The sequence below is a fragment of the Phasianus colchicus genome, chromosome 2 (genome assembly GCF_987193195.1).
Source record: "Phasianus colchicus chromosome 2, bPhaCol1.hap1.1, whole genome shotgun sequence".
NCBI classification, from domain to species: Eukaryota; Metazoa; Chordata; class Aves; order Galliformes; family Phasianidae; genus Phasianus; species Phasianus colchicus.
In genome coordinates this window covers 25,615,385-25,687,473 of record NC_143437.1, presented here as the reverse complement: position 1 = coordinate 25,687,473, position 72,089 = coordinate 25,615,385, and the positions used below count along the sequence as shown (strand labels likewise).

The following is a 72,089-nucleotide window of genomic DNA, read 5'->3' as shown; positions in this document are numbered from 1 at the left end:
GGTTGTAAACTCGAAAAGCTGCCGCTTCCCCACCTCAGCCGTCAACAAGCATTGCACGCATAGACACCCACCGCAACGCACACGGCCGCCTCTCCCTCCCTCGCATCGCCCGAGGGCATCCCGGGGATGGGGATCCCTGCCCGACTCGGGTCGCTCGATACCGGGCCCGAGCCGGGCAGGGATCCCCACCCCCGACCCCGGGAGGGCAGAAGCGTGGGCCCGGTCCCTGCGTGTGGCCCTCGGCCCGCAGCAGCCCCTTCCCCCGGGCGCAGCTCTGAGAGCTGCAAAGCTGAAGTTTGGCGAGGCGGGACGCTCTGCGGACGGTAAGTTTGATATTTGGATTAAGATCACTTCCTCGCCTCCTCTTTGTGTGTGTGTGCGTGTGTGTGTGCGAGGGCTGCTGCGAGTGACCGCAGCAGAGGGAGAAGCACTGAGCAAAGATTTGGGGGAAAGGGCCCTGATTGGGGTGAGGGTGTGTACGTCTGTCTGTCCGCTTGCAGCCTTCACCCTGCTCTGAGCAGGAAAGTGCCCATAGCGTTCAAGAAGCAGAAATTTGGGGGAGCGTGTGTTTGGGCGAGGGGGAGGCCAAGTGGGACTGCCGTTATACGGATCCCGAGTGATTCCCTCCGATATGTTGAGGACATCATCCGGGACAGCGTCTGAAATGGTCACATCTCCCTCCTCCCCGCGCTGACTTTAATGGAGAGTGTTCATTTGTTTCGAGGCAGTGCGCCGCACTGATAAGTCCTCCCCAGCCGATATGCTGAAGTTTAAATACCAGCAGGTGCAAATGTGCTCTACTTAAGGCTCTGCTCTACAAATAATGCCGAAATTCGAGAGCACGAGAAGTTGGCCTTTGTATTGGGATTTATAAAAGGGAAATGGCATTGTGCATAGCCAACTGTTTACCAAAAAAAAAAAAAAAAAAAAAGAAAAAGAACCACAAAACCAACAAATCCCAAGCCCTGAAAGAAGTACTAAATTCTTCTTAATGATGCCGAAGGTGAAGTTGTTTCATATTGGACAAAATGGGCATTATTCTTTGTCATGTAAATTCCCGTTCACTTGACCTCAGGTTAAGGGATAATGGTCATTCGGAGCTCACACTAAAACTTATTTAAATCAGAGCTGAAGAATCATTTCGCGAAATCCGCGTAATGAAGTGAAGAGGACTTAGACAGCCTCAAGCAGAAAGCACGAGGTAGGAACATGGACTTTAAAAAATGGTATTTTCTGTAAAACTCCAAGATTGGAACTTTTAAAAAATATATTATTTAAAAAAGAAAAGTTACTCTCGCTGGATTTCATGAGATACGTGTACATAATTTCGCATAACAAGATTAAAAGAAAGGAAAAGATAGGAGCCGAAGGTGCTATGGAGACACGAAAGACCTCCAAGTAACATTTACTGCCATACATAATTAAAATGCGAAAAGAAATGAAAAGGTATTTAACGACTGTGTAAAACAGAGACGGAGATTTGCTGGAGAAGGCGCAACTGCAGCGCAGTTTCGTTCGATAAACGTGCTTGTGGCGTGGAGCGCCGGGACGCGTTGTTTTGATCCAGGGTGAGAGCGTTAGCGCAGATCCGGGGAGACTGGAGCAGACGAATACATCTGTAGGCGCCCATTTATAAATCGGAGGGTGCACGTGGGGGGAGATCGGAGCGTCCGCGCTTTCCAAAGCGAAGCTGAAAAATATCCCATAGGTGAGGCGCTGGGTTGAGGGAGGTTTAATATTTAAGCGGGAGAGATTATTGGAAATCAAATAAAAATTCGAGGCGCACTGACCCATTAGGGGATTTAGCGCTGAGGAGGGAGAGATTTTCCAGGGCTTTTGTCGCTAATGTTTCAGTGCTGGGCGCTAACTTTAAGAAAAGTGTCAGTAGAATAACAAATTGAGGGCATGAAAGGCCACGGAGAGAAAGCAGGCAAGGATGCTCTTGACTTCTTAGCAGTTGCTTAGAAAGGATCTCGAGCTTAATATGGGGACTCAATCAGCGCAGAGCACAAAGCTGGGGAGAGGGGGAGAGGAAAGTTGGGCTCAGCACGTGCACTCCGCTCAAGTCGCTTGAGTGAGCACTGAAGGAGGAACCGCGCGGCGCGGAGCCCCCGCGGGCTGCGCCCTCCGCCCGCCGCCCGCCGCCCCCGGCACGGGGCCGAGGCCGGCTCCGCGCAGCCCCCCCCGCCCGCAGCGCAGAGCAGCGCAGCGCCCCGCCGCCCGCTCCCCGCAGGGGGGGGCAATGCGATGCAATGCATTGCGCCGAGGTACGGCCGGGGACGGCCGCGGGGCTCGGGGCTGAGCGGCGGCGGTGCCGCGTGTGCCTCCTGCGCTCCGCTCCGGAGATGCGCGGCCGTCGAGACGGACCCGCAGATTGCGCGTAATGTACCCCCCTCGGCAGAGCGCAGCGGTTTTGTTAAAGGACCCCGTTATCAAACTCGGTCCTTCCGTAAGAAACGGGCGGTTTTAAAGCCCGGTTGTAAAGATTTTTAACAGCTTAGCGAATCTGGCAGATAAGGGAAATGTGGGAGATGCCGCCAGGACGTCAGCCCTTAATGGGCTCCTTCAGCGGCGGAGGGAGCTCCATTCTGTTCCCCGCTCGCATTATGCTGCCGACAGAATCCGATATATACTCTATTTAATCTCGCTCCGTGACAGAGCTGTTTAAGTGTATACCATGCCTACATGCTTTGTATCGAGACCAAAAGGATGCATTGTTGAAAGAAAACTATTCAAAATCTTTCATCTGATAGAAACGATCCAGCAACTGTGAGGCAGCTCCAGCACAATGCTTCTGTCTACATAATAGGTATCTCATAAAAATACGGCGTGTCACCGCAACAGAAAAGTTAAAAGTCTTAAATGTATCCATCTTATATATTGCGGGAAGTCAATAATATTCTAACCTCGCCTGCACCCCGCCATTAAATGGTACGCGGCACTTTAAAACCGAGGGCATTGTGCTTGAAATCCCAGCCCCTGGCAGGGAAAGAGGGGAGCAAGGTGAGCTGAGCGGGGACCATTACGGATGTAATGACCTCGGGGTAAATATTCATTAGGAAGAGGAGATTCCTCTCCTAATGCCCACTCTATTTTCTCAGGAATGCAATATCGCTGAGCCTGATGCAGTACCAAGCCCCAAGGTTTAGAAGGAGACCGTTTCCGAGTGCGCTGCCTTTAGTTTGGGGGCATTTTTTTCCCCCCAGATACTTTCCCCAAGCGGGACGAAAACGTCAAGGACGAGTTTTAAAAAGAAATAAATCATTGTCCTCATTTTACTGGGGCTTCCGAATCTCACGGGTCACGGGCGAGATTGGAGCCATTTCATTTCTACCTACGAGGCACGGCACTCTCGGCCTGGTATTTCTTTTCCCCTACTAAAACAAAAAGGGAAGCTAGGTGTGTTTCCCTCCTACGGGGGGGGGGGAGGGAGGGGGGGTTGAAGCTGCAAGCCGAGGTCGTGCGGGGCGCTTCTGGCTCCGGGAGAGCCGCCTCCCCTCTGTCCCCGCTGCGGGCGCTGCCGTCGGCGCGGCCCCGCCGTGTGCGGCTGCCAAGGGGCGCGGCGCCCGCCGTGACCTTCAGGGAGCGCATCTCCGCCGTCGAATGGCGAGAGAAGCGCTCCCCGCGCTCGCAGGCGCCATGTTCGAGCCGGGAGCGGCCGGGTTGGGCGGGGGAAGGGCGGCCTGGCAGTTGGACACGGCTGTGAGCTCCGGCTGGACGTGTTCCGACGGCCCTCCAAAGGCAGAAGTGCGGTGGGATTTGGGATCGCTCCCTCTGGGGGATGCGCTTTGTAATATCGATGCCTGATCCCACGGGACCTCACGAAGCATTCCCTCCCGACCCGGAGGAGAACAGGGTGCGTGGGGGGCTGCCACGGGGGCTTTTAAAATTATTTATTTGTTTATTTATTTATTTGGGAAACATGAAAAAAATCCCCAAACTTTAGCAGATGGGCATAAGCGGCCAAAGCCACGGTGCGCTCCCAGAGGGGACACGAAGTCAGCCAGAGCCGCTCCTCCCAGGACCCGCAGGGCCGGTGCTGTCCCGAAGGTCCCCACTCCCCCGAGGACTGGGGAACAAAGAAGACAGGCCGGTCCAGCTCCACTCCGCACATCTCTGCAGCATTGGGCTTTTCCTCCTTTTTCCCTCTCTTTGCCCCATTTTCCAGCCTGCAGTTACTGAAGGTCAGATGGAGAGGTCATGGCTCTGCATCCCCTATAAATAGATTTTGATATTTAGACAGCTATTGCTACTCAATATTAACTTACAGGATAATGGCGAGAGATACCGTATGCACTGAACCTGTTATTCACGAGTGAGCAGCATCTGTCGAATACAATTCTCGTCTTTTCACCCTGTTTGGCCATAGTGCAATCAATAAAGTGAAGGACGTCTTGGGGCTGGGGTGGGGACAGCAAGTGGGGTGCCGGCAGCAAATGCAGCACTGACACCACAAAAAGGCTTGGGAGGGCTGAGGTCAAGAGCCAGGTGGACACGGAACGGCACCGAGGGGGGAAAGGAACCGAGGCGAGAGAGTCTGGCAGGGAGCTGCCAGCTCTGCCTTTATTCTGGAACTGGAAAATACGATCAGTGGTGCTGGGCTGGAGGGGTCTCCCTTTCGCACATCCACAGCCCCATTTTCTTGGTTCTGGCTTTAAGAATGGTGGCTTCCACGTAGATTCGAAACAGACAATCAGAGCTCACCTCTCATCCTCCCGTTGTTCAAGGGAAGGTGAGGCACTCAGCGCTGCGGAGCGAGAAGTAGGAATTTTATTTCCATTTCCCAGAGCATCCTTACTGACCCGAGATCCTCTCTGTCTTCTGCCACCTGCAAGCACTTTTTTTTTTTTTTTTTTTTTTGTGCAATTAAAATGAAATTCACGCCCGGGACTCCCGTTGAGGCTTTAAGGCAAACACAGCCGCACGCCGAAACGCGCTGAGCGGAGCCCCCCCCCGCAGCCGCGACCGCCGGTACAACCCCGAGTGTCACCGCCGGGGCAATGACTGCGACCGGGGGGAGCAACGGGGCAGCCCGAAAGCTGCGCTCCGAGCCTACGGGTGGAAAAAACCCTCGTCAGCGGCGAGAGCTCAGCTTTGGGAATGAGTTTACAGCAGAATCTACTGTGTCAGGACGGGAAAGGAGTTCGTCCTCCTACTCGCATCCCGTTATCTGGGCACGGGGAGGGGGGGTCGTGAAGGAGGGAGATTTTTGCTCTCGTGTAAAGCCGGTGGTTAAAAACGGCAGCGTGAGGAAAGGGAAAGGGGAGAGGGGCTGTGGTTTCACTGAGTCCACAGAGCTCTGAAACGAAGTTGGTGAAGTTGGGAGTGATTCTCCCCCTTCGCCCGTTCGTGGGGTAGCATCTAGTGTTCGTGAGCGTGTGCCTCTGTTTGCTGGGGATGTCCTTCCAGAAAAGGGATTATTACAAAGAAAGAGGCACCAAAGAGGCAGCTTTCAGACGCCTCGACAATCTAAACCCTGTGATTTAAAAACCATCCCGAGCAGCAAAGAAACAAACTTTGCGTCCAACTTCCCCGACGTTTTCCTAAGCGAGAGCCCGGCCGGGCAGCCGCGGGATTTGTGTCCCCGGGGAGCTGAGCGGCCGCCGGCACGGGGGACAGCGGGAGGCAGCAGGCACTGCCTTGTCCCGGAGCCGCAGGAGTGCCCTCCGAGGAGCGAGAGCGCAGGTGCCGAGAGCCCGACCGGAGGGGCAAACGCGACTATTTCGGGTGGTTTCTTGGCCGGCCGCTGGCAGGGTGTAACGGCTTCCTCCGGCGCTTCTCCCCTGCCTGCGAGGTCTGTGCGCTGGGCTCGGCATAAGACCCTCACACCGGCCCGAGAGCTGCAGGGTGAGGATGTTCCTTTTCCATCCCCGTCTCAGGGCTTTTGTTGCCCTGATGTAGTTCGTCCTGCTTAGGGTGAGCCGTTACGGAAGTTTCCCCGTAAGTGAAATCAGAGTTTTAGTGAGGTGCAGTGCCCATATATTTTTAGCCACGGTGATTACTAAATTAATAGCAGGCCCTAAGACAGATGTCAAAACGTCTTGAAAATGTTTATCTGTGAATAATTGAGAAGGTGGTAAGACGCATTATCTGATTGTATAATGAAATATGTATGAGGAACAGCTGTTTGCAATAGTCATCTCCCGTTGTTTCATTAGCCTAGAGCCTCCTCTTTAAAGAGGCGCTTCCCTGAAGCTGGCCATTCAGCGTCGGCCACCTCCACGAGCGGCTGCGGCCGGGCTGTGCCCGCTGAAACCGCAGCGGCGATGGGGAGTCCGGAGCTGCCCCTACCCCTTCCCCGGGGCCGCCTCTTGTTTTCTCGCTCCGAGGGCGGGAGGGAGTACGAGTGGGGCCCGAAGATTTCTTGCCGTGTAACCTCAAGCTGAAGAGGGTGTCCCGGGAGGAAGGCTGCGAGCCGCTCACCTCTGAAGAGCAGCAAACAGCTATTTATGAAGATTTCATACCGAGCAGCGACAGCCTTCTTGGCTGCTTAGTGTTGACATAAACTTCCAGACGTCGAGCATATGCTGTTGCCCAGCATTGTTTATGTGTGCTACCAGATGTTGCTTTGCATCCTATTGTCTGGAGACAATGTTTAGTTCAGGTTAAAATATCTTTACTTAAACTGCTCAGTTGGCCATTGTGTGAGCATTAGTGAAGTGTCATGGAGAGGTAATGGGAAGTCCGGGGAGGTTAGCGCTCCGAGCGTGCCCGGGAGGTCCCTGGTTCATGCTGGGGTTACAGCCACCACTGTCATCTTTTGTTTTCCCTCCTCAGAGAACCCTTGTCCTTCCTCTAAAAGGATGTGCCCTGTTCTCTTTCCCTTCGGAGCTTTCTCCGCCGGTTTCACGAAGGGGCCCGATGTTTGTTTTTCTATTCCCCTAAATCGCCCGAAAGAGGAAAGGAAAAAATCTTTCTGCGTCACCGCCACCCCGGGCCGGGCGGAGCTGGGCGGCCCCGCGCCTTTGCTCTGGGGCTGCTGGCGCCGGGGGGAAATCGGCTGCGGCCGCGGAGTTCACAGCTCCAAGCTGGTCAGCGACTGCCGCCCCGCAAAACGCCCAGCGCGCCCGCCGGCGGCGCGCCCGAGACTTTTAGGCCGGGCTGGCGGAAGGGACGGCGGCCACAGTCCGGTGGGTCGAACCGTTCGCCGGCAGTCTCCCCTCCCCCCCCCCCCGCCCCCCCCCCCGTCCGGGGAAAAGCGGGGCCGTGGCGTGCTTTTTCTTCCCTTTAACCCTGCAGCCTGGGCTGGCCGTGGCAGCTGACCTGTGGCCGGACTTTTGCTCTAGGAGAGAGAGGGAAAAAAAATGCTATAGACTTTAATCGGATTTCTTCCCAAACACTTCTGGTATGTTGTTGTTACACATCTATATGGAGATCATTATTTATAAATGAGCGAGTACGATCAGTCCCAAAGACTTTAAGAGCTCGGATTTGTGTCATTAAGTTGAGGGCAGGGTAGAGGGACTTAGTGGGCAGGCGGAGGTGCTGGCTAGTACTGGCCAGTGGAAGGTCACTTGCCACTTCTCTTTCCCTTTTTGCCCCCCTATAACTCCAAGAACAACCGCTCTCTCTACCTCTGGGGTCAGGCAAAGGCCTCGGCAGCAGCCACCATACCCAGGGCTCCGCAGTGGGGCAAGGCCAGTGTCCACTGACCCACTGGTCACACAGCCACCGGCTGTTTTCTTGTATCGCAACCCCGCCTCACACAATGGAGGCATATTTTCCCATAAACTGGGTGCTCTGCTAAGAGCAAGACTATGTGAGAACATTTCCAGAGGTTTTATAGGTCGAGATAAACCCTACCCCCTCTGTTCTGACATTGGTAAAGGCACTTCAGGATACGGTTAACATCTCTCTAAATGCCCGAATTAAACAAAAAGCCACATTGTGTATTTTCAGCATGGAGAACAGAGGTTTTGCAAAGCGATGCGCTGTATAATGTAGATGCATTTGTGTTATTTCTAGCATTTTTTTGCTTGTGCATAATCCCTTATGCCTTTTATTATAATCCTACACATTACAGTTAATCTGTAATGATACTGCTTCAGTGGGACCTGTTGCACACAGTGATGGTAATTTGTAACCTTGGTAACAGTTTTAAATAAAGATTATAACAATGATGTCAACTGTTTTATTCACCATACCGTAAATGTGGTCTCAATGTTATTACGCCTGTCGAGGACAGAGTTTAAGAAACAGTTATGAGGTTCCACTTATAACGTGAGCTATCACTTCTTAGCTTGTCCTTAGTAAACACGATCGTGATTCTAAATAGTAGAAAGATTTTCAAACTGCTGAGGACTCTGTAAACTTTAATTTTCTGAATGAGGGGGATATTATTATGAATTAGGGTTATCAGGATCCAAGTACCCTTACCAAGAACATTTTTATCTTCCAGAGAAATATCTCAGAATAAGTACTACTTAGACACCCTAATGAATAATGCTAACACCGACTCTACCATTAGCCTTCTGCACAAGCTCTCACCTCTATTAAAGCTTACAGAAAATGCTCACGGGCTGAAAGCAAAATTAAATGTAATTGCTTTTATTTACCTATTGCTTTTATATAATTAAAATATTTTAAGTTACATTTATTAAATAGCATCCACTTCTATTATTACCTGCGATATATATGAATCCATTTTTGCTTATTAACGACACCAGGATTAGCTATTAAAATATGTATGTATGCATATATGTATCACGTATATTGTATTTGCCAAGATATGTTTCACTTCTCATTAACAAATATATTCCTGTGGAAGATCTTCTGAAGCGTGTTTTTCATGCACACTTATTAGTAATCACAGTTGTCAAAAATTAGATATGCACAGATTGCAAATGGAAAGGAAATATTAGATGCCAAATGAAATATACAGGAAAATTGAAGCATAACTGGTTTTCCTCCTTAAAATAAAAAAATGTACAGAGTGGAAAACTGAGCTATTAAGCTTACTTAAAAGATGGCTTTGTTGGTTTAATTATACTGTAGTTATTTTATAAATATGTTTCAAAGGAAGCTTGCCATATTGAATGTCAATGAAGCCTGTAAAGAAAGGACTCACAAAAGCTAATGCATACCAAATACCAAATTTTAGTAATTAGCTTTCCTATTTATTACAAACTAAAGGAACCTATTAACAGACAAGAATTTCTATTTAGCTAACATTACAGTGTTTAGCCATTAAAATAAAAAAGGACAAAAAATGATCTCCCCCCCCACCCCAGAACTTTATGTTCTTTCTATTTAGAAAGATGAACGTATTAAAAAAACTCCTTATAACAGAAACTATGATTCTTCATTGTTACCATCTGCACAAATCCAAATCGTGCACTGCTTTATTTAGGCAAAATCTCCATTCTTTCCAAAGGAAAGACCTGTCTGATTAAGAGCTTCAGATATGTTGTACATACTTCAACAGCTGCATTTCAGGGACTTGTGGGCACAGTACAGTGTGGGTTGGCTTTGGGTTGATCCAGGCCTACAGGATCAAACCCAGAGGCCAGAGGGCCTGATCCAAAGCCATCGGGTGCTTTCCTAACACATTCAGTATCTTACACCAAGTTTGGGGTGTGGATAGCAGCTTTCGTGCCTAGGACCAAGGAAGGAAGGACTAAAGGTCTAAACCATTCATTAGATTAAGAAGGCTTCAAACCAGTAGTTTCATTTTGGTATTTGTTAGTAGATCAGCATATTTACTGCCTATTTATTCAAGAATTAAATGTGTAGAATTTACCCTTTTCAAATACCCTGTTAGAAAGTGTATTTTTTGTCTCTTTTGAAGATAACTGTGTACATATGTAATACATCTCAGAATTTCTTAAAAGCATTAATTGTACTATTGCATAACATGGATTAAACATCACATATTGAAAGTAAATAAGCTTTTCTGTGTTTCTGATTGAACTACACACTTTTGTGTGAAAGGAGAAACTTTTGGGGGCTCTCATATTTATGATGATGTAACAAACTGATGTATCTTTTCCCTTTTGTTGCACCTTGTCTCCTCAGCGTATCACTACTTGAGACGCCGTTGTGTCTATTCAAATTGACAGAGAAATTCAAAACAAGACCAGAGAAGCCACACAGCTGCTACAGAGCTTCTGTATGATGGATGCTGTCAAACGCCTGTTCTGCTTCAAAGATTATTTCAGTTTTCAAAGAATCAGGGGGAGAGGGGTGGGAAGCAGTTTGGGAAAGTTCACGCAGAGCTGAGTACAACTCATCGGTTTAATGTTTGTTTTCTGATCTCATTGTTCATCTATAAAACAGGTTTTACATTTAATTTAATAAAGGGTTCAGACTGACTACAAAGGGTCACATTTGATCTTGAGTTTACACGAATAGAGTGAAGACTCTTATAAAGAATTTTGCTGTTTAAACACCCTGCCCAAGAAAGGAAAGTTCGCCCTTACTCCATCTATGTGTTCTGTAAGTAGAAGAAATTTGTTCTGTTCAAAGATTTAAACTCCTGGGTTTTAGGATGTCATTGTAGGATTGGTCCTCTATAGCTTCTATGGGAACATATGGTAAGAAATTTAACAGAAATTTACCGTTCTACAAGCGGTATATCTTAATACATAGGAAATATTTTGAATAAAGGAATCCCTGTATGACCCCGTTTATGTTACTGCTTTTCACTAATGAAAACAAAATTGATCTGAAATTTGCATGAGTTTGGCGTCTGGGGATAATAACAGTCTCATGAAATCAAAATGATGCAGTCTGTTTTTGATTTTACTAAGATAAAATAGAATTTGGGAGGAAGAATCTCATGGAAAATTAAACACAAAAGTCTGAGTTTCTGAAATTTTAAGAACTCTCACTTTTCCTCGGAGATATTTTCTGAGTCAGAGACCTTCACTTTAGTTTACTATCAATGAAGAGCAGGGATTCAAGAGGCGGAAGACAGACAGATTGAAAAGAAGCCTGAAGGAGTCTTCACGTTGTCTCTCAAATATCGTAACATTCACAATGAGAGCTTTTTCCATGTCAACATGTCAAAAATCACAATGAAGCCAATCCATAGATGTACCGATCAGATGCTCCTGAACAGACCAGAGAAATCCTGAAGGTCTTTCACTTACACATAGCTAGTATGCTAGATAGCTACCATTAAAAGTTTTCACAGCATAGGCTTTCATTTGGAAAAACATTTCTGCCTACCAGCCCCAAACTGATTGAAGAAAAAGTCCTGTTGGACTTTTGCTCCAACAGGCAAATAGATTTAAAGGAGAAAGGCAAACAGATTTAAAGGAGTAATGATAATAATGCAATAGACTGAATGTTACATGAAACTCAGATGTGAAAAAAGAGCAAGCCTATGGGAGAAAAAGTGATGTGATGAATCATTCCTTTGTTCAAACTGTCCCTTCAATACAAAGCAGAATATGAGTGTTTGAACAAAAATGCTTAAATCACTGCCTTCTTAGCACTGCTTTCTCTTTTTCACTTTAAACCATCCATAGTCTTTTGTTGCCATATACTGTATGCGACAGAGCAATTTTGAAAAGATTCATCTATCAAGTTTAACAACTTTCTGGTGGAACTTCAGAGAGATTTATTGCTTATTCATGTGGAAGTGAGTACACCCAACTTGTTTTGCCTGGTTTTGCTACTTTTGCTGGTTTGCAAGGCTGTTCTGGTAGCTGCAAATGGCTTCTCAAGTGACATTTGCTGACATTCAGTGGTGTATATTTATCACTATTCTTCACCTCACTTCTATACATGTAATCCATTTTATTTTATTCTTTATAGCAACCTCCTTTTCATTGTCCATGCCCTGAAAATGATAAATGGCAAAGTGGTGTATTTCCCTAGCTGCACTAAAATGTCACTGTGAAAAATCTTTAATGGACTAAGTGTAGCTTTCAGGTTATAACTTGTCAAGTCATGGAGAAATTCTGGAGTTTCTCCTTAATCCACAGTTCTTTAGAATCACACTACTGCAGGCAGAGCCTAATTATAAGTTACACCAGTCAGAGCAGGGCAAAAAGAAATGAGGTGGAAACCATTTGACCAAGACTAATTTTGTGTCTTCTTTCTGTCTTTGTGCTTTGTTACCTGATTTCCACTATTTAGGCTAGCATGTGCTTTACGTGTTATTTTAAAGACGTTATTTATAACTGCAGTAATGTATTTGTACTACTTCTGCACCTAGGGATGCCAAGAGAAACTTTGTGCTGGCCAAAGTAATGATACACACTAAGAAACAGTCTCTGCTGGCACCTATGATTAAAATGAACAATAACTGAAAATCGATAGGTGAGAGGAAATACTATTAGTACCCTCTTCTAGACCAGATTCTGAAATAGAAGAAGAATGACTGACTTAGACTTTAAGGCAGACTAGGAAATACAACCCATCTGCCCCAGACTGCTTTCATGTTCCTTTTCAAGTAGTCTGCAATTATCTTTTTCCAATGTAACTCTCAAACCCACAAAATATATGTGTAAGAGAAAGCAGTTTTTGAAAAGATTAACTCAAAATCCGAGTGCAGATGCTACTTTAGAGTCACTTTCCCCTTGTTTCCCCTGCCTTTACAATGAAGAAATGTCTTCTTAGTTCTCTGAGCTAGAGGTTTAAAAAGAAACCTGCTTCCTCTTTCTATTATCCTAAAGTGTTATCCTCAGATTTTCCCTCATTTGAGAATTACAGAGTGCAAAAAGAATATAATACTAGAACAACAACGTACATTTGCAGCAAATGGTGAATGGTGCATTTTACCTGACAGAGCACCTTTTCTTTTTTTTTGATGCTGAGGGACAATGACACTGGTTTAGTTCTTCCTATGAAGTAGAAAGTGGTTGAAATTATTTTGATTTGATTTCTCTGCTACTTGTGTATCAGTGTTGTTTTCTTTATCAGTGAGGACAAGAGGTCTTATGTTTTGGAGTGCCATACAGAATGAAGTACTTATTTGACTTCTTATCAAGAGCCAGGGTGCAAGATCTTTAGGTTAGAGTCTGCTTTCTTCTTTTCCCATTCACTGTACCAACTTCTGCCCTATTACAAGCATAGTGTGCACTCTTATAACCATACAGGGACCCACATTTCACTCCCAGGAGGTAAGTGATCAAATATTTTGTGATGATTTTCTTCGGGATGTGACCTAAAATTACTATGCCTACAAAATACACTGAGGAAAAAGTTATTTTCTGACTACCTTAAAATCATGTCAGTCTTAGGAAAAAGTTTGTTAGTACGTTGCTTGTTCATCAGCTGTTCTGATGAATATCTTCAAGACAAATGAACTAAGTAAGCTTAAAGCATCCTATAACATGATAGCACATTCTGCTACCACTTGAGCATCTGAGGAGCTCTTGGGACACTCTAATGCCTGTCATACACTTTCCTCCCCACTAAAAGGAGTGTAAATTTGGCCACTGGCTGGGGCCAAGACATGACTCTGAGAGGTTATCTTGTGTTGTCTGGGCACTGCCTTCAGAAAGCAGAGGTAGCTGCCCTCACTCCATGAGGCCCATTCAACCTCTATTTTACATTTTAAAGACACTCTGAAAGGTCTCTGTGTCTTAGGAAGCCAGCTGACATCTAATGTTCATGCAAAAGTTGCCAGTATTTTGCCTATTTTATAGCATGTCATGTAAGGATATTCTCATTTATTTAGTTTGACTGTTTATGGTCTTTGAAACCACCTTCTGGATGTCACAGGGTATGGTTCAGCTTTGAAAAGACAAAAAATGGAAATAAAGCAGCTTCCCCAAAGGCTTATTTATAGAAGAAATACTGCTGTTTATGGCCTGTTTTCCATGGAAGATATGATTTATCCTTTATGAAGAAAGAACCTTTCTTTGTTAGCATCAAAAGGGATGGTGTATTCAGAGATCTGTAGTTCAAGTTGCATGCAGAGATCATTGGCTGCTTCAGATTTAGCAATCTAACATCAGTGGGACTAGACTGGATATTGTATTATAGCTTTTATCATTCTTTTTATTCTTGCATGCACATACAACAGTTCATCTGAAAAAGAACACACTGAAACAAAACCAGCACACATTTTTCCAGCTGATGTAGTCTACCTGATAATAAAAGACTTCTTAGTAACTATATCTTTGAAAGGGTCAATGCTACATAGGAAAAACAAAGATTCAGTCTCGTCTATTCAAGAACATTTGTCCAGCACCTGATTTTACTCCGTTTCAGTGGGAACACAGTGAAGGCATCAACAGAACATAGTCCAGAGCAATTTTGCTTGAACATGTGTAGATTTCTGTGTGAACACTTCAGGGTGTTGCAACCCCTTTCCTGCCTCCTCCCTAGGTCACAGGCTAAGGTGGAGCCAGGTCTCTACTCCGCTCCCTGTGTGCTTTATAGGTGTAATCATCCCTGTGTAAATCTCTTTGTGGGTCTGGGCTTGGGTGTTTTTGAAAATCCCACCCACATGAGATACCCGTAGGTCAAATGAAAAATTGCATAAGCTATTAACTAAAGCTATAGCTTATGAAAGTTATCCACAAGAAAGGTACACAGGTTAGTGCTGCTCCAGGGCATCCTTAAATCACACTTCAGCAAGTTATAAAGTTATCTTTGGAGAGAAATCATACCAAATTGTCAGCCCTGTAAGATAGGTTTACGTGTCTCTGACATGTCAGTTGTCGTCTTTGCCACTTCGTTGCGGCTACGATGTTTCAGCAAGAGGTAACCACTGCTGTTCCACTGCCTGAAAATCCACAGATCTTTCCTCTGTAAACATTTCTTCAGTGCTTACGCTGGGTATTTCCCCATCACAGGATGGCATCTCTGAATTCATCTATGTGTTTGCTTAACTCTCGCTCACAGGTCAGTGCTTGTTTGTCTCCCCTTTTTTTTTTTTCTTTCTCTTTTTAATCTCAGTTTAGAAAGCAGGAGGTTCACCAGGCAAACCCTTTTTCCACAACAGCTTCTATAGTTCATTGGGTTTTTATTCCATTTAAAAGGAGTGGATTTTTTTGTTTGGTTTTATTTGTTTGTTTCTGAAGAAGTAATAAGGGTCACCATCCTGCCCTCTGGAGATGCATTTACAGAGCTGCCATTTCAGCAAATGATACTTCGCGTATTCTCTGTAGATGTCACAGAGGTAGGATAGTCATACTCTTGCAAACTATTCACACAGTATTCAGCATTTGAATTGAATATGACTCAGCTGCTCTGCAGGTTAAAAATGCAAGCTTTTTTAGACTGGCAGTCAGTGAGAGAAGCTGAAGTGGAGCTTCAAAAGGGAGAAAACATGCCTTATCTTCAGCACTGCCATTTTGGTAGTGCTTTGGTGTTCTAAGCTGTTAGTAACTTAGGCTGGCATAAAGTGGAGATCTGCTTCATGACATTTTTTTTTTTAAATAAAAACAAAAGATTTTTAGAGTGCTTCTGTCTTTGGAGCTTTCCATCCACATTAATGCTTGGTTAACTGCTAAGGAAATGTTCTAAAAGCGGTAATTTTATCACTTTTGGAACTTCCTTCTTGTTTCTTTTCTCTCATTACAACACAGCAAAACTTACTAAAACCCCATACCATTTCCTCCCTAATTCCATGCTTTATTTTCCTCTTTTCTCTCCACTGTACTTTCTAACGATTTAGTTTACTTATCTCTTTGCTCACACCAGCCTACTGCCATCTCCTTCACATCTTCATAGAATCATAGAATGCTTGGGATAGAATTAAAGACCATCCAGTTCCAAACTCCCTGTCATGAGCAAGGACACTTCCCACTAGACCAGGCTGGCCAAAGCCCCATCCAGTCTAGCCTTGAACACCTTCAGGCATGGGGCATCCACAGCTTCCTGCGGCAGTTTATGTCACTGCCTCACCACCCCACTGTGAAGAATTTCTGCCTAACAGCTATTCTAAATCTATCCTTTTCCAATTTAAAGCCATTAATCCTCGTCTTATCACTACAATCCTTGATAAAGAGTCCCTGCACATCTTTCTTGCAGGCTCCCTTTAGGTGCAGTGAGGCTGCAGTGAGGTCTCTCTGGAGCCTTTTCTTCTCCATATTGAATAACCCCAACTCTCTCAATCAGTCTCCACAGGAGAGGTGCTCCAGTCCTATGAGAATCCTCATGACCTTCTCTGGAACAGCTCCAACAGGTTCATGTTCTTCTTATGCTGAGGGGCCTCAGAACAGAACATAGTGCTGCAGGTGTCCAAGATTTGGTACAGCTTGTTTCTAGTAGTCATCAGATCTCCAGTACTTCATCCTTAGCTCTCTTCAGGTATTTGGTCATGATTTACTCTGAACTTGTCTGTCTCCTTTAGACTATAAATATTTTACAAGACAAAATATGTCTGATCTCACAGTTAACAGATTGTAGAGTTCAAAGCAGAATCAAGTGAGACTAATTAAAGACACACCATGAAACATCACAGGATTTTATTGGTGCTCCAGTTCTTTCCCTGCAGCAAATCCAGCCCTTTTAAAAAGTTTCAGAAGACAAACCAGCACACAGATACACACGCACACACACACAGACACACACACAAAAAGAAAATGAAAAAGAGAGAGAGAGAGAGAGAGAAAGAGACAGCATACTATCTCACCAACATGCAGGTTACTCAGGTTCGGATTCCTAACCTGCTGTCTCTCCAGCTAGAGATGAATGTGCCAATTCACCCACAGACTGATAATTATCCTTGGGCAAGCTGCACTCCACAGCTCCTGCTACGGATGATCTACTTCGTATAAAAACATATTCTTCAGAGTCGTTATTTGAATTTACATCCCCTCGTACTGGGTGAGCATCCTCTCAACCACACTGTAGAACTGCACAGAAACAAAGGTACACTTTCTAATGAAAATTCATTTTGTTGAAATATTCCCAATCAGCTCTAATTTGGAAGCCCCAGCTGAGCTCCTGCTGGGAGACACATATCGTAAGAGACAGATCTTGCTGTGAAGGGCTGGTGGGTTGGAGAGAGGAAGGCTGAGAAGAAAAGCACAATAGAAAGGTGAAATGACTTCCTTAGAATCATGCAGTGGGTCAGTGGCAGTTTTAGGTCTTCCCAGTGCCAACCACAGCCCGTGTTACCCCTCACATCCCAAGCTTACAGAAAGGCTATACTTTCCCCTGGCCATCTTTTCATTAACTAGATTATTCATGCATGTAGTAGAGTAATGCATGAGTGCACAAGTTCAGCAATTTTGAACCTTACTGCTTAAGAGGCATCATGTACATACGTGGCACCATCAAAAACTTTGAGGTAGCAGATAACAACTATGTCACAACAAAATGCTGAAATTGCAGACCCTGGTGCACTGAAGCAACCAAAGGGACAAGGAAAAAATCGAGTGTTTCTTCAAACTAAAGTGTGTCAGCTGCTCTTAGCATGGTAAGAAATATCGCTCATGTTTCACAGTTAGGAAAATCTAGTACAAAATGACACCTCTGAATCTATACTCTGATTCCTTATGTAAAACTAAACTTTTCCTCTTAGAAGTTTCCCTGTGTCCCTAAAACTCTGAGAATTTTAATTCTGAGAGCAACCTTTTGGTCTTCTAGTCTCATACTGAGTAGGAACAGATTAGAGACAACTTATCATATTTTACTAATAGTGTAACGGTGTGTTTTATATATTTTTGTCAAGAGCTTTCTGAAACCAAAATTTGCCTCTGAGGACAGCTGGTTCATGACCTGAGGAGAAGGATGCTTATGGCAAGGTTGAGGTTAGTGATTTTAATTTGCCATTTTTGTGGGAATATCATTTTACTTCTGCAATAAAATTTATCTCTGTCTCTCCTTTGTTTTTAGAAAGCAAAGATACTTAAATAGGGCTTTACATTTTATTACTCCAAAACACATTTAATTTTGTTTGACTAGATCATGTCAGTATGTTAATAAAATAATTGTTATTCCAAACATGCTTTCTGAACTTGAATAGCAAAGTGAAGTTTATACATATAATCAAATCTATTCAGTAATTCCAGTGGAAAATGCAGAAGTGTTTTCCATCAATATTTCTTTGACTTTCAAAACGAATATACATTGCCCAAGTTCTCATTCTTGTGGATCTATTTTCTATCAGTAGTTTGACTTTTTGTATGAATGGTGTGAATTGTGTGAAGGTTGAAAAGGAATTAAAAAAAACCAAAACACCAAAACTGATATCACACAGGCAAACATTCCTGCCAGAAGTGCTTTTACAGATATCTGATCAGGGAGAAGAAGAGTCTTGCAGTTTATCAAGCCACAAGTTTTAAGGTGTATCATGAGACCAGTTATAATTTCCAGAACCATGTAACGTTTTCTTAGGAACATTTTGGGTGTATTGAGAAATGGCCACCACTTCTGAGGTCTGCTTCTTATGTTTGGTCCTTCTGTCTGCATGGACCTTTACTTAAGGCTTGTTTGGTTCCTTCAAAGAGTTTTATAGGGGAAAAAGCATAAAAGGAAAAAAAAAAAAATGTAAGAAGCCTCTCCGCAGTGCTATATTACTTGAAAATCCCATAGGGAATTGTGATGTGAGAACCACCTGTGATGTGTCAATCCAGAGGCAGAGGAAAGCTGTGGGACAGCTTGACGCAAGCAAAAGCGGGATCTCTGGGGAGCAGTGGAGGTGCTAAAGGGGCACAGCACAGAAAGAATGTGAAATGATAGGAACCAGTCAGGGAGGAACTGTGGGGAAGACACAGAAGCAAAACAGGCAATTGCAAAGAGCCTGTAAGACCAACTGGGAATTAAAAGATCATACAAGGCTCCTTGTTGCTCTTAACCCAGCTAATTCTCCAGATACCACTCAGGGAAAATGACTGATGGGAATTTGCAGAATGTGGTTTGTATTCTTCCTGTGTATTTGTCACTAAACTCTGCACATTTTCTTCAAGTAACCTGCTTCACTAGTTACTGCTCAGGGATGTGGCCACGACAGGGCAACTGCAGATGTTCTCTTGGAAGGTAGTATTGCTGGCAGAGAGAAGGTGAAGGCTCTGCTCAACAGCATCATATCTGTGGTCTGTATCAGGAGTGACCCTGGACCTACACACCCCTTGGAAGACCTGCTGTCTGTAGGAAAGGTGAGTGGGGACCAAGGAGAAGACTTGAAGGATCTCTACAGGAAGAATAGATTCAGATGCGAATATTCTCATATATTGGTGGACACTTTTTACCAAGTTTGTTTTATTATAGCTAATAATAGAAAAAGAGGTAAGAAAGAAAATGTAAAGTCACCCTAGAGTCACAGTGCTTTTATGTAATTGCTAAGATGATCTTAGCTGGAAATCTCATTTGAGATAAAACATTCTTCTTTTCAGTGGTGTGTCTTCTGATAGGTAATTATAGGAATAAGATGATTTTACTCTTAAGAAACCAGCCCATGTAAAATGTAGTCCAACAGGTACACCATATTTAAAAATGCTGTAGAATTGCTGATGGGAGCACGAAATTCCTAGTACTACATACTGAGCATCAGATATGCTTATTTAATATAGAAGTCACCATTTCCAATGTATTTATCTTTACTGTATGTTCAGAGTACCTAATGTAACTTCTTCACTCTGAAAGCACTGTGAGCAAAGACATGAATATATATCTTATTTCCCCCACAGGGGAAAGTGGCAGCAGAACAAAACCTGTTCTCCCAACCAAGAAGCAAAGAAGCACTACAAAGCCAGAGCTGATAGCCCTTGTGCTGTAAATCCATATCAGTTCAACTAAATCCAAACCCTTGTGAATATTAAATTCACACTAGTGTAACTGAGAATAGAAATGGGCTTCTTTTTGAACTCCCTATAGTCCAACATGAAAAAAAACCAATGGGGTTTAACCTTTAAACTTTTCTCTGACCTTTAAATAGTACTTTGGATTATATGTGCACTTGTTAATCTGAAGCCACTTGCAAACATAAGTGGCATTCCTTTTTCTTTTTTTTTTTTTTTTTTTAAAGTATACCTTACATCCATTACAGAACAGGTTGACAACTAAAAAATCTGGATTATGCTCATCACACTTTTATCACCTTTTCAACTGATGCTCAACTTTGCAAATAATAATAATTAAAAAAAAAAAAATTAGCAGCAACACCAGCAGCTGGATTGTGCCAAACTGCATTTTTAGGTAGTGGCCAGATGTAGATCTAAACCCTTTGAGATACAAGCCCAGACACTGATTGAAACTCCCACTTTTGCATGAATCCTGTGTTAATGTATGTACAATTAACAAATGTACAATTAGAAGAGTGGTGTGGTTAGGATGGTATTTTACAGGTTTATAGTTAGAAAGATTATTGTGGTGGAAAGAGAGAATCAAAATCCAAAAAGGAGGGATCTCCAGAAAAAGATCCTTCTCTAGTGGTGGTCAGCCCTTTAGGATCTAGGAGAGGTGCAGCCAGGCTCCACCCCTTCCAGTTACACAGGTGAATTGCCTTCACCTGTGCTCCCATGGCTGACTCAGTCCTTGCCTCAGGTGATCAGTCAGTGGTTCAGGTCGTGACTCAACAGTTCTCATACAATGTAGGACTCTATGAGAGCAGATATTTTAGTACCACTTTCCACGGGAGGTGAGGAGAAGGTCTTCCACCAACACTACAAGCTAATCAGAACATATTTTTCATCTTCAGCTTTTGCTTCTTTCATGCTACTCACATCATTGTTTTGCATGCACGTTCTCTCACATACTCTGCCCTTATGTATCTTCAGTTTGGTCTGTTCAATACAAACTACAGGTGCAAATGACATAAAAGGAACCAACAATTGATCTTGGACAACATTTCACTGCTCACATGCTTGGAAGAGTTTAATTAGCATTAGAATTGTCTATTGCTTGGTATAAATAAAAGAGTCTAAAATTGATGATTAATATTTCCCCTTTTAGTTCACACAATGATTGCAAAGTATCTTGCCATTCACATGGAAATTTGTCTTCTAAGTGCGTTTATCCTTAATGGAAAAATGTCATGGGCAGAGCACAAATTTATGAGAGGATGTGTATTTTTAAGAACTAACTATTAAGAGCTCTATGTTTAGCATTCAGATGAAAAATTTTCCTGCTGGAAATGTTATGGCAACACAGAGACACTCACGCACCATCCCACACATTCAAGCTCCTCTTCTGGTACAAAAATACTGGGCTTAGAAATAACCACGAATGTAATTTCCAAAAAATAGTTTTGCATAGAAACATCAAATTCTGGAAATTAGGTACATAAGCTAACACAGAAGAAGCATTCAGGGTGAGTCAGTGTAAGAAGCCCTATTACAGGTTTAGAAAGTTAGATGTCTGGGAGTTGTTTCTCTGCACAGTTTTCGCAGGACCATGCAGACATTGATTCTCATAGACTTTTAAGGAAATAGTTGGTTCAAAAGCAGAGAGCAGACACTGGAAGGTCTTGTGATGTTGCTGCTGAAAAGCATCCATATTTCAAATTGGATACATATTCATTTAACAATTTGGAAAGGGTTCTTTTTTTTTTTTTTTTTTTTTTTTTTGTTTTTTTGTTTTTTTTTTTACCATCTCCTCATCTTCTGCTATTACATGTTGAAGAATACTGAAATCTCTTGAGGGGAGTCAGATCTGTAAAATTTGTCAGTTGTTAAGACAGACTATTCAGTAAATAAATGAATTACCATACTGACGTCCTTTATTGCATATTCCTGTGGCAGTGCTTAAGTTAAATACTAAGAACATAAGCATTTAACAATATGACTTTAAATTCAAAATGCCTTGAAAGGACTGAGGTTGAATTTGCAAATGTAATCAGGAACAAAACGTGTGCCTTGGATTACATGTCACTGTTTAGGATGTTTTGACACAACACATTTAGAAAATACTTTCCCGTGACTGAAATGATTAAAATAGATTTCAGTTATCTATGGCTGAAAACAGAGTCAGTCCAGTTGTTGGTTCATTTATTCTCTGCATCACAGTCAGCAGTAACTGACATGCTCACTTGTATATCACTGTGGAGGCCAGCTGCTTAAGGCTAAAGTGCCATTGTGGTACTCTTGTGAGTAATCCTATTAGCAGCAAGGGAATATAGGCATGGATAAATTGTAGAACGGTCAGAACTGACAAAACAATCTAAATTCTCACTTCCAAAGAAGTGAAGATATTTTGGACATATCTCTTGCATGATGGTACCAATATCATCAAAGCTTCCATTGTTTTAGATCCTCTCACAGGCACCAAAATCACACTAACTTTTCAACATGTCCCCAGAAAGACACACTCAGATAATTATTGGATACATACTCAAATTCATCTGAAAATAATCCCTCTTTATTTACAAAATACTGGTACTAAAGCAACAAATATAAAGGCACACAAGAAGCTGCTTGCCTCTGTGGTTAGGACCCAAAAGGTTTTGTTAAAGAAATTCAATATAAATTACAACCATAGAGCACTGTTCTCTGAAAGCAATATAAAAACACTTCAAGACAAGAACACTAACTTGTCAAGCACTGCTTAGGAAGGTAAACTTACCTGTTACAGAAGTTTCACTTTCTCAGGACAGCACATTCATGACAGCATGGATCAACTAATCTGCCTGTCCATCTAAGCCAGTCAAATAACAGAAACAAAAAGATTATTAATTTTTGCAGTGCAGGGATAGTAATAGAGCATCCATCAAAACCATGTTGTTTCATGCTCTACAACAAGCTTGATGTAACAGGCATGGGGCAGAGAGTGGGAATTCGATTATTGTAGTTATGAAATTCTGGTTGCATAGACTGATGATGCCATCAACCTCTGCTGTCACTCGCCAGTGATTATGTATTCCCTCTATTAATTACTAATTATGGATGGTTTCACACTACGTGAAGTTGCAACTTACTGGAAAAGAAAATGAGCACTGACATGTCGAGGACTCAGCTAAATGATATTTTGGCTTCTGTCTCCTTAGTTCTGTATCTTACTGTTGATCTGTTGTCATTTTAGTTTCATCAGATGAAACAGTAAGATGGCCAAAAGAAGGTGCTCCTTCCCACAGCCTCCCAGGACTGCTACCAGATGCATGAGGCAACTGACAAGAGATAAGGTAAGGTTACGAAAAACAGGTGGTTTTTTTTTTTTTTTTTTTTTTTTTTGTTTGTTTGTTTGTTTCAATTGAAACTTGGGAGAATAGTTGCTATTTTCTAACGCTAGGAACTGGTGAGATAGATGGAATGACATTTTCCCTTTTACCTTCAGGCTTAATTTAAGCCAAAGATGACCCTAAAAACACCTTTTATAGTCAATAGAAGATCTTCTGGTTACTTCAGTGAGAGAGATGAAGCTTTCTTTAGTGCTAGCTAATAAGAAAACACATTGCATTACTTGGTGGAAAACTGGCAGCTAAGATATGCTGACATGTTTTCTCCATAAAACTCCTAATTACATTTTTTTTTAATCTCAGAGTAGAGGCTCCTCACACACTGTTGCTATCTTCACACTTTGGCATAGCTAAGAGTAGCTGGTCCAGATCCAGCAAGAAATTCAGGTGCTGAAGTCTTGAGGCACTGTACATTTGAAAGCTTCATGTGGGAAATGAAGGCAAAATGCAGAGAAAAGCTCTGTCACCAAATTCTGCCAGAGTTTCAATGTTGGCCCTGATCTGAGAATTGTGATCTGAGAGGAGCATTTTGGTGCCAGTCCCCCGGTGAGGGGGATGGACTGCTCTCCTGTGCAAAGGTTTTGGTGGGAGGAAGGTCTGAGGAAGGAGGAAGGTAAGGAGGAGACTGCCTTGCCCTGACAAGCATGACTTCTCCATCTGAATGGTAGCAAGTACTCCAAGGAATATTTGGGTCAATGGAAAACAGATCAACTTTATCCTACTTCAGTTTCTGCTACTCCTGTGCCTTTATGTCCACTTCTGCACAGACATCTAATTTTCACATCTAAATAATGCTGAGGTTTGGTAACCAGATTCTGCCTTCTCCTGTGCTTCTCTGGAAAAAAAAGAAAAACAAGAAATAGCCCCACAATTTAATAGTGAGATAAGACTTGACTTATCCACTTATAACCACTGAAACCCAAGTACATTCCAGAAAAATGTCTTCAGGAGACACCATTCAATACATAAAGCGCTACACGAGTAAATTTTAAATGTGGAAGTACTGGATCTCAAAGCTTGGAATTTAAAACTGCAAAGTGCACGGAAATAAAACCCTTATGGAGATGCTGAAATGTCTAATTCATTATTATTTCAAAAAAGATTAAAAAATAATTTCTTAACATTAAAGTGCAATCCAGCACTGAAGAAATTATTTAAACTTTCCATAGGAAAAAAACACAGTCTAAAATGCTGTGAGGGTATTGATGGCTATTAAATATTTACCTTTCTCTCTAGCTCACACTAGAAAGAGTAATTTGTATTTGGCAGAAACTGGCTGCAATTACATTAGTCAATCCAAAAGCCCAACTTGCTCATACAAAATGCAAACAAATTAGTTAAAATGGTCTAATTAGCAGACTGTAAAAATGCAAAGCAAGGCTGGCATAAAAATGTGTGCTAGACAAGTACACTTTTGCAAAATAAACAGAAAGGTAAATATGAAATAGTCTACCAAATCCTAACCAAAGGGCCAAAGTGTAAAACAATATTTAAGGATTGCAAAAATTAAGGAAAACTTTCCACAAATTGTTAAATATTTTTTTGCAACCCACATTCGATCATGAAGATATGATTGCTACCTTAGCTGAAATTCTACTGGGATTTCAGTTCAGTGCTGTGGAGCTGTGTAAGGCCAAGTTATATATTCATTTCATGCGGGTATGCACACAAACACAACTCCCAGTGAAGCTAATGAGTGCAGTTGGAGAATGCAAGGAATATAGGATGTGGCCTAAGGAAGGAAGGTCAAGCCATTTCTTAACATGTTGTGCATTTATTTTTCTTTCCACAATTAAAATAAATAATTGGAAGTAAATGAAAACATGGAAACAGTTAAGCTAAATGATAATACACCTTTGTTCTTACAGGAAGTATGAACTATGTGTATTTTCTATGAGGACTAAGCTCATTGGTTAAAAAGAGTAACTACAATAATTGTATTATTACTGTCACTGATATATTAGACTAAAAAGGGCTTTAGTAACTCTTTAGTATTGTTGCAATTTCTTAATCTGCGGGTTTTTAACTCCTTTAGTTTAGATACTATAGATATAATAGCCCATTATGATTCCTAGGCTATCTTATAAAAGAGGCTATTGTGAGGTGTTGATCTGAATTTGCCTCCATATTCTTCTCACCTCCCCACGTATTCTTCTGTCCTTCAAAACGTCTAGCTGTCTGGAGCCACATTCTTTCTTCTTGCCACTTAACAGATGGCAGAAGGCGGGTGGCTTTGGCAAAATTAATTAGAGATGCATTGAAGAAAAAATAACCATGAACACCCTCCAGCAAAAGTATGATGTTATTTGGTACAAAGAACTTTTGTGTGTAAGTGTTGCAACAACAGAAATATCCTGACTACCTTGAAGAAGAATTCACCTCATAGGAAACAATCATTGGCAAAAGAAGCATGGCCACAAGGTGTGGTCATTATCATCATTATGACCTCTAACACATAGTTGACTCACTCAGTTATATTCACTGAAATAGCTGACTGCAGGATCTTCACTCCCCCACACTGTCCCCGGTTCCACTGAATGCCTCCCTGCGCTGAGATGTTCAGTTCACAATTCTTACAGTTATTTTGGTGCAAGAATGTTTTACTCTACAAAATACCTCTGTTGAATTCAGTGTCACTGAAGTAGTAAGATATATTCGAACATATAAAAATTCCAGAGGAGGTATCTGAAACATATGGATTTTACTGTGAAGATCAAGGAGCCCTGTTATCTGTTATTTGAGTTAGTACTTAGCAAATTACTTGGAGAATGTTGAAAATAATAAATCTCAGAAATTACGTGTTCCACTTTCTCACCCACTACCATATATTCCCACCTCACAAAAATATTCCAGTTACTGAGACTCTTGAATCCCACACAGCTCCCTGATGATGACTGATAAAACAAGTACATTGGAAATGTGAAGAAGAAAAGGAATTTCTGGAATAAAAAAGCCAGTTAAGAGGATGTAGGCTTGAGGTATATCAAAAGATGGGTGGGTAATAAGTTGCATCATTGTGTCTCACCATGAGCGGCTCCACAAATGTCATTGGTTCAGTGATTGCTCCAAATTTCTTATGATCATACTGTCACACCTAAAGTACTGTGTTTGCTTCTTCTTTGCAGGAGTCATAGGACCAAAGAGCATGATACTCCAGGCTAGTAATTTCAGTATTCAGTGCCCTATGTTTTGCTGCCATTTCCTATGTAGGCAGCCTCAGCAAGCCTAGGTGAGTTAATCAACTTCCTGCCTGGTGCACGGGTTTATTCATTCTCTGTAAATGCTGACAGCCCTGTTATCCCTTACTTGCCAAATATTAGGAAAGATGTAAATAGGATAACTTTCAAAGTTTTCTCCCCAAAGCTATTCACTCTTGGCATGAAATTCACCAGAGATGAGCCAGAAAAATGTAGTTCAGTCTGGTACACCTCAACCCACTTAGGCAGCTCTCCTCTCCTCATCATGAAGACCAAATCATCTCTCTTAACAGCTCAACAGGAGATGGGCCATGGTCCCTACTGCCTACCCATGCTGGGAATATCTGCAGAGTCCATCAGTAAACCAACTCCATATAAGTCAGTCTGCTTCAGCAGAAAACTTGATTCCAACTCTATTTGCTTCAGTGGAGAGAATTACATTAATTTGAGCATCTGTAGCTCAGGCATAAATTTCATCTGATTGGCTCTGTTTCTGGAGAAGGAGGGATGGGTAGGGTAAGGAGAGAAATGATACATATGCAGTTATTCTAGCTCTGCATAAAGAGATGAAAATAGTGAAGAAAGGGTTGAGATATTGCAGGAAAGCTGAACAGAAGAAGATATTGGGTGGGACAGTTGATGTATTAGAAAGTGAACACAGCACAGAGAGGGGACAGAAAACAGAAACAGAAACATAAGAGAAAGATCTATATGAAGAAATAACGTGGAAGGAAGGAAAAAGACGAGACAAATTGCAAGGAAGACTAAATGCATATTTCAACACCCAAAACAATGTTTGTAACTGTAACATGACACTGTGCACCAGACTTGATTTTATAGATAAATGTGAAATGTTCACACCTGGGAAAAGCACGAGGGAAACAAACAAGGATGAAAGAATAAATGGTCAGTTCTCAATAGGAAAAGAGGTTACTGCTGGAGACCCACAGGAATCTGGACTGAAATCCATATTAACACAGAATTACTCAGGGTAGAGAAACTAAAACTTACTGTGAAGAATTAAAAAAAAAACCCTTGACAGAGAGCATCTGGGTAATAAGATAGAAGTCAATAAATTCTAGGTCAATAATATAAATGCATGTAGAGAAAACAAGTACATCTAAATGGCACTGAGCACTAAATTAGCTATTTCATCTCTGGAAACAGATTCTGGAGAGTCTGATAAAAATGTCAGCCCAGTGCTTAGCAGCAACAAAACCAATTAAGAATTATTAGGAAAATACTAAACAACAATTCAGAAACTATTCTGCCAGCAGATGATCTCTGGTGTACAGCCACCTGAACTCAAGACCAATATATAACAGGCTAGAAAAATATACTGAAAGACAGAAAGAATGGTCAGCTGCATTGAATAGCTTCTGAATGAGGACTATTTAAATTGAATGAGACTTCCATGTGGGAAAGACTTCCATGTGGGAAAGAAATGACCAAGGGCTAACATGCAGGATTATTACTTCAGGAGACACAGATAAGGTAAATATGAACAATTATTAATTTCTCACAACACAAGAATAAGTGGTACACAAGAAACTATCTGGGAATGTGCCAAGACAAATATAAGATTATTTTTTTTTCACAGACTGAGTAGCTGAGCTGTGAAACTCATTGCCATAAGGTATTACAGAGACTTAAAAATGAGTAAACTCTAAAGAGACAAATTCTTGGAAGCCCTGCCATAGTTACTAAATGCAGTGTCCAGATGCATTACCTGCGTGTGTAACAGTAGCAAATGATGAACCGTTCTGTAGGCGCTCTGTTTATTTTGACCATCTCTGTTAACACCCACTACTGGCCACTGTCAGAGACAGAATATTGGCAACAGTTTTTTATTTGACTTGTTTGGCTGGTTGCTTTGTTTTGTTTTATTTTGGTTTGTTTTTTTTTTTGCTTTTGTTCAGTCTAACGTGTACAGTCTTTTGGAAGTCTATGGGATACAAACAAGAAGAGAAAACACACTACTTTTATCTTTCTGGGGGCACAGAGTTGACCTGAGTTAAGGGATGTGCTGTGAGGGAAAAAGCTTGATTCAGTTTTTCTCCTGAGGAGAAGGTGGCTGCTTCAGCTCTGCTGCACCTCAGGAAGTGCTGTACCTAGTTCAGGCTCACATCATTTCATGTCCTGCCTCTATGCTACTTAAAAAAGCTATGTTAAAATGCACACGCGTATGATTAAATAACCCTTTGTTCCCTAACTCTAAAACATATCATTTTTTTCCCTTTACTACTATGTGGATCAAGCAGCTCTAAAGTCCATGAAGTGAGCATAATTTATTCCTGACTTGTGCTGGAATAATTTATGTTCTTGAGCCTTTGCAGATGTATAGTCACTAGAGAGCTGCCTGCTTACAGGAGTTTTTACACATATTTTGTCTAAATCAGTGCTCGAAATGCAATGTCGGAGATGCGGGGAGTTTGTGTGGATTTGTAGCACTCCCTGGAGGACTCTGCGTCTATAAACCAATAAACATTTCACAATTCACAGCAAGTGAAGATTTTCATAATTTTTGATGTATGCAGTATTGACCGTGCTTCTCATTTTAATTTCAGTAATATTCTACAGGTAATAAGTACTTGGAAAATAACTTCTTGCAGGTGAATGATAAAAGACAATGAAAATTAGTATTTCTATACTTAGCTGCTGCCGTTTTCTTATTATAAACTAAAGCAGCAGAACAAAATAATCATTTATAAACAAAACACATCTCACACTGACTGAAAAGTACAGCAAGATGCAGATATTTTGCGATCAAAACATTCAAAAAGAAGGCAGGAAGAAACAACTAATTTCTATATAGATTATTTTTTTTTCCGTATGCAGTTTGAACTTCACAGGTTCAGCTGAAAATAGTTAATTCTTCATAAAACTGACTGTCCCAGCCTGTAGGTAGATGCGAAGATTAAAATCCCTAATTGTTACTTTAAAATCAATTGATACGAAGGACGATTAAATAGAGGATCAAGATTTCAAATGTATTCCTTAGTCAGAAGGATGTTAGTTTGGTAATAAAGTGACTACAAAATGTTTTCTGAAAGAGTCTGAACCCCTTTATTGCATGTGCAGAACTGCAAACATACCGACAGCATGTACGGCTGGTATTTACAGAGGTCAATGAATAATAAATAATCTAGTTAAATAACCATCGTTAGAGCTAGGCAAACAAGAGAGCAAATAAATCAAGACCTCCTGCTCATGCATAGATACCAACCACAGTATTTTTTCTTTTTTTTTTTTTTCTTTGTTTTCTTTGTTTGCTTTAATAGGAGAGACAAATAGTGGACACAAGTGTTATCAGATAAAAATTGTGAAGTTAGTAAGAAGTGTTTTGGAAAAAATCACCAAATGGATCAATCCCTCTATCAGAAACAGTCAGCAGGGGAAAGCAGTTTGCATCAGTGAAAGCCATTCAGACTGCATCATTTTATTTCTGTAACTGGCATAATGTGGCAAAGTTCAGAGAGAATCTCACATACAACTACTGATGTACAGTGCTGGAAGTAAAGGAGACTCATGAGTAAAAGTGAAAAGGCTTTTTTTTTTTCCATATGGGAATTCAATTGTTTTATTTTATATAGCATTAAATGTAAAATCCATTCTTTTAAACTGATATTATTATGTTTGGTGCTTAAAGTATTCTCTTTATTGTTTCCCTATGTGATTGTCTATCTGCGCAGAATTTCATAAGAAAAATTGAAATGCATGGATTACATATCAAGTGCCTGCTTCCTTGCATATTACTATCCAGCAACAAGAATGTTTTTATGCTGAAAGATGTTTGGGAAAGGTTGATTGTGTATCTGGATAAGTAAGATACACTTATTTCATAATTTTGTATTTTATTTCTGGGAATTTCTATGATATAACCCACTCTACTTGGCTATCCAGTTGCTGTTTAAATATAATAAAATGCAACACTTATGCATCTTGAGACTCTTGACATCTATGTAAATATCACTATGTGTGCAGAATGAGCAAGATGCAACCAGTTTATCACAGAAGCAGCACTGCTGCGTTCTCTGCTCTACACTGCACATAGTGCTTCAGTGCTCTACACCACAGCACAGAAAAGAAGCTTTAGGGGATTCTTAGGCACAGCCTGGGCACAGGAAGGCAAAACTTTAATGTGAGACAGGGTTTTTCTTTTCTGTTCTCCAAGTTTAAACACAAAGGAAACACCCAAATATATAATACACAGGATTTATTAATGTATTTGTCACACCTCCTAATTGAGCACCTCAGGAGTATCTATTTATTGGTTGGTAGGTTTTTGTGTCAGTTTTAATGAGAACATACACTGTGCAAATGGTCATAATTATAGTTTTTGCCTACTTACAAGCGCCACCTTATTTTTGGTGGAAAAAACTTTCTACAGCAAGCTGTCTTTCTCACAGCCAACAGCTGGTATGTCCCTGTCAGAGTATTGTTGGAAGGTTTTCACGTGACGGGATACCAAAAGGGAAGACTGGAGATCTTGATGCTGTGGACATTGTGATAGCAATGTTCTGCTTGAGACCACAGGATTCCCCTGGAGGTATGTGGCAATAGTCTGCAGACCCCAGTACTACTGGTGGTCACAGGATTAAGAGCCACACCATCTTCTTCTCCCCTCCCCCCCCTTGAAGCTTTTGATTTACATCAAGGTACACAAAATCACGTCCACACTGAGCTCACCAAGCAAACAGCCACGTAGCACCTACCCCTGCCCAAAGCTTGCTCTGATCAGTGCTAAAACCATTGTAAATGGGAAGAATCAATAGAAAATTTGAGCGATTCCTGGTGGAAACTATATAGTTACTATTCCAAAAAGTATTACGTGAGAAGTACTGGGTTCCCTGGAAAGGATGCCTGAAGAAGATACACATCTCAGGATGTCTCCTACCACCTCTCTTCCCAACTTTCCACTGGGGACAGCTTTCCATTCCCTCACTGCCTCTCCTATCCTATTTTTTCCTCTCTCTTCTGCCCCCTATATACATTTCACTGTCATTACTGATGTGTGCTATGGACCCTGCAAATAAATTTTCATGCATGTCAATTTGTCTCAACATCCTTTGTGCAACACATTGATTCAAATCCGTATATTCTCAGCTTCTTAAGTAAATAGAGTAATTAAACACAATTTTGGGCCCAGAACTGAAAGGAAATGGTAAGATTCTGAGCCAGCAGTTAACATTCAGCTGTACACAGATGAAACATGGTAGGTTGTAAGATGTCACCTGTCCAGTAGCTTTGAATCAAGTGCTCAGAGTGAACACCGACACAAAATAACCTCTCTCAATATTAACAGCAACACAAAATGGGGTTCCAGTACCCCAAAAGTGATTCTCAAGTCAACATCTGTGCATTTCAACCTCTCCCTACAAATCATGCTACTCTAGTACTAAGCAGCTATGCTGCTACTGCAGCTCTTCAAGGCACATAGTACAAGGGTAGCCTTCAACAATGGAAGCAAAAAAGATGCCCATGCTATTTTCCTTAATACACTTCTCGTATTTAGGGAAATAGTTATCTAATTACCTCCTAATCATGCAGCAGGGTTAATCTATTAACAACTTGCCGTAGTATATATAGAATATTTTAAGAACTGAAAACACATTCTACCAAGCAGTTGCAGGTTTGGGGTATCCATTAGTACTCATCAGCATCACCAGTAAGAACTGGAAGTTTCGGAGTATAAACTACACCAAATAATAAGAGATTTCTCATTAACTCCAAGTGGGACAAAGTCTTGTTGATAACTTGTCATGCCATAATAGTAGTGAAAAACTGATACAGAACTCCTTGGAACTCCTTGCATTCTGTGCAAGCTTTAAAATAAAATAAAACCATTTGAAATAAAATGGTTAATAGTCTATTTATTATTAGATACAGGTATAGAATTTACACAACATCACACAAGAAACGTTGTTTAAAGACGCATGAGTTTAAATGACATAGGTCTGGGACTTCTCATATTTATCTTTCCCTTTGAAAGTGAGTTTGGCTGTTCAGCAACTGAGGTTGAAAGCTAAAAACAGAAACACTGATACCTAACAAACATTGTTCCAAATCTCTGCCAAAGATACTAATGCTTAGACATCACATCTGAAGACTAAGAAGGATGTGAGCAGCAGGAAGTAAGGTGCTGCAAACTACTGTCAATGAGTAAAACAAAAACTACTACTCTGCACGTATCTATTCAGTTATGTTAATTAAATTTAGGTTAACTCATTAGTTTGAAAGGAGGTGATGCAATTTGGAATGCAAAATCCATGCACAAAAAAGTGTTGGCATCCGTTAGCTTGCCCTACTCCCCTTGTATTCCATTTTAAGTAAAAGTCTGTGTTCTTGAACTGAAGCTGGAAGTCAGTGCCAAAAGTCTTATGCTTTGGTTTCCTGTAACTCATATTTGATCTACTGTTTTCTCAAAATAAACTTGTGTAAAGCATAATTATGGCCTATTATTGCTAAAATAGCTCAGTGAAATTTAAGATCCTCTTGTTTGATGGTATAATCAGCTCCAACCATATACACACACTGTCAATTAAAATCAAGACTCTACTTCATCCTTCCTCTGCCCCTTTCTTGTGAAATGCTGACCATTCTGGAGGCCACTGAATATTTTTACCAAATATTTTTATCCCAACTTTTCAAATCATCAGTGGTTACTCCCTATCAAATCTCAGAAGCTAGGAGTCACAATGCCATGGGACCTTGCTCTGTTGAGTAACATCAAAAGAAAATGGTAATGGCTATAAAGAAAGGAATTAATAGCAAAAATTTGTGTGCTCTCTGTGATGCCTGGAATCAGGGGTGTTATATTAATTCAAACACAAAGAATGCAATAGGAAATCAGATCCCTGACTGAAAGCTTGATAGATAGCCCACCTGTTACTTTTTTTTTTTTAAACACTCTGAAACTTAGTAGAGAGTAATGATGAAATAAAAATTAAAAAGAAGCTCTTCTGTTTGCAAATACTATGACAAAATTCTCAGTGGAATGAAGAAAAAAAGAGTGCAGCCTGGGGTTTCTAGTAATCCTGGTTCTTTGTTCATTCTATGTAGGTTGCTCCAAAAGTAACACCTTCTTTTTTTGCTGCAAAATCTACAAGAGTGTCAAAGATCATGATAACACTATTTGATAGAGCAAATTTTCAACTACAAAACACTTTCTTTCAGCATAGTCATCACCATTATCTATGCATTTTCACAGGTGATATGAGCCTGCATGCTGCACTCACAAAAATCTGCTCTAGAAGAGGTGTTCCACTATTTCACAGCTGCTATGACAGCATAATTGCTAGGAAAACATTGCCCATGCAGTCAAGCTTTCACCATCCAGAATAGAAGACAGAAGGTGCCAAATCTGGACTATACAGTAAGCATGATAGGACATACTGTCCAAGATTGATATGTGCTCCACATCTTCAAACCGGTATGGGGCTTGGCATTATTGTGTTGCAAGAGAAAGGTTGTCTTCTTCTCTGGCTGGACTCTGGCAGTTGGAGCCTCCAGCTTAGTCAGTGTTGCGATGTAGCGTTCGGAGATAAGGGTTTGTTTGGGTTTCAGAAAATTCAGAAGGATCACCCATTTCCTATCCTTAAAGAGAGTGCACATCACTTCACCTGCTGAGGGTCGTGTCATTTTCTTTGATGAGGAATTCACATGTTGTCACTCCACAGGCTGCTGTTCTAACTCCAACTTGTAATGGTGACACCACCTCTTATTACTGGTAATGATGTGATAAAGAAAAGTGGATGAAGGAAACTGTTACCTTCATCCTTCTATAGGTTCAATAAGTCTTGTCAAACTTGCACAAGGTGTTGTTTCTTTTCCCATATATTTGTGGGACTCACCTGGTGCAAACTTTGCCATATTCCAATGTGTTGAATCAGATATTCAGCTCTGTACACAGTCCTGGTCACAATCATCTTATTCATGTGGATGAGCTGATTGAGATGCTCTTCATTTCATGGTTTTGACAGCTATGCATGACCATCTGGAACATGGCTTGTCTTTCACATCACTGCTGCCACTGCTGAAATGTACCACCCACCACTTCACTGTCCTCACAGCCATTATTTGGTCTCCATAAATGTTCAGCAAGCATCAATGAATGTCAGTGGGTGCAATTTTTTCCTGCATAGAGGAATTCAGCGACACACCTTTGCTTCATGTGCTACCATGTCAGATGCCATTCTGTCAGACTGCCCCTCTGCTGCCATCTGTTGCACAGCAACAAAATGCAATGGAATATTGGTGGGAAGGTTCAGCCTTTACTGCTATACCACCAATGTCCGTCTCTGACATTACAGACCAACATAATGGGAGGCATTAATTTTGGAGCAGTCTTTGGATATGTCCACTTCATGAGGATGTGCAGCCCAGCTCCTAAATGTTAATATGCAAGAGCAGCCCAGCTTGGAATTCAGACAGCTGGGGCATTTTGTATACTATTGTGTTAGCTACAATGCAAATTTTTGTTATACTATATGTTCCATAAACTTTTGCTCTGTAAATAGTGGTAAATGAGAAACAAACAAACACACAACAAAAAATAAATCCTTCCAGTTTTCCCAATATTTCTGTCAGAAATATAGCTAATTTTAGGTAAAATCTTTTACCACTTCAGCTGTTTACAGATAATAGGCACTGCTGAGTAGTACATTTGGCTAATCATTATCTTTTACATATTGATATTAGTACCTGAAGTGGGAACATCTCATTTCCTGAATATGATAACTATTTTGAAATCTTATGCACGGGGAAAAAAAAAACAACCACAAAACAATTCTATAAATTAAACAAGTAGTTCTAAGAACTTACATCCCCCAGTTCACATCCAGATACTAATGCATCTCATTTACTTTGTTGCTATTCCCTGGAGTTATCTGTGTCATGCAGACCAGTCTTGCATGTCATGTTAACTATCCACTGAAAAAAGCTATAAGTGTACTTGTAACAGTGCCCTAAGCTAGCATACAAGGTAGGTAGAAGAACATAAAAAAATCATCACTGTTACATTTCAAGTTGCGGGGATATTTTAATTCCAATAGGATAGAACCCATGTCAGCTAAAGATGGAGCTATAATTAAACTGATATGGCATTCACAATTGCCTCAAAACCTGCTGTAGTTGTCATATGTTTCTTTTCCCCATCTTTAAACTATATGGAAATCAATTATCTCAACAAACCAGCTGTAAGGACTGTATGCCAACCACTTACACTTGAAGTGAATAAATTATTTGAAATTCATTATTGATGTGAACAACTCTCCAAGATTTAAAGCACCAGTCCATTTTCTGTGCTGAGATTCACATGGAATTTTAACAAGTTCAGCACTATCCTCCGTCATAAATTCATATAGGAAACTGTTATGCAAATAGCTAGAGTTCAGGGATTGGCAAGCCATGCACATAAAATTATGCTTCAGATGACAAAGTGCCCATGAGTTAATGGTTCTTTACATTTAGTGACAAATTTGTTCATGATTTACCCCAGAGTGACAGACACAGGGTAAAAGGGGGACATCGGAGACTGAAAATACCATTTGTGTGTCAAGGATGTTAGCAACCTGGAGTGGTGATAGGCACTGGTGTCTACAGGATATGAAATTGAGTTGATGTGATGTCATTTTGGCTCTACTGTAACCTGGTTATCTCTTGCCAAGACTTCATGTATGATTAGTCAGCTCGGAGAGGACAGCAAGCCTTATCAGGCACACTTCCTGACATTCCTGTCAACTTAAGAAATGTGGCTAAGGAATTTAAGATGAGGTGTCACATCTTCATATCAAATCCCATTGAGTCACCACCTACAAGTTTGAAGACTCCTTCTAAAAACATTAATGAAAAGAAAAAATGAAGTTTAGGCTGGATTTGACCTTGTAATGCATTCTGCGTGTGACATCCCTCCAAGTTAGTATCTTTAATCTGCATGCTTTTTTTTTTTTTTGTATACACAGAAATAATTGGTATGCAGGCTGTGAAAAAATAATATTCATTAATACTAACGCAAATGCATGTTTTGAGTTAGCTGACTTCTAGTCTGTAGACTAAGCCAACCTTTTATGTGCCTGAGCAATTTTAAAAGAAACTTCTTTGTAAAAAGCTTGCAATCCCATGTATTTAACAAGGACTATATTTGTAATGGTTAATAGACAGATGAAAATACTAAGCATAACAATATTTTTCATCTCTTCAAAGAAAAAGCTTGTACAATGTGATATTTGCACTGTATACAGACTCTTTCAAGTTTCTTTTCAAAAGCAAGTTAGCAGCATGCTATTTTTATGCCATTACATTTGTCCAACTGAACAATTTGTATTATTAAAGCAGTTGCATTCTATTCCTTGCAGTGGGGCTCAAAGTCAAAATTTGTTGCTAAGCCAAAAAGATTCCTCGTACACCTCAAACCACTGCATAAACAAGGCACAGAAGAATCTGTCTATAGACTATCATCTGGAAGACTGAATGTGCATAAATACCCAACTCTTCAGCCACTGCCAAGTTATTCTTCCATGTAGTTAAGGGCCTCTTAGGCTCCAAAGTGTCTTCTCAGAGAGCATACAGGCCACCTCATAGATCTAAAAGAGAAGCTCATATAGTTCCATGTTCTGACATGAAGTATATGCTATACAATTTTTATCTAGAAAAATAGTATTGAATATCTGTGCTTTGTTAATAGGCATAGAAAAAATACTTCTACATAGTGCACACATTCTTGACTTCTTCATACAGGGCTGATACTGGGTCCATGTCCAGAAGATACCCAGTTTGCAAGCATGTCCAAGAAAGAGCTACACAGGACTATAACCAGTTACAAGAGCCCTGATGAAAGGATCCTAAACTATTATATAACAATTACTTTCTTTTTTACAGTACTAATCAGAGCACCAAAGAACTTCTTTCCACACCTTATTTATTTTGCTGCGTCCACCTTTCACAAGGTATTTGGTTGAATAGTCCTTTTTTGCTCTTCCCAAGTCAGTTTGTGATGCTTGAGGATGTGTTCCCTGAAATCTTGGTCCCGAGTTCAAACACATTGCTTGTCTGATCCTGAATGTGGCAGGAGTTTGGAAACATATGATCTTTGAGGACCTTTCCAACCCAAGCCATTCTATGATTCCATGAGCCTACCTAACAATTTATACCCAGCCTGTGCATTGCCTAGGCTTCCTCTGTAGTCAAACAAGTGAGACAGGCATTCCCAAAAGGGTAAAACAATTCATATGAAGAAACTTATCCAAGACCAGAGGAAGGGGATCTGTCTCAGGGATGAACATTTCTTTCCTTAGACAAAGGAACATGTTGGAAAAAAACAGGACAAACTATTACACTGTTTTTTTCTCCATATTTTTTTTTTTTATATTTTGGACACCTAGTTTGGGCTTATCTCTCTCTCTTAAATCAAATAATTTGTTAGAAATATTTCTTAATGTTTTAATTTTAAAAGTACATTTATAGGACAAACAAGTAGCTGATGATCAGTGCATAATAAAAAGCTATCTACTGCACTTAGCTTTATAGGAGATAATGTTAAGAACTTACACAGACCTTAGTCTTACTCCTATCAAGATCAATTAAAATTTTGCTAATGACATCAATGAAGAAAAGCTCAGGCAAGGACAGAATAGCTGTTGAGTTCTTCTCAGCATTCCATTGGAAGAGACAACTGCTTTGCAGCATTTTTGATGCTGTTCTCTATTTTAAATAAATTTGCTTTTATTATTTGAGAAGTTATTTTCCAATTAATTCTTCAAAATATTCTGAAATAACTTATTCCATGTTTAGACCACATAATCAATTTATGCAGTTTACTATTATGCCTTCAAATGGCATTTTAATCTCTGCCCAAGAAATAAATAATCAGGATGTTCCAAGCTTGATCTGTAACTGGAATAATTCAGAAGAGCTTAACTATAGTCAATAGGAGGTATCAAGGCAAAAAAAAGAGACACTGCTCCAACTAATCTTTTGCTGAGACAAAGAAAACCATGGGGGAACTTCTTTTCCCACACACTTGTTCTTCAGAATAATGAGTCAAAAATGAATTTTCATATTATCTCTGAGGTGAGACTAGAAGAAGTCGCTGGGAGAGGGAACCTTCTGTCTAGAATAGGTGAAAGAATCTGAAGGAAGAATGGAAAGAAATGGAAATGTAATGAAGATGTGGAGCAACTGAAATGGATTTCTGAAACACGTAAAGAGTATTTAAATGAACCAAGGATATATGCAGGAATATGCCTTTCTAAATATGAAGATGTTCTGTTATCTAAATTATTTTAATCATTATTTATTGCTTTTGAAAATTGGTATAGGTGGTATACATCTTTACCTAAGAAGAAAAATAATTACTATTATACATTTCTTAATCATAACCTGCCCTGTGATTAAAGAGAGGGCTTTCGAAACTCCAAGGGCTTTGTCGTTCTAGCTCCTGCTCTTTTCTCTGGCAAAAGTTAGACAGAGCTCTGGCAAAAGGGCATTTGTTTTTTTTACAGCTGGGAACAGAAAGAACCTCAGGGTACCTGGCCATATCTTATTATGCTGTTATCTATTCTTGACTCGCGATTTTCTTAAACAAGGTCCTTCAAGGTTGTTTGCACCAAACCCATCCCCTCTGGGAATGTCGTCATCACATGTGTCCTGTTAGCCACTTTTCTTTTCCCAAATGCAGTCCAGTTCTGCTATTTTTTGCTGGGCCCTTGACAGTGTGTCATCTTTGAAATGTCATTGCACTAACCTTTCACTCTGTTAGGGGTGCCAGTGTCAACAGAAGGCGCCTCCAGAAGGATGTGCTTTTGATTGGCAAAGACAGAATGATTGACACTGGGCTAGTAGTCTGTCAGAGCTGAAGCATATCATTGCATGGCAAAGCTATTCTGCTCAATGCCACCCATTTCCAGCCTATATGCCATGTTGGTGCATTTCAACCCAGTGTCAAAGAAAGCTAACAACTGGTATCAGCGATGTATGATAAAAAAACCAAGCCTACCACTAACCACTGATGGAAATAGCTATATTTCAGATAGTAAGGAAAGCATTTTAAGTCTATTTATGCGTCTCTCTATCTCTGTGTTTTGACATGCACGTGCATACTCAACTGTCTGATTCTTCAATACAGAACTATAAGCACTGAATAATTAAGAAGGCCTGATCCTTCATTCTTTATTTCTCCTTCTGGGGAGTTAACATGTGTTTCTCTAGGCACCAGTCCTGCAGATTGAACTTAGCTATCAGCAACTCTGGTTTGGATACCTGCAAAGTTTTAAAATTCTCTGGCTTGTCGTTCTCACACTTTCACTAAAGATATGCCTTGGAATAATTAAGAAAGCGTTTAAAGAGTGGGGTAATTATTCAAGTAATTTGTCTTTTAAAATTAACAACGGGCTCTTATCTATTTGCCTAAAACCAATGTGAAATTTTTATACTATCCAAAGAAGTCATTCCACCACCTTCTCCTGTGAGAGGGTTCATTTGCATTCACTGATCATCTTATTACATTTTTTCTGCAGTAGTTCCAGTTGGATATGCTATTTCTCTTCACTTATTCTCTTAATCTCCTGGGTGGCAGGCAGTAGCACTATGAATTTGGTGCTTCTCCGTTGCTCTGTTCAGCCAGTGAAATAGGGTTTCCTTTATGAATATATGAAATGAGGAAAAAAAAAAAATATGAGAATTCCAGATTCTGTGCCTCGTAGCTCAATGTATTTTTTGAAGATGTGAGGTTTTAAAAGCCTCCTAAGTTTTTTTATATTGAGAATGTATGCCCATTTTCAAAGGGAAAGTTTCTTCAAATATTGCCTGTGATCCAATATTCAGATGTTTACTGTGTGTTTAATCTCACAGAACTGTTTTCAAGAAGCTCTCTGATGAGTTTCTCTCACTGTCCTCCAAGAACCAAGAGTTTGGACTTTTCACAATATCTCCCTTTGCTTTTATTGCATTATCAATCAGTTCTTTCTTTACATCTGCCTTGTATCTTTAGCATTATCTCTTTCCTTCATCTATGAGGGTAATAAATCCCACAGTGAAAGTGGTTGAGAAATTTAACTCTGTCATGTGCCATCTTGTCTCATGTTCATTCGCACAATCCCATATCTTAGCCTTTCACCTTCACTTAAATATTTGACCTCTCCCCATTAGCTGTGCCACAATTTTCACTGCCACTGAGAGTTTTAATTTGATGATCATCTTTCACCTTCTGTCCAATCACGCGTCCAAGTTGTGTTATAATTCTGCCATATCTGTCTCCAAATCTTTTCCAAAAATCTCTCTGTTTCTGACCAAAACTCATATTAAAAATTGAGGCATTATCTCCTTTACCACCATAGCAGACCCCTTCTCTTCAGTCTGCCTAACATTCACATCACTACTTCTATATCATGTAAGACAATTTTCACCCACCAAATTTTCCTTGTGTCTTAGAGACTTTTAGAAAACCTTCATGAAAGTCCTTCTTCTGTTTCAAATCCTACCAGTCCAGTTCTTGCTATCAGAACCCAGTATCATCTTAATTTTCTCTCCAAGTTTCTCTATATTCTTCACACTGTACTTTATTGACTGTCCACTGTGATTGCCTCCCCCCTATTTTTTTTTTTTTTTAGCATTACCACTGCACGTGCAATGGGTGTCTGAAATCCTGTTTGGAGATATTAACTGCTTTTAAACTGAGCACAAAAGCAAATAAACATTTGTAGGATGGTTACTAGATACACAGGGATACTTAACATCCTGATGGATGACTAATCGCCTTCATACTTATTGGTAATTGTTCTGTTCTTCATTATCAGCTCTCTCTTCATTTCATCCATTCAGAGTATCTCTTCCTCATAACTGGGCCACTGTGGACACTTCAGAGACCATTATTTAAATTTGCAGGAGCTTTGTAATTCCATACTCCCTTAGTATGTTGTTAAATTTATCATCCCTTCCAGAAGTTTCTCCAAAATATTTTGTCTCAATTATTTATTTAAAATGAATGTTTTTAATAGATTAGATTGAAAATGTACATATTAACTAAAGATCTATAGACTTATTATTAGAGTAATTACATTTACTGCTCCCATTTGTATGTGTTACTTTATATCATAATAAATAGCATAAACAGAATTTTTCAAAGTTTCCCTTGCAGAGAACACAGTTAGTTTAAAAACATACAGAAAATCTATAGAACATAAAACTTTGATATAGAATTTAACATACACTGGAGAGAAACTCCAAACCACGTTATTGCTCAAAACAGCTAAACAATATTTAATTCATGGTTAATGGTGTTTACAGATCGCCACTGAACATGGCTGTGTCATTCACCAAGGGCCTCTTTGAAGGCAACTGTTCAACGTGTCAAGCCTGCAGTTTTGACACCTATTCAAATAGACTGGAAATAGGTAATATGAGTAACGGAAGGGGAAGTGGAATGAACAATACCTAGATCTAATAGCTAATCACTGCAACTTCTTTTTTCAGCATTCAACCCCAGTCACATCCCAACTAAGAAAGGACTTGTTTTTACAGTGCCACTCAAAGAGTGTACTGCTGTGCTCATGGCAAAATACACTCGCAGACAATTAAGGACTGATATCAGTGTATAGGGAAAGATACCATCTGATGAATGACTAATAATGATGAGCTCCGTGATAATCTGACAGACTCAAGATATCTGTGAAGACTTCTACTAAATGAAAAGCAATTCAGATGCAGCAGGAAAGAAAGTAGTTCTAGAGAAAGAAGATCTCAGGTATCCTTGTGATTCAAGAGGGGAAGATCACTGCCTCTTTAAGTCAGGCTCAGGGGGAGACAAGCAAGCGTGGGGAAAAAGAAATTTTTTGTATGTTGTTTGGTGAGTTCCTGCTGCTAGCTGTACTTCTAATCAAGTTTTATGGAACCCAGAGCACTACTAAGTCTTCTTCGCATTATCTAAATACAACAAACAAACAAGGAAGCAAGTCCTCCTTTTTGAGTTCTTTATTACTTATACATCCTTCTGAGGAACAGCTTTATGTCTTTATACATGTTCACCTTAAAATGGATTTCTTGCAAAAATCTCTTAAAATTAGAACTGACTGAAGGCACATTTTTGTACTAGAATATGCTACGGGAGCTTAAAAATTCCTCTGCCCAATGATATAAAGTGTTCTGTGTACAATTAACAAAGTACAGTTAGAAGAGGGGTGTGGTTAAGAAGGTACTTAACAGATTTATAGTTCAAAAGATTATTGTGGTGGAAAGAGACAATAAAAAATAAAATACTCACCCATGTCCTAAGCTCACAGTAGAAAACTCCAAAAGGAGGAATCTTCAGAAAGAAATCCTTCTAAAGTGGCAGTCATCCCTTAAATGAGGTCTAGGAGAGGTGCAGCCAGGTTCCACCCCTTCCAGTCACACAGATGAATTGCCTTCACCTGTGCTCCCAGGGCTGACTCAGTCCTTGTCTCAAGTGCTTAATCAGTGGTTTAGGCCGTGACTCAGGAGTTCCCATACAGTTCTGCTTTTTTGGAGTGGTTTCAGTTTCTTATGTTTTATTAATGGCATAACTAAATGTAAACTTCCCACTATTTCAAAAATGATTTCCATATACAGACCCATGTAAAGTTTTCTAAAACAAATCACAATATTTCACAACATGGAAAACATTTATCAATCCCATTAATCAAAAAACCTTTTCAAATGTTAAACATATTGGAAAAATTCCTTATCTAGCTTTAGACATTCATGAAAATATCATTAAGTTTAAATTAACATTTAAAGTATAAAATACCAGTGTAGCTATAAACTAAGATTGGACTTCATACACTTCTTACTGAGTGGTATTCTGGCTTTTCTATAGCAACTTCTCCCCTCTAGCTGTTCACCTCTTCTTTGACAACTTAACATCCAGCTCCAGGAATGAGAGGAGAAGAACATCCTTCAGAAGCAAGGACTGAAAGTGGAATATTGCAACCTGAACTTATGTCTTCCTTTTCTTTTTGTCTGTCACACACTGACTGTGTTCTCCAGGATAAATACATCTTTCACTCTTCAGAGTGAATCATGTTAACACTTGATAGTTAATTCATTGTAGGCTCACCTTCTGACTATTGTCTACCTCATAGCATACCTCTGTATGACACTGCTTGAAAATATTGCAACGTTATCATTAATGCCAAAAATTCTTGGTCTAATCTTCTTTTCTGCATACCTTATATTTCTCATCCCCCTCTGTGTTCTGCTTCCCACCTTCTTTCTTATTAACAACATGTACTGACTATCTGTCCCATGCATATACTGCATTACTCTCCACTCCCCGCATCTTCTCTACCTCTGCACTGCTTCTCTAGTTGGCTTCTCTAGTTCCAGCCTGCCTGCTTCTTAACTCTCTTACAGAGATTCCATCAACTGTCCATTCATCCCATGCTGATATCCCACTCTCACTGCCACAGTTCAAAATGCAGTAGATGCCCTTTTCAGCAATTACCCTTTCCATCACTGAGCCTTCTACCTGTTTTTCCCTGGGGCCACTCAGCCTCCAGCTCCTCCCACAGCTCCTTGGCATTTGGCCTCCAGGTTAAATTTGGCACTTGTTAAAACCTATTTCCCATCAGGGAATTAAGGTCTTCAGAGGAAACTGCAATTGCATATGTAAATGATTTTTCATGCTAATAGATTATTGTCTATTTATTTTGATCCTCATCAGACACAACTATAATTACCTGAAAGACTGGATAAACTTGTCCAACCATTTTTGGATTTCATAGTCTGCAGGATTAGACTTCTTGCAAGATTTCCAAAACTTCCTGGTGTACAGTGTGGAAATATTTTAAAAATAACATCTTACAGTATTTCAGTATTTCTGTTTCCTCTATTAGTCAAAAACAGGAAATGCAGAAGCGTGTGAATCTCAGGTTTTACTAAACTTCAGAAAAAAAAGTTCAGAGAAAGAGTACTTAAAAAAAGAAATGACCAGATTAGAAACCAGTTTCTGTTTTCACCTAAACAAGTTCATCCGCCTGCTTTATCCATCCTTCAAAAACAACTGGACTGCTTTGCATGTTTGTAATGTGTGGTTGAGATAATACACAGAGAGCAGGCAGGTTCCAAAATAGGCTCATGCTCCTTGTGTAACCCTGCCAGTGAACATCCTGACAAGCAATTGTTTGTTTTTCTCTCTTTACCAATGCAAAACATTTGGTAGTCAGGTTTTAGCTTATTTCCATTTACAATGTTACCTAAGGACATTTCCTATCCCAGAAAACTTTATCATTTAGAAAAGCATTTCCCCCTTTTAATTGCTGCCTATTTACTGCTAGTTACTTCATTGCATATATAAAGTTAGAACAGCTTCTTCTCACGTGTACCACTGATCAGCACTAAGTTTCTCATAGCCTGCCAGCTTTTTTTCCCCCTACGCTTTAGAATTAGTTTTTTCTCTTTTTAGTCTTATCTTGAAATCTTATGGCTTCCTACATTTCAAGAGAATTTGACCAAGCATTTACGCAATACTTCTGTCCTGCTGCTCTGACATAGAAACCACCCTCACTAAGTTGTGCAATGGGCACAAGGACAAGTGAGGAGCTCTGCAACTGCTCTGCTCCTCAGCGTTTGTGTGGCTAGCACCATTTTGCCTTCTTCAAAGCAGGATACATTTAAGATCTGATACAGATTGTGCTGAGGGATGGCCCAGAAACAACCAGTTTTCCACTGTCTACCCTAGCATGGAGACACTAAAAGGTGCGTGCATAATGCAGCTCCTCAGTTATGCCTAATGGAGGTTGAACTGACTGATGTCCCCTTGGCAGTCTTCTCTGAAGGTGCTTGAGAACTTCCGAGTTCACACAGTTAACAAAAGTGTTGTTGAAGAGTTGTGGCACAGACTCGACACTGCACTGTTAGGGAGGTTACAATCAACTGGGACTATCTCTTAAACTAAGAAAATAATACTTACTCAAATTTATAAGAATAAATCTGTACGAAGGTCTAGGAGAAGAGTCTTATAAGAAAAAGGCAAGCCAAAGGCATTACATTTCATTATGTGCTCTCTGTCCTTACAGCAACTTGCAAATCAGTGACTTCTGAGCTGAAGGTGACGGCTTTGTGTTTCAATAGCTTTTCATGGACTGTTTGCCTATAACTTGATTCAAATACCTTTGAATCCATGAGAACATCCACAATACCCTGTAGCAATGAATAAGAACAGTTTAAGAATGAAGAGGAAAAAGAGTTTCCTTTTGCTTTCTATGTACTTCCATTTGATTATTTTATGCATTCCCTTTGGCCGCTGCGCTACAGGAAACCACAAACAGTGATTCCCTCTTCATCTGCTTCATACCATTTGTGATTCTGAAGATTTCCATTACATCGCTCTCAGTTATCTCATTCCAGGGTGAGAAATCCCAGTCTATTCCTACTTGCTCCTGCACAAGCCTTGCTTCTCTGTATTTTCTTGTTCTACCCTAAGGCTGGGGATGAGTGAGCTGGGAGATCAAAACCACAGACAGTTTTCAGGATGCTCACACTTACGTATTTACTGAGCAGCAGAACAACCCACATTTTATATGCAAGGTCACGACTGCTTTTGAAGTCGAAGTGCACAAATTTATATTTTTTAACATGAACCTTCCTTTCTGTATTTTACTTCAGTCACTTGGACTTCAGAACTCCTTCTGCAGATCCTCACATTCAGTTTGTTTTTATTTTCCTGAAAAGCATAACAACACCATGCTTTGTCACCACAGCATCTATGCCACTTCTAAATCATTTAAAAATAAATAATGACATATAAATAAGTCTATGGGAGACCTCACTAGAAATAGTTTTCTATTTAGAAAATGTACTAGTCTTTCCCACACAGATTTGCTACGGATGGCTTCTTGGACACAGGTGGAGTGCATACCTGGGTCCAGTTCTGTCTCTATGCTAGTGCTGCTGCTCTGATGTACCTGAAAGCAGAATCTGACCCTCTGCTGAAATACGCACAGCAGAATATGGTTGTTTTACCATCGAAGTAACTGAGTGTTGATATTTCAGATATAAGCATTTTCGAGTGCCATTAGTAGTGCTGCCTTTTGAAAACTGCATTAAGTGGATCGCGATGAGGAAATGTGCCCTCACCCAGAGACAACAGAAATCAACAATGCTCGGTGGTCAACAAAACATTTAGATGGAAGTGAGCACAATTTTATCTCTAGTCCGACTTCTTGAAACAACATCTTAATGATACAGACACAAAACAAACCAACAAAAAGAGCAAACAGAAACGCACTGTATTGAAGCGATTAATAAAATACCTTTAAAAGAACACTGCAAAGTTTTAGAAAATTTCTTGCACACAGAACTTGTCCTCTGGGCACGGCTTGAACATCTGAATGTGAATTCTGAAGTTAACATCTTTCTGAGTGTTAAAAGCACGAGCATGGTTTTGAATGAAATACCTTTCCAACAACAGGCAAGGCTTTTAGGAAAACCCATCTTACATAATTGATGGCAGCAGCTAATATTGGTCTCATTATTATTGTCATTTAATTATAGTGCAATTCTCGTCAATATTTTTTGAATGTAATTTAACAAGTTATATGTCATTTGATAGTATCACAAAATGTGCCGTTTATCCAAGCAATTGACAGCTATGCTGTTTTAAAAAACATTGCCTACCCAAGAGCATGATTTATACAGGTGTGCAATGAGGGACTAATGCAAAATACATTTTTACTAAATCACTGCAAAAAAAAAAAAAAAAAAAAAAGAAAGAAAAGGAAAGAAAAAAAAATCTTCTATCATAGTTGTTTGCTGCTTCTATAGCTCACTGTAATTAACGTTAAGATCAGAAGTGCCCTCATCCCATCTCATCCCATGTTCTGGTGTTGTCTTCATACAAATGAAAGAGTTATGTAACACCCCACTAAAGAAAGGAAAAAATATTTGTGATAACAGTACACAAATTCTCCATATACAGCCTAAACTCCCACCAGGGAAAATGTTTCTGGGGACTTTAGAGAAGTACAGACCAAGTTCTCCTAGAAATCACAGAACCTCTAAAAAACATTTTCCAAAATCCAAAAAAGATAGCTAGAGAGACAAGCAGGCCATGTCATTCTTTATTGCCCAAACCATCTTCAGACTTCGTCTGAGGCTACACAGACAGAGCTTTGGCAACAAGAGTTCAATTCTGTGCTGGGAACAATTCAACATTTCTCACAAAGTATGAGTTAAAACCATTCAAGGCCATTCATAATATCATGTTTTGATGTTATTTTTATTTTTTCTGGAGTAATATATAATCTGTTATATTAGTGAACATATAATACAAAAGTGAAAAGTGAGAAGTGAAACTGCAACAATGTCGAAATGGATTACTTTGACATTTTCTCCTTGGTTTTCTTTCGAAAGGAAACCCAGGTGAAATCAAGTTGAGTGTTTGCCATGTGACTTGTTTTCAGTGGAACCATGACTTCTGAACAAGCAGTTTCTTAGAAGTCATTCTGGCCAACCCACGACATGAAGGTCCTACCTCTCTTGACTTGCAAACCTCCCTCTACCCCAGATCCTTCTTGCTGCTGTCCTGCAGCTCTCAGCTCTGCCATCTCCTACTGATTACTTTTGGGCCACAACTGAAACTTGCATGCAAAAGCCCATTTCTTCCAAGAGTATCACTCCAAGTTGAAATGATCCTTCCTCAAAAGCAAGACACAATGAAAAATACAGTCCTGATCTTTTGAGAAAATCCTGCAGGCTTTTATCTTGAGCATGGCTGAAAACTTCAGGTAGCAGTTTCATGTTCCCATAACATACAGGAAAAAGCAGTAGTGTGACACCAGCATTACCACTAAAAATAACTGACGTGTAAAAATAAATAAAATACCACTTTGTCTGATATCTTTTTAAAACGAGATGAATACTTGTGCAGCAGGTGGTGAGCTGAAACACATCATATTTAGTATGAGAACACTTAACTTCATGGGGACTGAGACAATAATGCTATACAATCATGTCTGTAGGGTCTAATTTGACTGTAAGATTTAAATAACAATTCTATATCCCACTTGAACTTGAATGTGTTCTTCTCAGCAGGAAGGCAGCAGAAACTTCAAAGTTTAGAAAGTGTAAGCAAAAGCCGTGTGCTCATGTTCTTTGACATCTGGAAAAGTCCTTGCAAAAATATGGGGCCTATGTAACATGAACTGCATTTGGTCCTGAAATATTGGTCAGAAAATAAACTTTTCAACACTCACATTCCTGTAAAAGTGCTTTACTTTTTTAAAAAGTAGAAACTGCTAAAATAATTTCATGAATTATCTCACTAGCCCAATTAGCTGCACAAGGGCAAATCATAGAATCATAAATACTTCCACACAATTGAAGCAGGTATATTTCAGATATAGGCCAGTTAATTTTAACAAAGCTAAGAAGTTTAAAAAATCTTAGAGTGCACTGTGTTGCAATCATTTTGCTTTTGCAGTGTATCTGGCTAACTGGATACCAATCAAACCTCATTTGCCACCTGATGGAAAACAGGATTGTTTTTGGGTGCAGCTTACTGGGAGGTAGGAGATCAATAAACCCAGGCAGAGTGGCTTAAAAAAAAAAAAAAAAGGAAAAAAAGGGAAAAAAGGGAAGAAATATTTGAAACTGTAGGCTTGTACTAGGAGTGGTGTCTATCCTCTCTCTCTTTTTTTTTAATATTCCACAAACACTAGAAAGGAAAGAAATTGCATGAACACTGAGACATATTTGAGCAAATATTTTAACCAGAATTGCTTTTTTAGAATTCCTAAGGCTTTCAGGGTTAGTACTGAATTTCTGGCATTTATTTCCCAACATCGTTCTTTTTGCTTATTGTAGAGATGAATGTCCAAAAAACTAGTTATTCAGTAAAGGGCATTCCTGCTTTATGCTAAACAAAATCTTAACTAGTGGCATGAAGTATGAGCTTCAAAACATTTTTCCCAACCTGAATTTTTCTTCAGTTTTCTTAGCAAAACAGCCCATCTCAAGGCTAGGCTGCTTTTCCTTCCTAATCATACCCCTGCTGTTTTTGTGTTTCTTGACCAAAGTGATCTGGATCCACTTGGTATTACTTAATGAAGGACAAAGCAAAAAAAGTACATTCCCATCTCAGTGCAGGACTCCAGCATCTGTCATCAAAATGGCAACAGGTCAGCGACAGTCACAAAGTCTATTTCTCCCAGTGCTGCGCAGTGAATTTTGTTAATTTTTGGAAAACAGAACTACTTCTGTCCGTTCCTCCCATTTTACCTCAGAGCACAAGATGGAAGCTTCCCCAACCTTCCTTCCTACCCCCTGTGCCACCTAGTAGCTTAGCCATCCTCATCAGAAAAACCTTCAAGGTCAGAGGCTGGGGAACACCTGCTCTGTGGTCTTATGCAGGAGGGTGAATTTTGCAAGAAGCAGCAGGTCTGAGCTACATCGGTCCTTTGAGCACTCAACTGACTGCTTACCACCAGCAAGCGTGGTTTCTGGGAGGTCCTCCAACTCCAGTCTTGCAGGAGATAGTCCCAGGTCTGAGCTACCAACTGTGTGTAAAGGTGGAGAACTGAGAATGCCTGGGAACCTAGCAAATGGGCACTGAAGCAGAATGCTTTTTGCTTGCTATTTCTGCTCCAAGCTCACAGCTAAATTCACCAGCACAATGAATTCATCCAAAAAAAGTGGCTGTGGAGGGATTCTTGGCAGTCCTAGCACTGGTCTGCCTCAGAGGGCTGGTTGTATTGTACAGCATGGGACCAACAGACATGATACACTGAACACATACACTGAATAAACAAGAAAAATCTTCGTCAAAGTTTTCCCTCTTCTTTTGCTTTTTTTCTTCTCATATAAAGGGAATTAAGGTCCAGGAAAGCATATAGACCACTTGCTCCAACAAAATACAGCCTCTGCAATTTATAAATACTGAATTGTTATTTCTTAATTTATCCTGTTGTGTACTTGTTAACTTTGCAATCGTACTGGTCTGAGCACTGGTGGTGATCTCATATCTGTAGCATGTCTCTGAAGATTTCTTTCATTTAAATTGTTTCCGGCGAAACACACAGTGTACTGAGAGTGCAAGTAAGAACCCCAGTTTGTTTTTCCTATTTACAAGGTGAATGCTGTTGGATAGTTGCCCTAATTCTACTGGTGGCACTTTGCTTTTTTGCAAAGGAAAAGAAAACCATAATCTTTAGTGCAGGGTATTAGAAATTAGAAAATACTTATTTAGTGGAAATAAAAACTAGGCGGAAGGTAAACCTTTGTTTTGGCAATCAAGGAGGATTGGTTGCTAACATAGCCCAGAATCTTAGCTGAGTTAGCTCTTACAATGCATACCATTAAATCAAATTGGATAATTTCATTCATCTACATAAGCAGAGCCAGTATGCTGAGGGGTGTCACTATGCTTTGGGGGGGAAAAAAAAAAACAAAACACTGCCATGTTTTCAGCCAGATGAAAGTGTTGACTCCAGGGTGATGGCCATGCAAATAACAAGAACTGAAATAACCATGTACTTATAATGGAAAGAGTCCAATGTATGTAATCACGAGAGATCGAACTATTGCCACTATTCTGAATTTCTGAAAGAACATAAAAGCCTGAGGAACACAAAGTTTTAAATTTACACATACAAAGATAGTATTGTATGTCTGGAGAACAGCAAGTATACTGAATGAAAGAAAAAGAGAGAAAATTTAAGCAAATACTGATTCATTAACCTAATCCCTCAAGTACAAAGGGTCTTATAACAGATTTTGAAGGAACAGATAAATAAAGACATGGAGGTGAAGGAAATATTGGATACAGTGTGATAGGAAATATAATAAAACAAGATCTGGTCAGACTAACTTAATAGCTTCCTTCGATAAGATAGCTGATTTTCTAGACAAAGGAAATGGAGTCGATCACATCTATCTAGACTTCAGTAAAGCACATGGTATGGTGCCTCATGGGAAATTATTTGTTAAGCTGGAGAAGATAGGGATTAGTAGAGGAATTGAAAGATAGGTAAAAGACAGTCTGAAGGAACGACAGCAAAAGATAGTGTTGAAAGGGAAAGTATCATGAGGGTTACCAGTTAGCAGTGGAATTATTTATGGATCAGCCTTGGGTTTGATCTTCTTCTTATTTCATTTATGACCACGACACAAATATTAGGAATGTGGTGATACTACATAGCCTGGCACTATCAATACACAGGAGAGAAAGGATATCATGCAGAAAAAGGCTGGATGACAGTAAGGACAGGTATAATAGGAGTGGGATGAGAAGCAGTATTTTGAAGATAATAAAGTTAGTCACTTATCCCCAAATGAAGATAATGCTTTTGGAAACTAATAACAAAAATCAGGAAACAGTTAGAAAAGTCTGAGCTAGACGGGGACTCCTGGTAATCTGTCAGTCATAGCACAACTGGGAGCAACCAGTAAAATACCTCCGTAAAAGTGCATGTATTCCTTGGGATTCATCAGTAGGTGTAATTTAGGTGAACAGAAGAGGATTGGGTCCATCATGAAAGCCAGTGATGAGACCCCACCATTATTAGAATCCTGTTACTCAGTCTCAGAAAAATGTATTTAAATCGGACCGGATGCAGAGGAGGTCATCTACTGGCCAAGAGCAATGCCTGACATCTCATGTTAACCACATATCTCATTCCCCACTAGCCTGAAAAGATTTGCCAGCTTTTTCCTTACTGATATTACAAGCACCTTCCATTCCCAGAGTGGTACAAAGAAGACAGATTACCAAAACAATATGGTTCATCTTTTCCACAATCCTGCTACGGATCGTGATGTTAATAGTAGGTAATTTGCTATTAAAGGAGCTAGATCAGCACTCTGAAAGCACACGAATAAGATTTCAAATCTCAAAAATACTATCTTACTTTTTTGTAATGAATATGTGCAGCTTTGCTTCTGAAAAAAATGTGCAGTCTTTAAGAAGGAGTGGTATAAAAAAGGGCTTTTAATAACCCTCCATAAAGTTAGTGGAACAAAGCCACTTTTGTCCTACTTTTAAAAACATTTCATAGAATTTTTCCCTGAGATAGAATTGGTTTGTCAAATCCACAGGCTGTACAGAAGACAAATATCTATTCTTTCCAGCTGCAACACCTGACAAATCTGGGTCATATGCTGTTACAGGTTTTCAGATTGCTTTTGTCTGATATGGGAAGTTTGGCATAAAAATTGCTGGTGAGATACATCTCTCTTGCTGTTGCATGGCAGTGGATGAAAGCAGGTTTGGTGTAAAACTGAGTCCAGCTTTTGCTTACATGGATGGTTTGTCATTTCAGGCCAAGCACCCCGAATGATGCAACAGAAATAAAGTAGTCATATTTAAGTATATAATTTCCATTCATTCACTGTGAGCAGAAATTCTGCTGTTGAATTTTTTACTGCCTTTCTCTCCACATTTTTTTTTTTTTTTTTTTTGCATTTTCAGAAATCATAAGTAATAGGCTATAAAAATCCAAGGACTTAGATAATAATTTCTCTTGTTTAAAAGATAAGCCATTGCAAAGGGGAAGATGGAAGTGCAAAGACAGCATTCATAAGAGAAGTGAACTGAGATGACATCTGTGGAGAAGAAAAAAAAGAATGCTTTTTGGGCATGCTCTCAGTTAAACACTCCTTTTAGATTATTTCGTTAGAATACCAAACTTTACAGCAAAATTAAATTGATCAACAATATTTTGTCATCATTCAAGGAAGCAAGCCAGGAAAAAAGAGGAGTTCCAATATCTATCCAAAGAGACAGCTGTAACCAACGGATTTATTTATAAGAATATTATTTGGTAGCAAAGAACTTACCATGGCTGAATGTAAAAAAGTATTTTTTTGATGAGTTAAAGAGATTAAGAAAAATCAGGCAGATTTTGACAGAGAATGGTGTGTAAATGAGAGGTGTTATCAGCCTGAATCTGGCAGCTCCATTTTTGTTATGGTGAAAAATATCAGTATTATTTACTAAGAAGATTAGGGCTGAATTGGAAGAGAGGCTGGTTGTTGTGTGGAGATTGAGATAAGATAAAGGATTTTACCTTCTATGCACAAGCCAAATGCAATACACACAGGACTGTTATCTCCAGCTCAGGCCTAGCAGAGGTATATTAAGATGTACATTGTAATTACCAGTGGCAGGAGTAGATTTCATAAAGGCTATTTTAAACCCTAATAAAATGCTGGCCTTTAATTATACAGCTTTGAAATATTTTTCTTAGTTAATTGCAACAGAAAAAAAAAAAAATCCACCTCATATTTGAAACTGATTCTTGCAGAGAAAACACAAGCAGAGCAGGCAGCCTTTGCCTGATTTGCACTTGTTTTGCTGTCTGGCTTCATTCTGTGATTTGAATCACAGAGACAACTGGGACTGCTAAACACCTTCCTCATTTTCCCTGTTATCCAGAAAGCAAGATTAGCACGGATTGGGGAAGGCGGGGGCTGGAAGGAGAAGAAGAGTCGATCTTCTTTCCACAACATAATTAATTAGTTCCAAAAATGAGCTGCACACTCATCAATCACTCCTGTTCACTGGAGACAGATCCAAGCCCCCACTATGCAATGGGGTTGTGTGTGGGGCTGAGAGGAGCAATATCATTTTTATCACTGAGAAGAACAAACCATGCCAGTTTTATATTTAGCACAAGGCCAGTCTGGGTCTCTGTAAGAGCTCACAAAAGATTGACACTGTCAATAAGCAATTTTCCTGGTGGAAAAAAATCTGGAATTGTAGGGCAAAAAAAGCAACAACAACAAAACACACACCAAAACACACACACACCTTGCTCTTATTGAAGATACTTGTTATTGTTGTATATCCCATAATGGCAGTATATCCCAACAGTAATTCCAACAGTGGTGGCAGGTCATAGTAGACCACAGCAGGCAACTGCTGCTGGACACTTTCATTGTGAGTACATCCCTTATATCAGTATAAACTGCTCTCTGACTCCTGTCTTGCTCCTGAGCCAGGGCAGCTATATTCCCCCTTGCTTTGGCTGGACAGAAATGTTCTTAGCAGTATGGATTTGAAAATCTGGCCCCACATCAGTTTAGCAAGGATCATACTTAAACAGAAGTAGCAAATAATTCATTCAGCTTCATAAACATCCAGAATAGATAATAGACAGATTCTGGTGGCAGGAGGTCACACAAATCAGCAAAGTGATGGTCTTTTCCTGAGCTCCCAGTGAGTTTATTCTGAACTAAAAATGTAGTATACTAATAGGCTTGGATCCATTAGAATTGCTCACAGTTCATCTTTTTCTTAGTTACTGATAGCCAAGCAGTGCAGAAAATCCATTGCCTGTATAGTGAATACTATACTCTGATGTAGATGAGTCATCCATTTACAAACATAATTGTAAACATAAAAATGATACGGTGCTTCTGTAATCTGGATAATTTGTACTTTAATGCATCTTCTGGCAAATGACCATTTAGAAAACAAATTGTTCCATGATCTGAAGTAAGAACCCAGGGACTTCCTGCAATATAGAATGTGTTCAGCTTACCTTTAAAAGTTGAAGAACTAAGACAGAACACTTTACATTAAAGTTAAAACCACAAGCAGGAAAAAATATGGTGAGACCAGAGGTATGCTTATGTATCCTTAACAATACCTGCTCTTTTTTTTTCATAATATAAAATATAAATAAAATTGACTGAAAATGATGATTTCCTCAATTTATAAATAAAAATCTAAAAGCAATATATATAGCAGCTTTGGAGTAACAAATTTACAGTCTAAAATGTAAACAAGCAAATACTCCTTCGGTAAAGCCTTCTTGTTCTTTCACATTACATAGTTCTTTGAAGAGCTTCCTACAATTAACATTAGTGAGCTGCATGTAAACACTGTAGACTGCCAGAATATCAGCTCCCCTTCAGAACAACTAGAATCCACATGACCAGAAAATATCAGGGGAAAACTTTTTTGATGTTATGGTTTAACCCAGCAGCAACTCAGCACCACACAGCCATTCACTTGCTTCCCCCAGCTAAAGCACAGAAGATAAATAGAAACAAAAATGCAATAATAACTTATATATCCACAATGTGATTATTCATTCAGCTAATAATACAGCTGCCTGCTGACCAATAGCTTACCAGCAATATGAAGTCTCATCACCCAATAAATGACACCCAATAATCTTCAAGAAACAGCCACCCCTGCACAACTCCATACACTTCCGTAGCCTTCCAAATGATGTTACATGGTATGGAACAACCCCTTCAAGACATCTGTCCTGGTACCTTCTCTCCCCCTGCTGCCAGCCATAAGGGCAGAGGCTCGTCCCTGCTGAGTAACCTGGCCTGGGCTGTGTTCCTATCAGTTCCTCCAGAACTAAGCCATATTCATATTTTCCCCATATTCCAAAACTAAGTGATATTCCTTATGACCGAGAAGTCTTTAGTTCCCTTCTCCACCTGACAAAGTGTAGCTGCAGTAAAAGCTTATGTTTTTGCTGGTTTGCAAATAACACATTAACTCACTGGATTATCCCCAAGGAACCTGGGAACTTTGTGAAGTCGGTGGTTGCTCTCTTCCCTTTCAAAGAATCATTAAAGTTGGAAAAGGTCTTTATGATAATCTATTTCAACCATCAACCCATAAACACTGAGCCATGTCCCTCACTGCCACATTTACACATTTCTTGAACACCTCCATGGATGATGAATCTATCACCTTTCCTAAGCAGTCTGTTCCAATGTATTACCACTCTTGGATATAGTTTTCCTAATATCCAAAATGAACCTGGTACAACTTAAGGCCATCTCATCACTGTTACCTGGGAGAAGAGACCAAACCCCACCTGTCTACAACCTCCCTTCAGGCTGTTGAAGAGAATGACAAGGTTGTCCCTGAGCCTCCTCCTTTCCAAACTGAACAATCTTCTCTCCGTAAGACTTGTGTTCCAGACCCTTCAAGCTTCATTGGCCTTCTTTGTACACACTCCAGGGCCTCAACATCTTTCTTGCAGTGGGGGGACCAAAACTGAACACAGTACTCAAGCTGAAGCCTCACTGAGTACCGAGGCACAATCACCTCCCTTGTACTGCTCATTACAAGACAGTATGCCATTGGCCTTGGCTACCTGAGCATGCTACTGTCTCATGTTCAGCTAGCTGTTGACTAATACCCTAAGATCTTTTTCCGACATGTAGATTTCCAGACACTCTGCCACAAGCCTTTAGTGTTGTATGGGGTTGGTGTGACCACACTGCAGGATCCGGCACTTGGTCTTCTCGCAGCTCACACGACTAGCCTCAGCCCATCAGTCCAACCAATCCAGATCCCTCTCCCTTCCTTATCCCAGGCATATCAGCACTTCCTCACAATTTGGTATCATCTGCAATCTTACTGAGTGTGCACTCAATCCCCTCATCCAGATCATCAATAAAGATATAAAGTAGGACTGGCCCCAGTACTGATTCTTGGAGAACTCCACTCATGATGCGTCACCAGCTGGATTGTTTGCATTCATGCTTGAACCAAGAATCCTGTCAACAATTGTGCATTTTCTATGAGGCAGTGAGCACCCACCACTCACAGCAGATTTTGTGGTGCCTGGAGTATTCAGTGTCTTACAAGAAAAGGCCTTTAACAAGAAAACTATTTTGCTTTCCTCAAAACAGAGTTTTATTGTTAGAAGCACAACATATGAAACTGGCACATTTATATGAGAGCAATACAGTGAATTCTGAATATAATATATATAGACAGATAACTTGGCTGTAGCAATTAAATCTTTCTAGTGTGATAAATACATTAATGATTACATGATTAAATCCATAATCCTTAGCATAGGAGGAAGATTTGGAAAAAGAAAAACAGAGGATGAACAGTTGCATAAACCTAGAAATATTTAAACGTAATTTATGTTCACTTTGTTTCTATTTTGGAATCTCTGGTGACTTGCGATGCTTGTGGTTCTAACCTTAGCTATCCAGGCTATTTAGTAGGCTAAGGTCATCTCCAAAATGTCCTGACTGCGCATTTGGGAGAAGAAAAAAAAAAGATATCTCAAAAACCATAAGGCAGAAATCATGTTTCTAACTTTGTCTGAAAGTGACAATGTTGGTCGTTTTTTTGTGGGTTCAATGTGCTGTTTGGTTATTGCAGAAAAAGAGGATTCCTTACTGTTCCAGCTATGATTACATGTTCAGATACTATCTTGATGGCTTTAGGAGACATCCATGTGTGCAGTGGGGTGCGACTGGTTGACACAAAATAATTTTTTTTCCAATTTGTTCCATGGTGACAGTAATTCAGACAAGAAGATGATTTTATGTTCTACTGTTACCTTCTACCTGTCCAATAATTCCAAGATGATGCAATGGATATTTACAGAAAATTTTCTTCATATGTACATATATTTGTAAATATATGTACAAGACATAATTGCTCATTTTAACAGTTTCTGCTGTACTCATAATTATTTATTTCTACTCTACAAAAATTTTGTGCCTGTCAGGTTTTTTTAATGTATTTATTTGCAAATGAACTACAGTACAAATAAGGAGCTGTTGCTACTTTTTAGTGTGCATACATTTCATTTCTTAAGTATCGTTTTTTCTTTCCATAAATATGAGATATGTGCTGAGCACGTCTGACACCCAGTTTCTGGCAGAGGGTGCTCAGAAGAACCTTAGAAACCCGTCATTTTTCTTGGTTGGCTAAATAGCTTTTTCTTCTATACCCAAAAATAATGGGTGTCTTAAAGGACAGAGCAATTTAAGCTATTGAATTACCTGCTTCTATCCTCAGTTTTGGTAAGCTGCAATGAGATTTCTGGGGAAAGCAATATCTCCAAAGAACTCTGAAATAAAAAAGACATCCTTTCCTCATTCAGTAATGTGATTCAGCTAAGGGCTGAGCACTTTGTAAAAGGTGTTGGATGTTTCAAAATCCTTTCAGGGTTTAAATTTGTAAGATAGCTCTCTGGTAAAATTGTTCAGAAAATAGTTGCACCAATAAATGTCTAACCTTCAAACCCAGTTATCATAAACATTTTAAAACAAATGCTGATAGGGTTTTTTTATTGAATAACAGAAAAATATTTCAAATTTTCAACCCTGTGGGGTCCTTCCATCTTGCAAATGGGAGTAATAAACAAACAAATGTACTCAGTCAAGTGGAATGATGTAACAGCAGTCAGCCTTTCCAATTGCTTCTCCTGATTTATGGTTGTTACATCATATTTATCAGAATGACTCATCTCTAATCCATACTTTTTAGGCTGTGAAGATCCTGAGCTACATTCTTTGGAATGTAGCTGAAATAGTCATATGATAAAGATTGATCGGCACACAGAAAGCTTTACATGTTATCATTTTTTTTATAGTAGGCTCACACATATTTGAACAAACACAGAACTTCTACTATCCCACGTATGTAAAGAATCCCAAGAAAGAGGAGCAATTACCTAAGATTACCATTTATTAGCTATTGAAGAAGCAGAAATGAAATTTACTCAGCAATATCCCGTGACTCTCAGTGATGAAAACAGCTGCAAGATCTAATTGCCTTCCATTGGATCTTCATCTGCAGACAGATCATCACACAAGAAAGTGATGCCCCTCTTACACTGCATCTTGGTCATCATCCTGAAAGACAAAGTTCAAGGAATACTGAGGAATCAGGGTGTTTGAGATGCTCTGATGGCTCTCATCACTTCTTCTTTCACACTGCAGCCCCAAAGTAGACAAACAGTAAGAGTGCTATTTCTGGTACTAGAGACATACTACTAAAATAGGCACCAAATACCTCTCTTTTGAAGTGAGCAACAGACAGCTATTTGAAGAACAAGTATCAAAGTGAAAAAATGTGCCAGCCTTCTCCACTCAGAAAGGCATCAATCTACCTCATTTGATATGGCACAGTTTTTGCCTTTACCCAGAGCATCGGTAACAGAAGACAGCTGAGAAGTGATCAGGAAGCACCTAGCATGTGTTCTCCAAACAACATCCTGGCTGTCTTCCACACGTGTGGAGAGCTCAGTCAAATCTCATTGGTTTTAGCTAACAGCTAACAAGAAATTTCCTCACAATGTGAGGAATTCACATCAGGAGCCAAGTGAAGACAGCTCGGATTAACCAGATGTCCACCAACTCAAATAAATCCACTCATCAGGATTTTGCAGAGGTATAGGCACTTTAATTTGCCTATTCAACAAATTGTGCCTTTATGATACAACTAGTTAGTTTGTAGTCATTCCGTTGCCAGTTCTGTCTCTTGTAAACAGTGTAGACTTTTATTGTATAAATTCATGATGGTTGTTCTGCAAACAAAACCCTGGAAGACATGCTTAGCAATCACCTTGCAGTAAACAAAGGATAGCTATTAAGATGTACTAAACCAGTGAGAGAGCAGGCTGCTGGCAACAATTTGTTTTACCTCAGGGCATTTTGGACGACTCAGTCTTCTATTAAATACTGAGCATCAACCATCAAAACAGATGCTGTCTGGCAGATATGTCTCACTGTAGTACCGTTCCAGGACTCACCTACTGAATGAGCATCATCTAGCAAACTGTTTTACAGCAGGTAACCAACTCTATTTCAAACCAGATGAAACCAATAGACTAACCCACTCATCAACTCCAGTAGATTCCTCTCATCCACATTGTACTCATACATTATTTGAATTATACCAAAATAAATCCTTTCAAGTCACCTAAACAACTATGCAGTTCTAGCCAGTACCTTGCTCCACAACAAATTGATTGATCATTTTCATTCAACAACCAAAGGTACTGAACTCAAAAACATGAATTAAGAAGTTTTTTTCTTACTTGCTACTATAATCTGCTCAACGGAATATAAAAAGCTCTGAAGCTGTCTCTATACAATTATTTCAGTTGTCTCACCTTACTTAATTTTTACTTTCTTCCATAACCACTTCTACTACTACTATTACTGCCATGAGTATGAAGTAGTACTTGTGTGAAGAGTAAGGCCCACATCTGTATTTAACTAAATGACTCTGCCACCCCAAACAGCTTAAAAGCTAGCTTAATTGCTCTTCAGAAGATATTGATGGAAGAGGAAATGTCTAGATCTAGTGCTTTTGCTCACTGGGAGGAGAAAGCAACATGAAGATCCATTGCCCTTCTAGTATGGTGTCAGTCTTGAGCACTTTTTCAGCAGGCAGCAAGAAGATAGCCACTATCATCTTGCTGTTTTGATCCATACTTGCCACCTAAGAAAAGCAAGGTCTGTGTTCACTTGCTTTCATTTATGAAAATGCCCTCCTCAAGGTACGTGGAGGGAATAGGTTATCTTTTTCCTTTGCTTTGCTTGTGTAGCTGCCATGTTCCTATAACTGCTACTGTGACAGTCCCAAAGTCAGCACAATGTCATCTTGATGAAGATGAGATGAATCCCTGCAGAGTCCAGGAAGCTTTGGCTGTGTGCAATTGCATTTGAAGGGACTCCTGGGGTGAAGTTCTGGCTTCAAATTCTCTGACAAGGTGCTGACACAACACTGTCAACACATGGAGGGTGCACAACTGGCAGGAGCAGGCTGCAGTTGTTTGAAATGTACCCGCTCTAAAAAAAGGACACAATATAATTGTTCAAGACTGTCATCGGTGATGGGACAGTGGTGTTTATGCCAGCTTCACCACAGCCAAAATCAAACACTTTCTCTTTGTAGCCCTTTCTCCCAGAAAACATGCCCAAGTCATCATGCTGTTGTCACTGAAGTTTCTCTAGACAAGCAATTCAACATTTAGAACAGTCATATACAAAATTAGACTTTATAGCATAACCTGAAGAAAAATAATGTAAATCAGATACTTGTCTTTCATATGCAAAAAAAAAAAAAACAAAAAAACCACCACTGTGATGATTCTGACTGAGTGACTGAATGACTATTTTATAATGATACTTCATATACTGTGCTTGTTAATTTAACAAGTTGTTTGCAATGGGTAGTTGTAGGTAATGTTGTAAATACATTACGCATCAAGAGTGATTGCATTTTGCTGCATAATACAGAGAGGAATATTGTACCGCCAAAATGGGTAGTTACGTGTATTTTATCAGGCTACCATTTCATTAGCTAGATGAGACTTGGCCAGTGGACATAAGAGCTTGCACTTATTACTCTTACCGTGGCACTCAAAAGAACAAAGTTTATTGTAAGATAAAAAGAAACGTCTTCTTAAATCTTGTCTCTCTTGCATATATTCATTTGTGTTTCTGCACATTATTGTTGCCAGAGGTATATCTTCTCTGATAATAGCAATAATAGGAGCCAGTTAGAACTAGCAAAGCTATTTTCTTAATGTATTAGCACTTCCATTTTAGAATAATCCTACTAGCATGATTCTGTAGTATTTACAATTTTTATAAGTACCGATTATATTTTCAAAGTCAAAGTGGGATAAAATTAGTGCATTGTACCCTGTTGTTGCTGCTTTCTATAGTAGTCAGCCATACATACTGAACAATGCCATACAAGTGTAATTTCGAGAGGTAAGAGCTTGGTTCTTTAAAAAACACTTACATGGGCAGTATGAGCTCTTGCTGAGGATCATCACCATGTGAACATTGTGCGTACAGTCTACTTAATAAAGAAAACCAGAGTTACGTGTATAAACAGGGGCATGTAGGTGGAGTTCTGGCAAAAGAGCATTTTTTTTCACCACTGAAGTCCATTCAGCAGCCAAGAAAACTGTATCTTATCATACCATTTGTACATTGTTGGGAAATAATATCTATATATCTAATTTACAAATGTTCATAGGCAAGTACTTTCATCCAGGCAAGGAGTGGGATTTGGGGAGAGAGTTTTCTATAAGGCTTGCAGGTCCATCTGGGAATGATGGATGACTTTCAGCAGCAAAGATTTTCTAACAAATGACAGTCCAAAACAGAGCCTTATAAAGTACTCATAGCTAATGTCAATAATTCTTTCTTTGCCAGTTTAAATATCCTTCTGAGTCTCTCATACCCTCACTGGTACAGTACACTGGCAAAATTAGCAAGCTAATGTCACCACTCCTTGTAGATAAACACGTGTAAAGTGTCAGGCAATAAGGAGGAGATTACAGAACACATATTTCTAAGTACCACTTATGAATACAACACATGTAGCTCATGGAATTGTTGACATCATCTAGAGAGGAAAGCAAGTCTTGCAACCACAGTGGATTATGTCATTAGCCAAACTGGAAAGTAATCATTCCTTACAGCTGCCAGAGTCTGTCTCTGCCCTGGAGCTCCTGTTTTCCTGAAGAATAATATATTACTAAATTAAGATAAACATCGTGAGAGTGAAAGTTCAACAAAACGTAATGTGACATGCACATCTTATGCATAAGCCTTTTGCAGGTTGATGCATTTAATGGAGCCTCTCATCTTGCACTTGCTTCAGAAAGAAATGTCATTAAGTATGGGAAAGAGGGTCAGGAGTATGGATGCAAACAGAAGATTTCCAGAATGCACATCATGACTGGGAGCGTGAATCTGTGAGGCTGCTGCAGTAACACGCAGAGGCTTTGGCTGGGATTAGGAGCCCAGAGAGGCAGTGATGTACACAGCTACAGGCAGAACCATCCCTGCCCCAGGGAGTTTACCATCAAATAATAGAAGCAATACACATAATTGGAAAATAGAAATTATAAAATCAGGAAGATGTGTGCCTACAGTCATCGTAGGCATCTGCATACCTTCCTGCCCCTCTCCCATAGAAAGCTTGTTTGCCAGCCATGACCCCAGGCCATTTGCACCAATCATTGCTTCAGCCGATGTGGCTTTTGAAGAAATGGCTGAAAGATGAGAGAGCCTTACAAATGAGTCCACTGAGTGTTATTTGAGTTAAAAAGAAATAGTGATGTCCATACAGTAAAGAGGAACAGGGTTGCAGGCTGGTGATTGCTAAGAGGCAAGGCAGCTGTTTGGTGACCCGAAGATGAGAGGAATCGAAGGCGTAAAAGAGGAGGAATGAGCAGGACTGAGAGCTCCAAGTAATGAGCATGGCTAGGGCTGGCTTGTTCTTTGTGCATATCAAAGAGAGACAATGTATGCTGAGGGACAAGAAAGATCACAAAGAAATAGGTGGTTGGATGCAAAATACTACTGTCTCGAAGGGATGAACTGGTAGGTTAATAAGTTGAAGATCATAGGAATGATAATATGCCAGTGTAACCAAGAACAGGAGTCAAACTAAGAGTACAGCAGATAATCAGAAAACATCACTTTTGGCCATGCTAAATCAAAACTGGATATAAAACATCTTAAAAAGAGATGAGAGGCAGATAAGCTGAAATGCAGCTATGATGTAAGGAAACATTCCAGGAATGAAAATTCAGTTTTGCAATTTTTCTAGCATAAAAATACTTTGAAGAAAGCTGCCTGCAATTTTTCCTCTGGGTTTGGTTTGGCTCAAGTCAAAAAGGCTATTTTTGCTTAAAGCTGTTAACAAGATGAGGTGCTTGTCATAGAGGGGAATGTAGAAAGTGAGAGGTCAGAAAGGAGCAGTGCTTTGTGGGAAAAGGGTGAAGGATGTAACCTTTGTAGGGATTAGGAGGTTTGATCCAGGGTTTGTTAAAGGCAGAGGAGAAAAAAGCCAAAGCAGCTGTTTTGCTGCATGCCTTTGCAGCTGAGTCAGGTTAAAGCTATGGAGAAGGACAGGCATGAGAAGGGAGGACGCAGTCACACTAGTTGCATCTGGGTAGGTGACTGGGTGTGCAAGATGAATGTCAGGAAGGGATGTGGATAAAAATTGTGGGTCGGTGACACTCTGCTAAGCTGTGTCTGCAGTGTGAACAAAAGCCCTGCAGAAGAGACACAAAAAAATATCTAAATGTTTGGTGTAGGGGAAGAGATGGTGTGGCTGGCATCAAGGAGGGAGTGGGAGAAGAAGGTAGTGGGGAGGGTAGAGTAACAGCCAAAGGGAGTAGCGATGGAGCAAGACAGGGTGACAGTCTGTGGAGGGACAACAACATGGCCAATGCACTCACTACCAAGAGTGCCACTGTGGCATTCATATCCTACATTAAGCCCTGTGGTATGCAACACAGGTGCAAAAAACCATGTTGTAAGTCTGTGACTGCAGCATCAAGCAACATTTGTGAGGAAGAGGTTTTATTCACTCAGAGCTCTGTAAGCAGCATTCTCCGAGATTTTGAGGCAACAGAGGGAGTAAAAGTTATTGTGGAGTCTACTGCAAAATGTTCAGTGCCTTGATACTTGAGACCCTAAATCAAAATCTACAGATTTGATGAGCAAATCCTCTTCAACCTCCTTTTCTGCAGACTAAACAGCCCCAGTTTCCTCAGCTGCTTGTTGTATGGCTTGATGGAATCATAGAGTCTTTTAATTGGAAAAGACCTTTGAGAACTTCAAGTTTCCCTATTGATTGTTTCTGTCCAACTTTTAGCGGACAAAGAAAAAGATTACCTGAAATCTGAGGTCCATTATTAATTGGAGGTGCTCCAGTCCTTACTTCTTACCAAGCAGAACAATGCAATCTCTTCTGTCAATAGGTTCCTTAAAACTAAAATGAATCATGACACAAAATGGGCTTTTTTTTTTTTTTTTTTTTTTTTAAATAAATTGAAGTACACTTTGTATCCACTCCATCTGCAATGCTCTATAGACTATCAGTGTAACAATACTTTTGCAGAAAAATAAATGGGTGCTTTGACTCTGGCTCACAACCAAAATCATATTAAATGCCACCGGAGGTTCAGACCAAGTATCTGTATTTACTGTGGTTGGTTATGGATCAGGAGAAGATAAAGTGTTACTCTCCTTATATCCAAACACACTTTTGTTCCTGATACAGATGTTTGCAGATGAGAATGCAGGTGAGATGTTCTCATATGAATGGAAGAGGAAACACACAGCCAGTATGGCAGCAACTTAACCTGTTTACCCTTTAACTTATTTGCATATTGAAAATACGTTATGACTGAAGTAACTTGACAGATATGGACAGAGATGTTTAGTACGTAGGAAATCTGGTTTGGTACAAAACCACTCTTTTGAGTTTACACCCATATTTAACCTTGTCTAAATATAGACCTCTGCAGTTAGTAATTCTCCACACATTTCACAAGGTTTCCTAGTCCTTCTTTCCGAGATTGCAAAAGTGTTTGTAAAATTGAACATGTGCTTACGCTGCAGGTGTATCCAATACAATCTGGGGGTTGGAATGGGACATCCCACATGCAAAATGCTTTTTATGCCCAACAGGAGATACAAAATAGACAGAAACTCCTCTCTGCCATTTAGAGACTTCATGCAAACATCACTGTACTCTTCATAAAACTTTTTCATCATAGCAGTGTGAAATTTATGAGAAAAATCTTGTTTTGCATCTCACAACATGCCCAGCTACATCAGTATTATAAGCAGCTAAATGACTGGGAAGCCCAAACCACATTTAAAAAAAAAGGCAGATGAAGATGGAGCTTACCTGTCATTGAACTAGGCCTGAACTGTCCTTCTGTTGTCCTTCAAATTAGTGCAGTGGGTGAGAGTAGCAGGACACCGCATTTCCTATTATATTTTTAAGCTGCAGCTGTTTGAAGCTTTTCAGAGACAATTCTGCAGATGCAACACTGCCAGTGGAGTGGTTTGCAGTGTGCAGGTGAAGTGGTCAAACATTTGTACTGATTGCAACTCATGTGTGCAGTTTCTCACATTTAAGTCATTGCATGTGAACAATTCATTTCTCTGCAGCTTGCGTACTTATCAAATATACATAGAAAAGGTTTCCTTCTGTACCATGGAGATATCAGTCCTTTTGGGATCCTGGTTGTGTAAAACAGCTATTGTTTTCCTTAGATGAATAAAACAAAACAATCCTCAGATTGTTCTCACAACCCAGACAAGGGTTTAGGCAGATGACATAACTGTAGTTAGAGGTTTTTAAAAATTGTTTTTAGAAATTATTATTTTACTGGTCATTAGGTTTAGTTATTAGGATAAAATTTAGAGAAGAAAAGCCAATGTAAATTCTGACTTCCTGCCTTGAGCTTTGTGGAAAATGCTTTGCTTTTGCTGTGACATATAAGGTTAACTGTATAGCAACAAGGAGAAACTTAAGAAGATATGATAAGTGGTGAGTATTAACATAGTAAATCACGTGTATACGATTTCCATGTGTTTTACAAAATGTTTCCTTTAGAAAAGCAACCTACCGCATAAGAAAAGGTTGACTGACAAAACATGACTAAGAGATGATTTCTACATGTGAAATTTGTTAATATTTTGCAAATATGTTAATCTAAGCCATTATCACTATTTAACACTTAGCCAGAAAGGATGCTACGAGAAGTTCTGCCTACCTCAAGTTTTGGCCAGCAAAATTTAATTTTGCCAATAGTCCATGCATTTTTCAAAGTATGTCAATTATACTTAAGACACATTAATGCATTTTTAGAGTAATTTCTGTGTCAGCGAAATTATTGCCTGCCCCCTCCCCCTCTTCCCTGTTGCTGTCACATAGAACTATAACCAGCGCTCACATGGAAAAGCAATATTAGGAAACACATTAAAGATGATTTATCAGCTGGAAATAAGAAAGAGAGCCAAGAGCAGGTGATGAACTCTTCAGAACCACTGCATTAAGCCGAGACAGAAAAGGCTGTTCCATTATTTCAACTGACCTGAAATATATAATCAATTGGGACCAACTTCCATTCTCATTCACTTGAGTCTAATTACATAGTATTTAAATAGCATTACTCCTGATTTCTACTTACACAAGCGATCATCAGAATTTGGCTTTTATTTGGCCCCATGGAAAATAGGATAAAAGAGCCTTACAGAAACTTCAGCTTGCTACAGCTCCAGGTAGGCACTGCTCTCAGTCTCTTGCAGAGGCTAAGTTTTACTTTACAGGCTTCACTGCTTGCAAATGGAGCAGTGTGCTCTTTGGCAGAGTTGCTCATTCAAACAGGTTACATTTACAGCTAAAAGGTAAAACCAACAACTCCCAAATCTCAAACATTTAAAAATCAGACCAAGGACTGGTAAACAGACTGGATGAGTTTTTCTGTGCTGCGTTAGCATGTTTAAGAAAAAGATGCTGTCTAACAAGTAGTCTGCAAATCCTGTATCAGCTGCAGTTTCCAGATAGAAGTAAAATGCAGTCCCATGTAGAGCACATTACAGTATCTAATCTGGCAGTCACAATAGGTGATTGATGCAAGATTCTCTCCCGGCAGAAAAAGTATTTGACACAGGAGGTTACTTAGCAACATTTAGACATAGGGCTAAAATGACAATAGAATGGAGGTTTAACAAAGGACTACAAGAGGACCAAATTTCAAGACTAACCACAGTAATGGAAGGGAGTGCAAATGGTATCTTTCCACATGGCCACAACTACCATGGGGGATTTACTCTTGGGGCAGATAATCCAAATCTCTTTTCTTGGAATCCAACTGAATTTGGTTGGCAGTGGCCGTGGTGCCCCAGCTATCCTAGCGAGCATTCTCCTTCATCCTTTTCACCCACTCCCAGGTCATCCACAGTATCTGTGGCAGAGACAACCTGTGTTCACTCTGCACCATGACAAAATCTCATGTCTCTTAACAGATTGCCCTTTCTGGGGAATCTGGTGGTTAAGATCATGCCAGTTGCTCAACCCAGCGCTTCCCTCTTCTATAACCTGTAGCTCACCAATGTAGGCAAATGTGCACTCACGTAGTGAGGGGAGATGTATAAAGGATAATATCTTTTACTAATTCTCTTTGTCAGAAGGGAAATCTGGGCATTGCTCTGCTATATTCAGTGGCAAATCTGCCAAGCTCTAGTATTCACTGATCTCAGTACGGACCAGTTACACAGATGGCACAAAACTAGAATGCCACTGCAATTGATTATTTTAAAAGGAGGAAAAGGCATGAATCCGGTTTGCCACGGACTCTTTTGCACTGTACACTGTGTAGCACTGCAGTAGGTTACATGACTTAACAGTAATCCATCTCTTAGATAGAAAATACAAAATGGCCTCCCAAAATGTAACAAAGCATTGCCTAAAGAAGAGATCTCCCAAAAGCTTTAAGAATTGGAGCCACTCTGAAGATGAGAAAGCTTATAGCTGCTGAGGGATGCTGCATCTCTTACCAACATGTAATTCCTACACAGTAGCCAAATTTAACTTGCAAACTTCTGAATGCTCCTCAACTTCAGCAGCTTAAACAGGAGGTTTAAAGGTCTGCTTTGCTTACTTGATCTGTTTGAATAATCAGACTGAAAAAATAATCCCTTTCACTGAATAAGCAGCTGATCATTTTTCTGAAGTAGATATAGAAGGAACTTGAACTCAAAAGGAGCTGTATGTGGTAATCAGCGCATTAGTCAGTGTAATGAGAAAATCATCTCTGTTTTCTGGGAGCATTAGACGATCGCATGATAGTGGCATTATACTTTATCAGCACTAAAACATCAACAAGGCATGTGCGTGCAGGGATACAAGAGTTGTTCCCTTGCACACACGGGCAGCGCCCGGCATGCCACGGCTCTTTCCGCTCCTGGAACATCTCACAAGTCAATTTGTCAGCCTCATTTTCTGACGCCGTGACTATTTATCTCACATGACTAGGTCTATAGAAAGGTCCCCAAAGAGGAGAGGCGCCCGCGGTGCGCTGGGGTCGGCTGGTGGGCCAACTCCCTGCGACAGCGTCCTTGCTGCCGTGCCGTGGCGGAGCGGCCGGACAAGCCTGGAGTGAAAAGGTCTGCTTTACCTAGGGGACCTGCTCCTCCTCCTCCCCATTTTTATACTACTGTGGGGTTAATAGCTATGTCGTGTGGGGTCAGGGAAGACATCTGTGTCTCAGATAATATGCTTACGGTGATTACCACACATAATTGACTGACCTTCCCTCATTCTTTTCCTGCTGCAGGCCATGGCTGATAGGGTGAGATGCTCCAGAGGAGTTTATTTTCCATCACACACTATTGTGCTGCTGAGCAAATATTTTAGCAAGCTTTGAATGAATCACCTTTCAGGCTTTGGGTTTGACAGCTAAAATATGAAGGCTGTGACCAATCTAATAATATTAGATTTTAAATCAGCTTTGGGAGAAAACATGGGAAAATCCTACTTAAAATCCATTTATAGATACCTAATAAAATCCTGTTTTGAGTGCTGAAGTCAACGTAAATTTCTGAGAATTCTGTTCTTTCTTTTGCCTCTCTGCAGGCTTCATCTCCTCACCTCGCCTGAAACATTTTAAGCTCTTGAGTGCGTTTGTCTCAAAAAGTATCTGCAAGCCAGGGTGCAATAAATAAATAAATATCTGAGCATTGCAGGAACCAAGCTTCCAAATGGGAAATGCTAAGTCTAATTTAAGACCCTTCCTTCAAGAGAGAACATCAGAAACCCCTTCTGGTTCCTGGGGCTATGTGATAGGAATACAAGACTGCTCTGCATAAACATTTATTTCGTTTTATAGCTGACACAACATGGAAAAAAAAACAACCCCACACTGTTCAACAGTAACGTTTTCCCCTCTTTATTTTTACAGAAAGGCAAAAATCACTTTTGTTTCTAATATACAGTTTCAAAAAGTGAGGAATTAATGTAACAGAAGGGATTTTTTTTTCCTACTGCCAAAAGCAAGCTTCATTTGTACCATTAAGATTTTAAATTTCTAACACTGTTTTACTCTGGGTGTTTTATTCATCTGGAAACTAGTCTATCAGTCCACACACAGTATGCTCCCCCAGGAAGAAGCCTTTTTCTAACATAGATATGTCCCAGGTTAGAGCAAGTGAGTAAAGCTTTGTACCAGGAATATTCACCACTATCGGCAAAACAAGTTGGTATGCAAAGACATCTATAGACACGCAAACACACACACATGCACACCTACCTTCTTCCTCCTTTTTGTCACATGGGAAATAACCTTTACCATGCCCTAACAGTGAGCATGTACGGCCTGCACTCTGGATTTCAAACCGCAGCAATTTCCCTGTGACCTAATGGGCAGAATGATATGATACATTGAACAAATACATCTGTTCTTAGTCCTGCTGCTGAAAGCTAACATTTGTGCAAATGAGTGTTCTGTCACTGCAGCCAAAAAGTGTTTCCAACCCCAGTAGTTGCTCCACTTTCATTTGTCCAACGACATAATCTACGTTCCTAGCTACCATTTATCGAAATCCATTTGGAGCTGCCATCGTCTTTCAAACATTTAATATAATTCATCCTCCCCTCAAAATGCAGCAACCGCTTAACAAGGAAAAATATACATATTCTAAATGTATGGGTGATCTTTAGACAAATCTCAGCATCACTTCATAATTATATACTACAAGTTTTAATTAACTAAAGCTCTGAAAATCATAATGCCTTATTAAAATGCAATTAATCCTTTGATTAAAAAACAAAAAGCACAAGTATTTACAACAAAAACACAAGTAGAATAATTACAAATATCATGTACCCATTTCTTTTATTTGGGTGTCACTTATGATGTCTCACGTTCCCTTCATTAATTCAAATACACACATTATCTCAAATCCACAGCAGACTGAGTGACAGTGGCCACCAAACACACAGCACTATATCCTATTGATTTCTGCAAATCCTGAACAATGCCATTTGCATGCTTGTTTCTGTAATAATAAAGATATGCCATTCAGAATTAAAGCACCGGCCAGACTAGTGGCAACTAATTGTGTTGTGTGTAATGAGTGCAATTTCAATTTGATATAACCCTCAGCTTTTCTTACAGCACTCGCTAAGTACTTTCAAGTCTTTGTGGGGAAATAATTGATTTTTTTGTGCTGTGGGCACAAGAAAATTATTATGATCTTTTGAATAATGCCAAAGAAAGGACCATGAATGATTTAAATTGGTATATGAAGAAGGCTTCACTGTGGATTGCAGTTTGACTGACATCCTACTAATGTAGTATCTAGATTAGCAATTTTTAAGGAGGCAGCTAATATAAAACTGGTAAAACGGAAAACATTGCTAACAGGGATTGTGTATTTGTTATTCAACGAGGAATAACAATATGGGGATTTAAGGCACATCAGACAAACACTATACTATTACATAATTGCCCTTGCTCTTTTCATTTATGGCACGTGTATTGAAGGGTATGTTTCAACTGATAAATTACACATTTAAAATATGTAGATACAATGGCGCGGTAGTAGGTTATCACAGCAGCTAAAGTCCATTGGATATGTTGGTCTGTCACCACCGCGTGCAAAGTCTTTTGTTTTGTCTGATTGTGACGGGAAGGTTAGTAAACTCCCAAAATTATTCTCCCCAAGAAATGAGATAATTGCTTTTCCCTTCAGAGGAATTAAATCTTTTTTCCCTAAACTGCTGCCCCTACCAGGGTACCACCCTGCCCCCTTTACCCTTGGTCCATAAGTTTCATTTAAGACTGGAAATTCAGAAACAGGTTTAAGCCATCTAAAGCAGGACCCTAACCTACAGTCAAGCAAATATCTGCCTGGATACCACTAATTGTAGATTGTTTCAACCTGAAATCAATCTCTCTTTCTCCTTTCTGTTTCTTCTTAAATGACAAATGCATTTCATGTTGCAAAAGCTCCGTATAAATAAGGACATTGGACACATTCCACCTTAAAATGCATACCTTCCAAATCTTATTCTTCAGAGGAGGGAATGTTGTTAATTTAGTTGGTCATAACTAAATAGTTTCTAATCTGGAGCAGGAGTCTGCTGAGAATATTGGACAGTTTAAAGGTTAATCACCATCGCCTGGTTACACAAGTGAGGCAGAACTAATTCCTCCAAAGGCAAATGGCTTGCAGTTTTATCAGCAGTGCAGATTAGAAGTGTTAATATACAGAATAGAATGGATGCTCAAGGGCCAGTTTTCCCTTATCGGCAAACTTTGCAACAGAACTCAGCTACTGCACAACCTCTGCACTTTCTA

General features: G+C 40.0%; 2 long non-coding RNA genes across 4 annotated transcripts in view; one reads left to right on the top strand and one right to left on the bottom strand.

Moving 5' to 3' along the window:
• The first annotated feature begins 33,297 nt into the window (after positions 1-33,297).
• Positions 33,298-42,124, top strand: LOC149918902 (uncharacterized). 2 transcript variants are annotated; one of them, XR_016464648.1, is made up of 3 exons: positions 33,298-33,592; positions 41,500-41,606; positions 41,686-42,124. It is a non-coding gene; the product is annotated as an uncharacterized LOC149918902 (long non-coding RNA). The 2 variants fall into 2 exon arrangements; XR_016464647.1 differs by having other exon boundaries at positions 33,298-33,649.
• A 28,389-nt stretch (positions 42,125-70,513) lies between these two features.
• Positions 70,514-72,089, bottom strand: part of LOC149918901 (uncharacterized) — a 10,600-nt gene continuing 9,024 nt past the window's right edge. For both annotated transcript variants that reach the window (XR_016464646.1, XR_016464645.1), the window contains exon 4: positions 70,514-72,089. This exon is cut by the window's right edge and continues 638 nt beyond it. This is a non-coding gene — a long non-coding RNA (uncharacterized LOC149918901).